General features: G+C 40.3%; 1 long non-coding RNA gene across 1 annotated transcript; it reads left to right on the top strand.

Moving 5' to 3' along the window:
• The first annotated feature begins 20,857 nt into the window (after positions 1–20,857).
• On the top strand, positions 20,858–37,738 carry LOC116667205. Its single transcript, XR_004324018.1, has 3 exons — positions 20,858–20,993; positions 23,078–23,081; positions 37,728–37,738. It is a non-coding gene; the product is annotated as an uncharacterized LOC116667205 (long non-coding RNA).
• Positions 37,739–60,948: the final 23,210 nt, after the last annotated feature.

Below are 60,948 nucleotides of genomic sequence, written 5' to 3'. Positions count from 1 at the left end.
GTAACAGACCCCTGACTATATAATGGCGTAAACACAATAGAAGTGTATTTCTTATTCAGGTTCCTGTACCGGGCAGAAGACAGGAAGATGAGATGGTTTTTCTCTACGCAGTCATTCTTGGGTTCATTCTGACAGAAGATCTGCCAACTTGTACATTTTGCCACCAAGTTGCCTGCTGGGCATCTCCATCTCAGCTGGTGGGAAAGAGGAAAGAGTGTGGAGGAGCGTGTGGGGATGTCTGTATGGGCCACGTTACTTCTGCTCACATCATATCACCTAGCATTGTGTTGTCGGGCCATAATAACTGCAGAGGAGTCTGGGAAACGTAGTCTAGCAGCACCCCTAGGTAGGTGAGGAGGATGTGGTCTTTGGCGAGCATTTAACAGTCCGCCAGGTGGAAGGAACGGTACGTCCATCGGCATTGGCACGGGAAAGAACGTAGCTCACTGGAGGACTACAGAAGGGCCAGAATGGGTGGATCAGAGATGTGGGAGGTGGAAGGTAAGACCAGGAAAGTCGACAGGGACAAAATCATGCAGGACCTTATGGACCAGAATTGAAGATGTAAGATTTTATTATTTTTAGAATCACTGAATGGTCTTAAGCTAGGAAGGGACATGATTGAATTTAACTTTTAAAGGTCATTCTTGCTGCTGTGTCAAGAGTAGAAGCAAGAGTAGGGAAGAGTTAGGAAGCTATCGCTGGGATGGCAGTAGAGATGAGAAGAGGCGGGTGAGGTCGTGCTTTATTTCAGAGGTAGAATTGACAGACAGCTCTTGGTGAGAAACTGGATGTGGGTGATGAGGGGGAGGCAGGTGTCACAGATGACATCATGTTTCTAACTTGAGCAAATGGGTCCATGGCATGTGGTGTTTTGAAGAAGCAGCAGATTGGAAAAGGTGAGAAGAAAAAATGTCAATATTGGAGATGTTAAGCTTGAGATGCATATGCTTGTGAGATGCACAGATGGAGTTGCTGAGTTTATGGTTGCATGGTCTGTGTGCGAAGTTCTCTAAAAGAGGCTCGGATTGGAAATAGAGATTTGGGTGTAACTGACATACAAATAAAGTGCTCTGTTATTTAATTATCCAAACCCGGGGCAGTTTTGAGAATGAAAGGGGCACAACTAATTTTGCCAGGACAGCAAGTGTAACCCAAGAGCTGCCTGGGGCAAGTTTGGGAGTCGGCTCTCCTGCATGTCAGTGGTGTTTAAAGTCATGGGAGAATATAAGATCCCCTAGGAGGAGCCCACAGAGTTAGAAGGAGAACAAGACCCAGACTGAGCTCTGAGGAACTTCTGAATTCTCCTCCTTGTGGTTTATATGACAGTACAGCTCGTCTATGCTTCAGGAAGAAGCAGCCCTGACTCTCAGTGGTTTAACTTAACAGTAATTTCATGGAATGTGTGTAGGCCTGTGTAACTCTCTAGGAGGGCTGTCCTGCATGCGGTGACGCAGAGTGAAGGATGTGTCAGGCCTGTGGCTCTGCGTTCTTAGCATAGCTTCCTCAGCCTCTCGTCTGGGTCACAGGAGCAGACACCTGGGGTCACTGCCATCCACAGCTCACTGGCCAGACCAAGGCATGTAGCCTTGCTGAACCACGGCATTTGTAGTCTCCCCTTCAGGTCACCAACATACCTTTGCTCTCCTTTTTCCAAATACAGATTTTAATTAACCCCTCCAGAGGAGAGGGTGCTTAGAGTCAGATCAAATCAAGGCTTGAGATTTTTGTGGAATCCCACGATAGCCTCTGTATCAGGCCTGTATATGGTCACTCTTGCTTCAGAGACTTATGAACTAAAAAGACAGGTTGTATGAACCCCCCACACCCACTGCATGATGACAGAGCAGAGTCAAGATAGTGTCAGCAAACATCCCTTTTGGAATCGTGCGCTCTGCAGCATGAGAGGGGTGCAGCGTTCACTGTGTTACTGAAGGCAAGTTCATGTGCCCGCCGCACCATGAGACCAGACAAACTGACATATCAGAGTTTGGAGCAGAGAAAGGTTTAGTGCAGGGCCGAGCAAGGAGGACGGGGTGTCTCATTCCCAAGAAAACCCCGAACTCCCCGAAGGGTTTCAGCCAAGCATATTTAAAGGCAGGAGGGGACGGGGGCAGTTCTGCAGGGTATGTGATCAGCTTGTGCACAATCTTCTGACTGGTTGATGTCGAGGGAACAGAGCGATCAACAGTATCAATCCTGAGACGCCAGAAGACCTGGGGGCCACGTGCTCTCCATCACCAAGTTGTTCATTTCTTCCTTTTGGTGGTGGTTTTCAGCATCTGAAACATTCAGGAAATATACATGAGATACTGTTATGTGGATGATTCCTGGAGGAGCTACAGCAGAGGCCATGGGGAAGGGGTCTGACCCTGGGAGGCCTCACGGGGCCTTGCTCGGCCACAGCTGGTCTGCAGAAATTCTTACGTCTTCCTGAGCGGCTATTTCACAGGCCTCGTCTCCTGGGGATGGAGACGGTTCCTGGCTTCAGAACCGGTTCTACACTCTGGAAAGCGCTTCCTTCTCTCATCATTCCCCCGGCCACGGCCTTCCCTTCTTGAACTTCTCTCTCATTCACTCAGGACTAGGTTGACCGATGCCCCACTCAGCAAAGCTGCATCATCTGGAACGTGGGACCTCCCGGGTCACTGCAGCACAGGGAAAGAGAGACCCAGGAACCAAGGACGGACTGGACACAGGCCGCAGGGGACACGTCTGCCCTGCTCACAATTCACTGGGCAGGACTAGTCACGTGGCCTCGCCTAACCGAACGGGATGCTGGGAACAATGGGCGGGGGGGCAAGTAGAATGTCTGTCTCTGCCACGCGGCCATGCAGACCGATTCGCCACCCATTCGGCTGTTGGAAGGAAGGTGTTAATTTCATGTAGCCTTGCCCTGCAACCATTTGCAAGTATGATAAAAGGTTTCAAAGGTCTGAGCTCTCCTGGTCATGGTCTCAACATGCTCTGATTTTATCTGATGAGGAGTCAAGAACTGACTGATATTGAGAAGGAACCTCCTTTCATTTGGTCAGTGTTTCTATGTTGAAGGGCCCCTACTGGAATCAGACTCTTGGCTCCTAGTCCACTACTCACTCAACTCCTTCCTGCAGAGAAGCCAGCCACTTAATTGTTTGTTAGGTGATGACAGGTGTTCCACCAATTGGGTAGAACAAATCTCTAAAAGGACTGTAAGCCTTTCCTTTCCCTTCCTTCCCTGCCCCAGGCAGAGGCAGCTCCAGACTCTCCCCTGAGAGCTGAGGGAGGCTTTGAGTGTGTGCACTGGGGTGCAGGGCATGCTTGTAGGCACAGCAGGCTCTTTTGTCCACAGATCTAATGTCACTTTCTTCAATTCGTTTATCAATAATAAAACTGACAGTGTAACCTGTCTGCTGTTTTCCTATGTCTTATTTTCCAGCTGGTTCTGAATTCGTGGATATTGCGTATTGAATCTCTAAAACCTTTAAAAGACATAAATACTTTAATATGTTAGGTGTGGCTTTTTTTTTTCAAAAGTGAAATAGAAGGGATAAATTAGAAGTTTGAGATTTGCAGATACTAACTACTATATGTAAAATAGATAAACAGCAAGTTTCTTCTGAATAGCACAGGGAACTATATTCAATATCTTGTAGTAACCTATCATGAAAAGAATATGAAAAGGAATATATGTATGTATATACATGACTGAAACATTATGCGGCACACCAGAAATTGACACAATGTTGGAAACTGACTATACTTCAATAAAAAAGAATGCAAATTAAAAAAAAAGTGAAATGGGGCCAGCACCTCATGCATTCTTTTTTAAAAATTTTATTGACATACAGTTGGTTTCCAATGCTGTGTCAATTTCTGGTGTACAGCACAGTGATGCATTCTGAACACTGTACTTCTCTCATCTCCAAGATGATACTGACCTTTTTTTAGAGGTTATGTCACATTGTTGCCTCACATAAACTTACCATAAATGAAAACTCTGAATTAAGGTTTTCGATTTGGTTTGAAACTACAGGTTGGGGCAGACAAGAACACGGAGGATGTGAGAACTGAGGGGTAAGTTAAGCAGATCGGATTATGGACAACAAGAAAAACTGTGTTAGGTAACAAAAATCAGAAAGGGAGGGGACTGGACAGTTGATTTTAATGAAACCATGAACATATTTGAACTTCACTCTCCTCACTGACAAGGAAAATCAGACCTTACTATGAAAGGAATAGCTAATCTCAATCCACATTTGGATTTTCAATTCTTCACATAAACAAAGACAAACTTTACTTGCAGAAGGAGAACTATGGACTCTGATATTCATATTTTATTTATGCAACCTCTGAAATCTTTCCGCAATTTGGTGTCATGGGAGACTAAAAACCCATCATCTGTCCCAACATATGACTCAACTTCGCTTTTCAGAATCCTCCTGATGGTTGTCTTCTGTGGTTGGGACTGAATGGCATTTGGAGTGTCTGCCTCAGGAAAGTGCGGACAGAAGACACACTTTATGTCTGTGCTACTTCCTGTTTTGGCTGTTCTTTGGCAAACATCATTCTACGTACTTACACATGTTCTGATTCTTCATCCTTTATTTCTTTCTAATAGACAACCTGTAGATCAACTCAGTCATAACTTGAGTTTCTAGAATAGTGTAGGACATACCTTTAGTTTCATGTGATAATTTAAATCACTGCAAATTCCCTGAGAATCAGAGTTTTTAAAAACAGAGCAAAACTTAGGTGCATCAAGGGTCCTCAGTGCAACCTAAGCAGGTATTGAAATAGCCTGTAATGGTTCAGAAAAGAAGAATCACCTTGATCAAGCTTATTGGAAATGTTTATGATGCCAGGGGCGGCGAGGCTGGTTCTGTAGATTGCTTTACTTTCTTCTGCCTTCTAGTTTTTAATCTATCTTGGCTTTGTTCCTCTTTTCCCTTCCTCCTCTTTTCTTCATTCTTTCCTTTTGACGTCTCCTTCAGCAGTTACCAAGTGCTCATGGTGTGGTCTCATCTCCATGGTCTGTGGCCCTGGCCCCCACCACTGCAGTCGCCATCATTACACGACTGTCATCCTCCCCGCTACTGAGCATGTGTCTGTGCCACACGCTGCGCTGGGCCCTTGAAAGGCCATATTTTGAACCCCTCCTGCAGGACTGTAAGACAGGAAGTGTTGCAGCATCTCTGTTTAACAGATGAAGAAACATGCACAGAAAAATTCCTCACCTCACACAGCTGGTAAATGGCAGACCAACACAAAATCCTGATGGCTTTGAAGTAGGAGGAAAGGGGTCAGGGCACAACCATTGAAGGAATGACACAGCCACTGAGGACAGGACACACTGGTTAGAACCAAGATGGCAGAAGATTCAACTTCCAGTAGACCTTGAGCCTCATGGCACACCCACAGGTGCCGTCACAGTTCCTAGGCTGACCATAAAATGGCAAAAAGTGGGCGGGAGGTGTTTCCTGGACGTCCTCACCCCTTCCCCAAAGTAGTTGGAATAATCCTCTGCTCATTAGCATATAAATTTACTGACCCCATAAAACCTAACAACTCCACACCTCATGGTCTCTCTCTTGCCTTCTGAGACGGCCCACACTCTGTCTATAGAGTGTGTATCTGCTTTTACTTTAAACTCAACACCCCACACCCCTCAGCTTCTCTCTGTCTCTCACCTGTCTGGGATGGCCACATTCTGCCTACGGAGTGTGTATCTCCTAAGCTGTTTTCCCTTCTGAGTGAGACAGACCCCACTCTCTGTGGACAGTGTAACTTTCTAAATAAACCTGCTTTCACTTTACCACGCCTTGCTCTTGAATTCTTTCCTGTGCGAGGCAAGAACCTGTTCTCCTGCAACAGCCTGACCCTGGGTCCATCCTGTTTCCACTCTACCCCATTTCTTTAGCATGACCTGGAAAGAGTTGTAACCTCCTTGATTAAACACATCTTTATTTTATATTCTTTTGACTACTCGCACATGCCAATTGCTATACTTTGAATTTCTGGGGAGTATTTATTACTTATTCTGATAAAAACCCTTTAAAGATAACTTAAAAAATTTGCAGATAAAGGCAATGAGCCTATTTTATAACTTTGTGCTACATGGAATTTCTGTGAATCAGTTCCATTCATTTCCCTGTGAACATGGTGTTGTTTGGCACAGATGTTACATTTGGACTGACATAAATGCTGGAGAGACACACGTTTCGGGGTTTACCAGGGCGTGTCAGTAACTGACAGCAAAGCAGGGCAGGTAAGTGTCGATGGAAATAAACACACAGCCTAAAAGTTGAGAGTTATGCTTTATTTGGCGGACATTTCTGAGGACTGGAACCCCTTCCGAGCCCAGGATGACAGCCTCTCAGATGGCTCTGAGGGGCTGCTCCAAAGAGGCAGGGGAGGATCCAAGATATACAGGGGCTTTACAACAAAGACCAGGTAGTTGGAACACTAAAGGTTTACTTGTGAGCTAAAGAAAACCGGACATCTCAAGTTACAGAATTTAGTGCTTTTCTATGTATGAGAGGGAGCAAATATTTGGGCTCATTGAAATCATTCCTTTGACAAGCACCTAGCTATCTAGGGTCTGTCCTTTCACATTCTGAGTCCCCTCTGGCTGCAGAGGCTGGGCTGCAGGCTTGTCTTCACTGGGGGGTGGCAGCAGCACTGATGACTTGATGGCTTCAGCATTCTTTGTTTACCGATATGGTTTGTAGTGTTTTTGGTTCACATGAGGAAAGCAGAGCCTGGCACCATGGCTGCCTCCCGTGGCCCCTTCCTCCATGGGAGCAGGGGTTTCTGGGGCGGCCGACCCACTGTGGATTATGGTTGCAGAAGTTGTGTTTGTCCTGAGGTTGCAGTCAGGGCCAACTACAGCAGGGGTGGAGGGACGGTAGTAGATGAGGTAGTCGGGCCCTAAGGTCAGGTAGAAATTGATGGAGACAGCACTTCACTAAAGGGACGAAGGGACTCAGACTCTTGTGTCAAGGCAGCTGTCCATGCAGAGTGAGGCTTCTGCTCCTGGACAAAGGTTCCTGGTCAGACTACAATCTTATGAGGAAGGCCAGCAAGGAGAGGCCTGTGATGCACATAGTAAATGAATTAGTGTGTGTCAGGCATTTGCAAAACTGCCTGGCATGGAGCAAGTGCTTAAAAATGTCATTATTATTATTATTATTATTATTTTATTATCATCAATATCATCACTCAACAATATGTTATTCTTACTCAAAGGTGTATTACTTTACTTTTATTACTACTGCCATTATTGCAAGGTAAGTTATGATATTTGCTACTGAGAAACCGGGGCCATGGAAGAAATCTTGGCAAAAGACCCACAGGTGGGAACCAGTGCTTGGAAATGAAGTGAAAACAGAGGTGTGATGGTGTAACCCAGGGATCTAGGTAAGACCCTTGGAGCTGTTTAAATACCCTTCTGTTAGATCAGGATGAGCGTAGGCACCTAAAGTTGACCTGAGTCCGATGATAGTTCAGTGAACAGTGAAGAGAAAGAGCTGTGGGCCTCGTTCAGTAACAATTTTAGTGTCAACTGTAGTAGTACTTGAAAAACGTAAAATTATGTAAAATAATTATTCATATTTTTCTACTCTATGTTGTGTTTCATCAGTAGCCACTTAATATTAAGGCCAGAATTCTTAAGCAGTTAGATAAGTCGGGGCACCAGGCAGACAGGTGGGGGAGAGGGAGGAGGGTCCAGAAGATGGCGTTATGCCCGCCTCCAGCATAAAGGGGCTTTGCTTCCTCTAAATGAGCGCCAGCCAGAAACCAGTTAGAACCCAACAGCCACGACTGCTTGGTACCATAAAGGACTTAACTGGACACAACCCAATGTTCATTGTATTATAGTTAACATTTCAGTTTAGGCGCCCCCACCCCCAACCATGGGTTTTTCTGTGTGCATCACGGGTAAGGACATGCACAAAGGGGACAAACATGACTGAGCACTCCAGGGGCAAGAGCTGTCAATTAATCAAGAGTCCCCCTCTAAGCGAGAGTGTAAGAGACAAAAACTGCTGCTTTTCCTCCCTTGGATCAGCCCACCTCCCATTCATAGAGGTGTATTTTCCTTTTTTAAATAAATCTTTCAAAATCTTTTGCTACACAATGCACCATCTCCTGACGGTAAACTTTTCTTTCAGGTATGACAAGAACTGAGGTCTTTACCTTTTGGGGTAAGAGAATGATAATATGAAAAAGAGAAATGAAACCATAATGAATCTATACTTCAGGATTTGTGAGGTTAGCGTCCAACCTACATTGTGAAAACTCGGTGTTTATGAAATGTCTAAACAGCCAAGTGGAGGGGACAGTGGTGGAAGATGGTGGGCTCAGGGTAACTGGGTGTGGATGTCTCTCCACGAGTACCTGTTGGAAGGATGATGCTGTGAGAGAGGAGAGGTGCATGGTGTCGGGTGAGCAGCCTGCTGGTGAACAAAGGTGTCCCAACACTGACCTACAGATAAATCAGAGCCTGATCAACAGCAAGCAATTTGACACATTTAGAAAACTTACAGGAAAGACAATGCTGATGAAACAGACATAAACAACCCTGCTCGTTTTACTTTATAAACACTTAAGCATTTACCAACTGCAACTGCTGTAAAACTGGAAGAAATACAGTCCTTTTCCTCGTATTTCTATTCTATGATTTTTCAGAGTTAAACTGTAACTAGTTCTGTGTGTTAAAATTGATCTGGCAGAAATCCTATTTGTGGACTTGAAAAAAACTGACTAATGAATATTTAATGAATTTCTAAGAAATCACTGATTGATTTTACCATAAAACAAAGCATAACACATGTACAAAATATGTAAACCAGAAAATGATACGACTTTTTTGAATCAGTGGTTAAGTTAGTCAAGTTTCAGGAGTTTTAGTGTCATAATAATGCATTCTTCTTATTGTCCTGATTAGATGACTTACAGTTTTTCAGTGAGCGTTCTGGCTAACACTTCTGCTTCTTTTTACCCACATTTACACTAATATTTACTCTAGAAATTCCTGAAACATCAGCCCTGACACCAACAGGCCCACTTCCATCTCTGCCCTTGCAGTGAAACCATCTAAGAGCAGCTGGCCACAGTCATTTGCCCACACCTACGTTTGCTCCAGAAACTTCCCAGCAGGTTTTCCTCTGTGTTTATTTTAAACCTTACACTTGAAGAGCCAGATGTTGAGACGAACACGTTGAGCCTGACCAGGGCTCCTTGCATCTGCTGCCCGGCTCCTCTGGACACGTGAAGCGGGGCTGTGGGGTCCGGGGTCTGGTCAGGGGAGACGAAAGCTGCTGTGGTGCAGCCTTCTTCACTTTAAACCTAAAATATCTTTCCCTGTGCACTAAACACATGGAGGTATTTCAAAGCCAAGTCTGTGTGTAATTAAAGAAAGTGCCAGCTGTGAGCGGACACTGCACGGTCCAGCCGCACGTGCTCTTTGTCAGTCTGTGGGCAGCGCCAGCAAACACGCAGCGTTGACAGGCAGATGTGAGAAAAGGATGAAGTGCTGGATTTTGGGTTGAGTCCTTTGCCCAGTGGATGGTCCTGCGGGCTCCTGCCTACACAAATGTGGTCATGTTATCTCTTCTTTTATTCACCTGCACAGATGTGAGAATGTAGCCCCCCGGAATCAGAACACAAGATAACCCGAACTCTAGCACCGTAACTGGGGCAGCTCTGAGCCGCCCATCTGTAACTGGCCTACTTCGGGGATTGGATAGTGTGCCCAGTAGTGACAGATGCTTTGGGATTGTACCTGAACGAAAAATAGAAAAGCAGAAAGCCATTCTTTTCCCCACACTTAGGGATCATTTTTTGGAGTTTTTGCAACACAACAGCGTGTGCCCGTTGCTCCTGCGTTTCTACTTTTCTGTTTCTGCCTGTGTCTTTCTGCGTCTCCTGCTTCCTCTGTCTTTGCGCGCTTGCACCCTTTTCCTCTACACCCTGGACCTCTCTGGGTCACGACTGCGTTTAGCGGGGAAAGCGGCTGAGGTCCAGCAGCAGGTGCTCTGCCTCCGCGTCCCCTGCACTGGCCCTCCCTTGGGAAGGGCCTTCCTTGGCCTCAGCCTTTCTCTGGCAGCTCACCTGCTAGAGGACCCCCCTGACCTTGTACTCAACTTCTAACTCCCCCAACCCCAGCCCTGACCCCAGGAGCCCAGATCCTAATTCTGGAGTCTCCTGGCTTATCTGAAATCAGGTCCCTGAATGAAGCAGAAATTTAGTAAAGAATGAAGTTGCTTCTTGCATTATTGACAAATAGGGGAAACTGTAACCAAAATAACCTAGCCTCAGGAAGAATGAGTTTGGAAAATCAGGCAGCATGGTGGGCTGGACAGAGCCCTGGGCTCTGCTCAGGAGGCCTCGCCGAATGACAGGTGGGGTGGCCTTGGCACCTTCTGGAAGCTGTCTCCTTATATTTAACTAAAAGTTGTTATTAAAATATTTATTAAAGTTCTTTTCTGATAATCCTATAAGCCTAAAAATAGGAAATTCACTATGGAATGTAAGGGAAGACCAAAAGGGAAGACACACTAAAATCTTGAGATTGTGGTGTTGAGTATGTTCTGGATAAAACGTGCCATGGTTCAGAAATAGCTTTGGAAGGGCTGGTAAAATGTGGCCAGAAGAACGTTATGGCTTCGAAGTGTCAGTAATGTCGACTCCCTGAGCAAGACAAGCAGTCAAGTCCTTACACACACGCTCTCCACCCCTTGGCCCTCGCAGAGGGGATCTCAGGAATGTAAAGGAGCCAGAGTCTGATGTAGCAACCCTAGGGGAAGGGGGGTCAATGAAAACTGACACTGTAACTGAGGGCAAGGGCCAGGCGGTGAGGGCAGGGAGATGACAGCTGGGTGCTGCAGCTGGGGTCACAGCCCAAAGGGGTGATGCTGCTGTGGGACGAACTGCTGCTTCTGACACAGGAAGACTCTCTTTTTCCACCTCCATCTCCATCTGTATGTTGACTTTGCCCATGAGCTGTTACCACGTCAGTTCAGTATCAGTTGCATCCACTGGGGTTTCAGGGTACCAGAACCCTGAGAGGATCCTGTCTTGAACCAGAGATGTGACAGAAGAGGACAAGTAGGCAGATGGTGCCACTTTGACCTTTGTCTACTCTCTGTGTTACTGAAAGCAAGTTTTTTTCCCCGCTGCACCGTGAGGCCAAACTGCAACATCGAAATTTGGAGCAGAGAAAGGTTTACTGCAGGGCAGAGCAAGGAGGAGGGGGTGGTTCATGCCTAACTCCCTGAAGGGTTTCAGCAAAGCTTATTTAAAGGCAGGTGACAGGATAGGGGAGTCGCAGGGTACATGATAAGCTCCTGCATAATTCTCTGATTGGTTCATGTCGAGGGAACAGAGCAGTTAACACTGTCAACCCCAAGACTCCAGAAGGTCTGGGGACCATGTACTCTCTGTCACAAAGTAGTTCATTTCTTCCCTTTGGTGATGGTTTTTAGCATGTGAAACACTCAGGAAATACACACAAGACACTATTATCTGGGTCCTTCCGAGAGGCGCTACAGCAGAGGACATAGGGAAGGGTCTGACCCTGCAGAGTCTCACAGGGCCCTGCTCTGTTACACCTGTATTAAATAGTCTTGTTTCTTTTTCATTTTTAAGAACCTTGTGTTAAGAAGGCCCACTTCTTAGAGAGGGCTGAAATAAGCTATCTTTAATTTTCTCACCATGGCTTAGAGGACATTTTGAAATAGTTTTCCTGGTGCTTATCAGAATGAGATTATGAGATTATTTAAATAATAGCTACTGTGCTACACTGATATGTGTGAGACCTTGGTGATGTATATTTCCATGTACGTATGTGTGCCAAGTAAGAGCAAAGCAATTACGATGCTATGGGTGGACATCGTGTGTAACTGCTTGGAAAAAAAAATATTTCTGAATTTTAAAAGGGCTATTAATCTCTCCCTGCAGTAGATTGTTTTGCTAAAAGACAAAAGCAAGTATGTGACAGCAGCCAAGTGAGAAAACAGACCGTCTGGCTCTGGCTGCTTTGCGGCTATGTGCAGCCATGAGTCCTCTTCAGGTAGAAACACACTTAGTCGAGTTCAGATCATGCAAACTTTTAGTTTTAAAATATTGCCATTGATGTGAACTTGGGCTAATTTTTGAATGTCAAACTTTGTTATGGTTTTGCAAGGTTTTTTTTACCCCCTTTCCTTTAAAGTCCATTGATTAGAAGACAAGAACGAGGCCAGGGGATGCGGGTCAGCCAGTGACTAATCTTGCACGATGTGAATAGCAGTCCCACTGCTATTCCGTGGCATTTGGTGCCTCGTGTTTGCTGGAAGCCCAATGTCAGCGGAGGTTCCTTTCACTCATTTTTTTTTTTCTTTTTCTTCAATATCTGTGCATATTTTTGATGGTCAGTGGAAAGCGCTTGGCACAGGGCCTGGGTCCTCGCAAGTGCTCAGCAAATCCTGCCTGTTAAGTCTGCCTCTGGTTTATTCTGAATCCTTTTAACAGTGGATTTCAGGACGTGTGGGAGAGAGTGTCACAGTCGGCCAGGAAATCAAGGCCCGCTGTTACCTGAGGTCTAGAAAAAATTAAGACAGGATAGAGTGGGCTCGGTTTGCATGAGGGGAAAACGATGAACATCCCCATCCTCTTGCCCCGTCCTGTTGGGTTTTTTTGGCATCCTGACCCAGCAGGCACGTGTGCCCTCTGAGCTCGAGGACAAACAGGGCCTGTGGGGCAGGGTGGGTGGAAGGAGCCAGCTGCATTTGAAACAAGGGGCAGCAGAGTGGTGGATTTGGTACCGGGACGAGGACTGGGATGTTTCCTAAATGTTTTTTTTTTTTTTTAAATTGAAGTACAGTCAATTACAATGTGTCAATTTCTAGTGTACAGCACCGTGTTTCAATCATACACACACACACACACATATGTTTGTTTTCATATTCTTCTTCACTATAGGTTACTACAAGATATTGAATATAGTTCCCTGTGCTTTACAGAAGAAATTTGTTTTTTATCTGTTGTATGTATAGTAGTTAATATTTGCATATCTTGAACTCCCAGTTTACCCCTTCCCAGCCTTTTTCCTCTGATAACCACAAGTTTGTTTACTATGACTGCGAGTTTCTGTTCCTGGTTTGTAGGTAAGTTCATTAGTGTCTTCTTTTTTCTTTTCTTTTCTTTATTTTTAGATTCCACATATGAGTGATATCATATGGTATTTTTCTTTCTCTTTCTGGCTTATTTCACTTACAATGACAATCTCCAGGTCAATACACGTTGCTACAAATGGCATTATTTTATTCTTTTTTATGATTGAGTAGCGTCTTTATCTGGTCATCTGTCGATGGACATTTAGATTGTTTCCATATCTTGGCTATTATATATAGTGCTACTGTGAACATTGAGGTGCATGTATCTTTTGAATATGAGTTCCTTCTGGATATATGCCCAGGAGTGGGATTGCTGGATCATATGGTAAGTGTATTTTTAGTGTTTTTAGGAATCTCCATACTGTTTTTTATAACGTCTGCACCAAACTGCATTCCCACCATTCGTGGACTTTTTAATGACGGCCATTCTGACTGGTGTGAGGTGATACCTCATTGTAGTTTTGATTTGCGTTTCTCTGATAATTAGTGATATTGAGCATTTTTTATGTGTCTATTGGCCATTTGTATGTCTTCATTGGAGAACTGCTTGTTTAGGTCTTCTGTCCATTTTTGGATTGGGTTTTTAAAGCTGTTGGAGAGAGACTTTGGTGAGAAAAGTGGCTGCTCTTCATCAGATTTCTGCTGCAGATGCATTAGGTAGATTCTCCCCCAGGGCCACTGCAGCCCAGTGGGGACATTCACTGTGGTCACCTCCTCGGGTGCCCTAACGTGACCTGCAGGTGTCTTCACCACCCTGGTGAGGGCCCAGAGCAGGAATGCTGCTTGGGAGCACAGTGAGTCTAGGAATGGACATGGGCTTTGGACAGCTCTGGGTTCCAGTCCAGGCTCAGCCACTTAGAAACTGTGTAATATTTGACAAGTTGTTTAATCTCTCAGGGACTTAGTTTCATAATCCAAAGCACAAATAAAAACACCTCCTTTGCCTGGTTTTCATGAGGGTAAGTTGAGATAAAGTGTACAAAACCTCTGCTTAGAGAGACTGATTGACATCATTTTCCTGCACAATTTCATGATTTAGGGAAAGCAATCTTCCACCTTTTCAAAAGACCTGTGATAAGTTAAAATAAACTTAAATATGGTTACCAAACTATGTAATCGGCTTAATTTACATAAAACAATAAAACTATTTCTTACCTGAAGAGTGTAAAATCCAAGATCCTGGTCTAATTAAGAAAAAAAAAAACCCAAATACAGGTTGGGGATGTTTTTGTTTAATTTATGAAATAAAGAAATGGCAAAGGAACCCTGAGGCTGTCTTGGTGATGACATTTGTTAGCTCAAGGCAAAATAAGGCTTCCATTAGCAATTCAGTTGTAGGTTGATATATTTTTGTGAAGGAGGATATTGGGTAAGTTTTAGAATTTTTGTCTAAGATCAGCAACTCATTTTTACAGAGATCTCATGGAGTCAGGTGATGTCAGAGAGAACTCCGAACTGGGGTGAGAGGGTTATTCTAGAGCAAAGCAGTGGTGGGAGGCATGGTCCCCGAGACCCAGGTGGTAGCACTTGTAATAATTCTCATGTTGGTAATAGTGATGATGATGATGATAATAATAATAATAATAATAACAATAATAATAATAATAGTAGTAGTTGTTGGCATTATTGGAGAAGTTACTGTGTGGCAGGGAACTAGTCATGCACATTTCCTGCCTTTTCTCCTTTACTCTCTGCAACCAACCCAGGTACTATTTCTGACCCCCATTTCACAGAGGAGGAAACCAAAGCACAGTTAGAAACGCAGTTAAAGGACGTGAGAGATGTGGACTGTGGAGCTGCGTTTGCAGGTCCTGGTGAGAAGTGACATCTAGTGTCTGGCTTCTGCTAATAATCTTCATTAGGATGTGCTCATGTCAATAAATCCTTCATTAGGATTTACTCAGACCAAGTGTGTTAATAAAACCTGATTTCACTAAAAAAAAACTAAAAATAAATAAATTGTTAATGCACTTACAAATTATTTTCCCACCTCATATTCCAGGAATATTCCTTTTGCTCAGGGTGTCTCAACCTCAATACTGTAGACACTTTGCAGTGGATAATTCCCTGTAGTGCAGGCTGGCCTGGCAGCCGTGCGGTGCTTACCTACCCCACACACTGGATATGAGCAACACCCCCGATCGTGACCACCAAAATGTCCCAGACATTGCTAAATAGCTCCATGTGTGTGCAGGGGGTGGTGGAGGTGGGGGATAGTAGCCCCTGGCCAAGGACCACTGCTTTAGAGTCTTTAGAAACTCTTCTAAGATAATCCTGCAAATGTCATATATATAGGCTGGTTCTAGGAGCATCTCGCCTTGCCCAGGAACAGGTCATCCAGAACGGGCAGCACCACAAAACTCACGAACACTAGTGAGTACAAGGTCCTTCCCTTTAAAAACACAACTTGTCCCTCGTTTGCAGAAGCCCTGCAGCTGGAAGCGTCTTTCACGTGTCACCTTTTGTCTGAAGCACAGTAACACCTGCATGTCCGTCGATGCTGACACAGGATCCATCACCTACTATATACATGGTCTATTAGTTTTCCAGGGCTGCTGTGATAAAGTACCACAAATTTGGATGGCTTAAACAATACAAACTTATTGTGTCACAGTTCTGGGGATTAGAAGTCCAAAATCAAGGGAGAAGCAGGGCCTTGGTCTCTTCAAAACCTCTCCACCTTCTGGTGGTGGCTGGAAGTCCTTTGCACGTCTTGGTTTGTGGGTGCATCACTCTGGTCTCTGCTTCTGTAGTCACACAGCATAATCCCTGGTCTGGGTCCAACTTTTCCTCTTCTTACAAGAACACCTGTCATTGCAACCTACAGAACGGGAGAAAATATTTGCAAATGACACGACCAGTAAGGGACTAATTTCCAAAATATATAAACAGCTTAATATAAAAAGAAACCCCAAGCACTCCAATCATAAAATAGGCAGAAGGCCTAAATAGACAGTTCTCCAAAGAAGACATCCAGATGGCCGAGAGGCACATGAAAAGATGCTCAGTAGCACTAATTACCAGAGAAATGCAAATCAAAACTACCATGAGGTATCACTTCGCACCAGTCAGAAATGGCCATAGTTGAAAAGTCTATAAATAATAAATGCTGGAGAGGGTATGGAGAGAAGGGAGTCCTCCTACACTGCTGGTGGGAATATAAATTAGTGCAGCCACTATGGAGGACAGTATGGACATTCTTTAAAAAACTAAACAGAATTACCATATGATCCAGCAATCCCACTCCTGGGCATACATCCAGAGAAAACTCCAATTCAAAAAGACACATGCACCCCAATGTTCACAGCAGCACTGTTTACAATAGCCAAGACATGGAAACAACCCAAATGTCCATCAATGGATGACTGGATAAAGAAACTGTGATATATGTATACAATGGAATACTACTCAGCCATGAAAAGAATGAAATAATGCCATTTGCAGCAGCATGGATGGACCTAGAGATTATCATATTAAGTGAAGTAAGTAAGAGAAAGACTAATATCATATGATGTCACTTATATGTATAATCTAAAAAAAGATACAAATTTTATTTAGAAACCAGAAATAGACTCATGGACACAGAAAACAAACTATGGTTACCAAAGTGGAAAGGGGTAGGGAGGGATAAATCATAAGTTTGGGATTAACAGATACACACTACTGTATATAAAATAGATAAACAACAAGGACCTCCTGTATAGCACAGAGAACTATATTCAATTTCTTGTAATGAGCTATAATAGAAAATAATCTGAATATATAAAACTAACACTGTAAATCAACTACACTTCAATAAAAAATAAACTTAAAAAAGAAAGACCACCATCCCTGGATTAGGGCCCACCCTACCCAGTATGACTTCATCATAACTTGATAAGAGCCACAAAGATCCTATTTCTGAATAAGGTCACATTCACAGGTACCAGGGCTTAAACTTGAATGGGTCTTGTCTGGGGACACAGTTCCACCCACAGCACATGGTGCAGTCCCACGCGATATAGAACTTAGCAAGAATCCTTGTGCTGACTAGTTTTGTTTATCCTTCCAGACCCACTCTCCATCTTTCAAGCTCTGCTCTGGGCTGCGCCCACCAGCTCTTGGTCTTTAGGCTTGTATGAGGTGATGCCTCTGGTAGGTTGGCAGGAGATGGGTCAGCAGGAGGAATGTGTTTATTCCCTGGGCCGCCTCCCTGCCCCTGACACTGTGGGCTGGCTGTGTTCCTCTGTCAGGTGGCCCTTGCTACACGTCCGCCGTGTCCAGGGCCCCTCCCCTCATCCTGGTCCCAGGGTGGAGTGAGGGCTCTGCTGTCACTGGCCCGAGTGTGGCCCGGCCTTGTCAGTTTCCCTGGGCCAGTGGGAGTTGGCTCTCTGGTCTCTGCCAGACCCTGACACTGCAACACTCAGCACTGTGATAGTTTGTTTAGAAATAATGTTACAGACCCAAAATGAGTTCCAAATTCCTGTTTCTTCTCCCTCTTCCATGAGCAGATGAAGATTCTGACAGGCTGGCTCTGGGCCAGGGCGGATGAAGACATGCAGTCTCCTCCTGTTTGGTCTTCCTGACGGAGTGTGGTGGAATGGACCTGGCGGGCAACAGTCTTCCCTTTCAGGAACATTGTAGGTTGCTTTTTAGCCTAACAAATCTCGTTTGCCTTCAGCTGCAGCAGAGCATAGGTGAGGAAAATTGGTCTCTTTGGCATCAAATCATTCAGAGCTTATAAATCGCTCATCAAAATGGGAAGAAATTGCATTTCTGGCTTGGTCTACAGCAGCCACAGCCAAATTAGGTGTCATTAAGCAGCTCTTCATGAAGGGTCATGCATGTTTGAGCTTAAGGGTCAGGCATGTCAGTGGCTCCTTCCCTCCTTTCCGCCTCCCTCCCCTCTCCCTCTGTGAATGGACAGACCTCCTGGGTACCACGTCTGGGCTAGTCTAAGCCCACTCACTGGAGCCTTGCAGGAGAAGTACCAGTGAGCATGAAAGGATGCCGATCCTGCTCCTGGAAAAGGCAGCACATGATAAATAGTCACCTTCTTTGTTCCTTCTCTCTTCATTTCTCCTAATTTCAAAGGAAGTGAGGAGGGGTGGGGGAAGGGAACTTTGGAAGGAGGAGAGAAGACATTATAGGTCTTGCGGTAGAGCGATGGGCTTGTGCAGTTTTTGCAGCTTCGTTGACTTGTGCAGTGTTTGGTTTGATAGCAGTGCCTTTGAGTGCACTCTCCCTCGCCCCTTATGTCCATTTGGCTCTCTGGAGGTGTGCAGTGCTGGACTGGGCTGGGGGGAATAGAAGCAGGAGCTGCCTATTAAGACTCAAGGAGAATCCTTCCTTCTGAGCTACCCAGCCAGCTCACCGGTGCAGGAAGGGAGACAGCTCAGGGCACTGCCCGCTGGCTGGAGTGGCCATTTCTCCCAGAACTCCAGGGAGTGAGGAAGGGTGACCAAGCCCAGCATCAGGTTTCATAAACAAAGGCATCTCAGAGTTCCTGAAAGGACAAAAAGTTACATGGGATGTAGTATCACCCTCATCTGTCAAAGTATTGTATATTCTAAAAAATTTCTTTGAAGCCCTTGCCATCCAATTAAATATTTATGATTTAATAAGCACTAAGGAGACGGTTTAGGAGAAAAATATCTTAAATGCTACTTAATCAAGACATCAAGACCTTAAATGCTACTTAATCAAGAAATGGAGACCACTTAAAAGTACTGTGGGGAGGTGGAGGAGAAACCTCAGGCTGTTCCATTTGGACGTGACCTAAAGGATACTTCCTGTTGGCACATCAGTCACTTTCTGCAACACTTTACAGGAGTCCGGTCTCCTGGGGGCTAGAAGTTCCAACACCCGAGGGCTTGACTTCACCATTTCCTTTGGTAAAGTTTGCTTAACAGGCATTTTCATCTATATAGATATTTTATTTTACAACAATCCTGTGAGGTAGTCCAGGCAGGTATGATATCTCCATTCTTAGATGAGGAAGTTAGGGCTTTAAGAAGTGAAGTGGCTGGCCCTGGATCAGCTAATGAGGGCTGGAATAAGCTCTTCTACCAATGCTCGATCCACTGGGTGTACTGTTTCCCCTGACGATGGAGAGCATCTGCTCTTGAGGACATTGTGCAATGAGAATTATCAAAAAACTCTCTGGAATGTGGGGTTTGGAGGCAGGAGCTATTTACAGTATTTGAACCAGACACAGAAACTGCTCCAACTGAGCAGATATCTCAAAGAATTCTCGGAAGTGGGAGTTTTTTTTTTTAATCTAGAAAATTGTTGCATCTTTTATGAGTTAAGGCCTAAAAATCATAAGGCTGACATGATCTTTCTTATTTTACAGATGAGAAAATGAGTCTCAGAGATGTTTAGTAATGTGTAGTAAAGAATTTAGACTTAATATCTAAGTATATGTATGACTGAGACATGATTACACCAGAAATTGACACACCATTAGTAAACTGACTATACTTCAATTTAAAAAAAAAAAGAGAGTACTGGCCTTTGCCCTGGACTTCTGGGAGGTAATCTATGCCATACCTGATAGAATGTCTTCAGATAGCATGTGGGCTGACCACACCTGACATCCTCAGGTGGCAACTGGCTACACCAAAGAGACCAACCATGAGATATAGGGTGGAGGTGATGGGTACAAAGTATTAATCACTCTGGATGCTGGGTTCAACCATGAGGGAAATCAATCAGTGAAAGGCAGTCAAAGGCAGACTAGATAAGGCCAAGGAAAGAATAAATGATTTAGAAGACAGGATAACAGAAATCACCTAATCAGAACAGCAGACAGAAAAGCAAACGAAAACCAATGAAAGCAATGTAAGGGTCCTATGGGATAATATAAAATGTGCCAACCTATACATGATAGGGGTCCCAGAAGGAGAAGAAAAGAAAAGGGAATTGAAAAGATATTTGATGAAATCATGACTAAAAACTTCCCAAACCTAAAGAAGAAATCAGATATCCAAGTACAGGAAGCACAGAGGGTCCCAAACAAGAAGAACCCAAATAGACCTACCCCAAGACATGTTATAATTAATATTGCCAAGGTTAAAGATAAAGAAATTATTCTAAAGTCAGCAAGAGAAAAACAAAGAGTTAATTTCAAGGGGACCCCCATAGACTTTCAGCTGATTTCTCAGCACAAACACTGCTGGCCAGAAGGGAGTGGCAAGATATATTCCAAGTCCTGAATGAGAGAAAGTTGCAACCTAGGATACTCCATCTGGCAAGATTATCCTTGAGAATAGGAGAGAGAAAGAATTTCACAGACAAGCAAAAACTAAAGAATCCAGCAATATTAAACCTATGCTAAAAGAAATACTGAAAGGTCTACCCTAAATAGAAAAGAAGCCAGGACTCTATAAAAAGGAGAAAACCATAATTGGAAAGGCAATAACCACAATGAGTTGCAAGAGAATAAACATGAAGATGTAAAGAGGAGTTCAAAATCATTAAAGGTGGGAGAGGGGAGCAAGAAAATATAATAGATTTTCTTTTCTTTTTCTTTTTGTTCTTTTTAGGATGTATTTGAGCTTATATGACTATCAGTTTAAAGCAAACGGATATAGTGGTGGGTAATATACTTGAAAAACAGAGTAACCACAAATCAAAGCATACAACAGAGTCGCAAAACCCAAAAAGAAACCAAGATAGTACAAAAGAAAATTATCAAACCACAAGAAGAAAAAGAAAAGAATAAAGAGGAAATACCAACTCCACCTTCCTGAAGGGAGAAGGGATTTTTGTCCTTGTTTAGTCTGGATCATAAGTGTCATGGTGTCGATGCATGATGGGTACTTCTGATCTGCAAGGCTAATTTTATTGAAATGAGGGCATAATGAGCAATTGGTTATATTTGTTATGCTGGAGATAGCTCCTTTTTCCCACATTTGTCGGCCTCCAGGCTTCTTGTTACCCCAAAATGTGTGATCACTTATCTGCCCAGAGTTCCTGCTTTTCTTTCTCTGCCCAGGGACCTCTGTAATTACATGATGTGTGGTTTCCTGCATTTGGCCTGTGCCCCTCCTTTTTTGCCCAATTCCTTTCATTTGGCCGGTGTCCCCCTTTCTCTGCTCACATCTATCTATCTGCCTGCTCTAACACGATGACCACTTGTCTTGGGGTAGCAACAGTGGGAATCAAACTAGAGACCCCAAATCCAGAGTGAGGAAAGTGAGGGAAGAATTTTTGTGACAGAGAACTTCAGGAAATGGCTCTGGGTCCTACCTGCTGAGCTGCTACAGCAGGGTAAGTGAGAGTCAGCTCCCAGGCCAGGCCCAAGCACATGCCTACTGCAACCGAGCAGGACCCTGTGGGGCCTTCCCCCGACAGATGCCCACCCCCCACAACCCCATATCTTCTGCTGTAGCTCCTCTCTGAAGTACTTGGATAATCATATCTGATGGACACTTTCTGAGTTGTTTTACAGGTGGGAAAGCCACCACCAGATGGAAGAAATTAACTACCTGATGATCATGAGCATGCCAGACCTACTGGCACTTAAGGATTGGTGATGTTAACCACTGTGACACCACTCTGTTACCTCACCATCAACGAATCAGAGAATTGTGCACCAGCTGATCACATACCCTGTGAGTGCCCTCCACTACTTTCTGGCCTTTAAAAACACTTTGCTGAAACCATTCGAGGACTTTAGAGTTTTAGCGCACAAGCCACCCCTCCTCCTTGTTTTGGCATCTTCATAATAAATACTGCCTTCTCCTTCCCCACAACCCGGTGTCGGTAGATTGACTATACTGTGCATGGGTGAGCAGACCCAAGTTTGGTTCGATAACATTACCACAGCATTTGCACACAGGTATTTCCTGAACAGAATGAAAGCAAACCATTTAATAAAGTCAGAACTCAAGCCTTAGATTACTAGGTTGGCATCAGAAAGTATCATATGTCATAACGTAGGCTACAGCAGAGGCAGCACACTTGAAAGCACAATTAGAAATGCAGCAGAGTTAAAAGTGAGCTTGGAAGGCTAAAGGCAAGACCTGAGGGGTGGGAAAAGTACCAGAGCTCAGGCACAGAGATCACAACACACAGGTCTGCGAAGACCACAATCTGGCGACAAGTGCTTGGAAGCATTCATTAGTGCTTAAACTATTTGATGGTATTTCCTTCTGTACCTAAGAAGATCAGAGGTTGAGGGAATCCCTTTGGTGTGTGCTTTGTAGACAGCTTACATTCTTCCCTCCGGGGTACAGCTTATGTTAATAAGTCCCCTTCACAGATGTGTGCCTGCCTCCAATAACTAGCATTCTCCATGTCTTTGCTTCATTATTACCTTATGGATAAATACAGGAAAGGGGGAGATAAAGATGACCTTTAACAGCATCATTAATGGTAACATTGATGCAGAGTGCTTTGGTTACAGAAATTCTGGTCACAAGGTGTGTTGGGGACAGGGAACAGAAAACATCATGCAGAAGCAGCTGTGTGGATCTGTGAAGTCCCCGTCACCATTGACCTTAATAAGTCAAGCATTTGACTCACTCAGAGTTGGAAGGCATCTTAGCCCATTCCTCTTGCCAGGACTTGGGGTACAGCAGCAAAGTAGTGATTTTAGACAGTGGAGGAAAGAGACTGGAGTCCTGCAGATCAGCCGTCGAGTTTAGGAGCTCTCAAACACTTGGAACATGGAAGTGTTCTAGAGAGTGCAAAGCTCTACACAAGTTGGCAGTTATCCCAGTCAAGTGGAGAGAGGCTAAGGGGTCAGGAAGTTCAGAACTTAAGTTCCTGTTCTGCTCAACACCCTGCCTTGTTATACAAGGCACTGGAGACCCTCCGGGTGATCAGGTTCCATCTCTAGTCATTCTTCTTCTGCTTTGCTCCACCGAAGCCACTCTATCCTATCACCTCCTAGAACATGGCAGGCTCCTTCCCATCTGGGGACACTTGGGACTGTAGATTCCTCTGGCTAGAAATGTTCCCCAAAAGGGAAAGGGAAAAGACACCAGTTCTTTTCTTACCCAAAAGATAAAACTACAGATGGGAGATGGTGCGCTGTGTAGCAAAAGATTATAAAGAATTTATTTAGAAAAGAAAAGTGCACCTCCAAGAATGGGAAGCAGGCTGATTCAAGGGAGGAAAAAGCAGTGGTGTTTGTTTGCCTTTTCTCTTACACCCTCCCTTAGAGGTGGTCTTTTGATTGATTGACGGTTCTTGCCCCAAGCATGCTTAGTCATATTTGCCCCTTTTATGCATGTCCTTACCCATGATGCACACAGAAAAACCCATGGGGGAGCCTAAACCACAATGCAAATTATATTGCAATGAACACTGGGTCATGTCCTGTTAAGTGTTTCTTGCTACCGCGCAGCTGCGGCTGCTGGGTTCTAACTGGTTTCTTGCTGGCACTCATTTAGAGGAAGTAAAGCCCTTTATGCTGAAAGCGGGCATAACGCCATCTTTTGGACCACCCTCTCTCTTCCACCTGTCTGCCCAGTGCCCCCACTTATCTAACCACCTAACAGAAACAGACCCTCTTTCCCCACCAGCCAATTTTGTCTCACATTCTGGAGGATGGAAGTCAAAGATCAGGACCCAAGCAGGTTCAGTGTCTGTGAGGGTGTCATTGTCACTCACTGTCACTCACCTTTGACTTGTGCATGAGCCATACAGTTTGAGGTCACTAGATGGCAATGTAACACCAATGAAAAAGCTAGGAAAATATTTCCAAATCCAAAGCAAGTTTGATATATGCTATCACAGTTTAAAGAAAACTCTATTGAGAGGCGTTAATTGTGTACTAAGAGTAAAAAAAAAGTATATCTATTTTTTTAATAATAAAAATGAAAAATCAGATTGCTCTCAAGAGTGAAAACTTATCTAACTTCTCTTCTTTCAGCCTTCAGACAATCCAGGCTTGTAACTCGGTTTTTCTATTTAGAATACACTGAACTAATCTTATAATATTCTTCTTTCTTAGTTCCTGAAGAATTTTTGGTACCTCCTAGATAAGCAAGCCTTGGAAGAAAGGAGTCCATATGGAACTTTGTTGTTGTTGTTTAGGGACATAGACAACAAACAAAATAAGCTAATTTGATAGTATATTGGAAGGTAAGCGCTATGGAGAAATACCAAGCAGTGAAAGGACAGAGGTGCAGTCAAAAGAGGGTCTTATTGGGAGGCTGACGTATGCTTGAAAACTCAAAAGAAATGGGAAAAAGAGCTGTAGGCAGAGAGTAGCAACTGCAAAGCCCTGGAGCAGGAACACATCTGGTGAGTTCGAGGAATTGCATGGAGGCCAACGTGGCTGGAGCAAATGAAGGGAAATTTAGGGGACTTGTCAGGGAGATAGTGAGTGACAGGTCATGCAGGGCCTTGTTGGCCACTGAAATGTCAACTTGGACTGGAGTCCGGGAGTCATGGCTTCTTTACAGAGATGAGATCTCACTTTATTTTCAAGAGGATTGCTCTGACTGTTGTGATAAAAATGTTTTAGGGAGTCAAAGAGGGAAGCCAGGAGACCAGAAATCCAGGAGAAGATACTAGTAGCTTGGACCTGGGTGGTAGTATAGTAGTAATAAGAGATATTGAGAAATGCTAAAATTCAGACTGGATTTTGAAAGTAGAGCAACAGAATTTCCTGATGGATTGGATGGGACTTTTTTTAAGAGCTAAAGAGAGGCAGCATGGACGACTGACAAACATTTGGCCCGACCAGCTGAAGTGCAGAGGAGCCATTAATTGAGATGAGGAACCTGAGGGAGCAGATTCTGGGGTCAAAGACCAGGAGATCAGTTTAGAACGTGTCATGATTGACATGTCTGTTAGTCATTCAGCGATCAATGCCTTGTTTCTCTAGGTCTGTGTTGAAGGTATAAATTTGGGGATTGACATTATTACCATGTCATGGTATTGAAAGCTACAAGCTGGGTGAGTGAGTGACTTAGGGATGTGTGAGGGGGAATGGAAATCTCTGAAGAAGACGTTCCAGAAGGGATCTGAAGGCTGCAGAAGTTAGTTGAACGGAGAGTGGTAGGAAATCTCTCCTCTCAGTGGCATCACTAATCAGCTAATCTACCAACAGAGTGAAAAATGAGGGAACAGTCTAATGATGGAGACTTCATTAGATACCAGACAAGAGTCTTGGGGTGAGAAGGTAGCTTTTCTCTAACAAATCTATGAAATTTCAGTGCAGTACTTAAGTAGGTGGAATCCTAAAATATTTCCTAAAGAATCTCATATAAAAATGAGGTGTGATCTTTATCACTGAAAACGACCGTGGGACATGTATGTGTGGTAGCAACAGAGGTCTGAGGGCAGTTGTCACCGAGAGGTGACAGCGCACATTGTCCCAGGCTGCTTGGGGCTGAGTTCCGGGGATGCCACTTTCAGGCTGTGTAATTTCAAGCAGGTTGTTTAAGCTTTTTGTGCTTTAGCTTGGTGTTCAGTTAAACAGACATAAAGCTGGTTTTGCCATGAGGATCAGATGAGAGTATGACGTTACTCAAAGTGCTTGGACGATAGTAAGGCTTCAGCAGCAGGAGGTAATTACACTTTTCATTGCTGTGAATCACCGTAGAATTCATTTTTAAGATGAAGAATACGGAAGCAGTCAGATATATTTCTGGTTGAGAAAAACAGACCATATTGGATAATAAAACACCTATTTACCACTTACTATGGTTTTACCTGGACTTTTAATTAGAGAGATTGTAAAAGAATGACAGATATTAATTGAGCACTTACAAGTAAAGCACTGCACATCTATTATCTTCTTTTTTTTTTATCTTTACCATCTTGTATGGGAGGTGGAATTTATCCTATTTTGTAGATCAGGAAATTGAGGCTTAGAGTCTTAACGAAGGGCACAAACCTAGTGAGAGGCAGATCCATGATTTGAAAGAAGTTGTCATCTTTCAAGTTCTTCAAATCACTGTTCCAGCTTTCTGCTACTACACATCCTGTTTGCTTCAGCAGATCACATCTGAAGCACACCGCTCATAACTGACAGCTCTACCATAGCAAGTCCCCTTTGAGGAGCAGGAAGAAGAAAACCTCATGAGATCATACTTGTAATTTCAAATGATAGTACAGACAAATGCACTACCCTCCCTCCTTTTTTTTTTTCTGCAGAAAACAAGGTAATTATGTTTTCAAATTTGCTTCTGTAAAAATTTCAAAACCTTTAAAACCTTTCAAAATCAATGAGTAATTCTTCCATATCCACCTAGATTTCTAAATTAAAAAATTTCTTTAATTTTTTTTGGGGGGGTAATTAGGTTTATTTGTTTGTTTATTTTTTACTTTAGGTACTGGGGATTCAATCCAGGACCTCATGCATGCTAGGCACGCACTCTGCCACTGAGCTCTACCCTCCCTGCTCCAACTAGGTTTCTAAACACAGTGAGGCCTTGAAGACATCGTTAGCCTGATGGTGCTGGAGATGCTGAGCCAGGCCCTTCCTTCTCCATCTCAAATACACAGACGATCCAGGTATTTAAAAAGCACATAGCACTGAAAAACGGCAGTGGGACCCTTCACTGACTTTGTGTTCCAGAAAGATTGGCTTGTCACCCAATCCATATAGATCTATTACACTTTTATGTTATTATTTTCTTTAGCCTTTAGCTCCCTTCTGAAACTAGCCAAAAGCCACAACTCTAAGTCCTCCTAGGCATGGTTTAAAGTGGGCTCTGCTAATGTCACTAAATATGAGAGTGAAGTGTTGTCTGTACACTATTTAACTGTTTTTCTTTGCTTCAGAAGCACTGTCAATGCTTAAAGCTTACAGAACTTACTGAGGCACTAATATTTGGTAGAGCATCTTGTTCTCTATACAGGTTCTCATGTAAAATATCAAATTGCTTATTGCCTGTGAGATGAGAAATTATAGGTAGATACATATTGGTTAACTCTGTGTGTTCTCCAGGCTGGTTTCCAAGAAACAGCTCTAGGGCCAAGGGGAGTATTACTCTGCTCACATTTTCCTCTAGAATTACGTAGTGTGGGGTCCAAAAAGGCCACACTTTTGAGTATATCCAAGTCACTATGCGCACGTTCCCTTTTTGACCAAAATTGCTCCAACACATATCAAACTTAGAAGCTTTCTATAGTTCCAGGTGGTCAGAATCTGAGCACATCTGATTGCCATTTCCCACTGGAATTCATGCCAACTAGGCCTGATCTTCTGCCCAAATGACATCTACTTTCCCCCTAGGAAGTTCTGATTCCTGCACCGTGTCTATTGCCAATTAATAAAATGAAATAAAAATATTTGGCTTGTTTATGGAGTTCCTGTCTTCATTTAATTTGTAGTATTCAAAGGGAGGAGCAGAAAATGTTCTTTTTAAATCACAACACAGTTGATTCATAATACTGTGTTAGTTTTAGGTGTATAGCAAAGTGATTCATTATATATATATATATATTCACATTATTTTTCATTGTAAGTTATTATAGGATATTAAATGTAGTTCCTTGTGTTATACAGTAAACCCTTGCTGCTTGTCTATTTTACGTATAGTAGTTTGTATTTGTTGATCTTGTGCTCCTAATTTATCCCTCCTCTCCCCTCCTTCCCCCTTTGGTAACCATAAGTTTGTTTTCTATGTCTGTGAGTCTGTTTCTGTTTTGTATATAGATTCATTTGTATCATTTTTAAGATGATACACTGACCCCACATATAAGTGATATCATATAATATTTGTCTTTCTCTGTCTGACTTATTTCATTTAGTATGACTTTCTCTAGGTCCATCCATGTTGCTGCAAATGGCAATATTTCATTCTTTTTTTATGGCTGAGTAATATTTTATACTGTGCCTTCTTAAACCAATCACCTGTTGATGGGCACTTTGGTTGTTTCTATGTCTTGGCTATTGTAAATAGAGCTACTAATATCATTGAGGTGTGTGTATCTTTACAGATTATATTTTTCATCTTTTCTGGATATATGCTCAGGAGTGGGCATGCTGGATCATAAGGTAAATCTATTTTTTAGGCTTTTAAGGAAACTATACTGTTTTCCATGGTGGCTGAACCAATATACATTTCCACCAACAGTGTAGGAGAGTTCTATTTTCTCCACAGACTCTTATAATAAATAAGCAATTCATAGACTTTTTGATGACAGGTGTGAGGTGATTCGTTATTGTGGTTTTGAGTTGCATTTCTCTGATAAGTAGCTATGTTGAGCATCTTTTCACATGTCTGTTGGCCATCTGTATGTCTTCATTGGAGAAATGTCTGTTTAGGTGTTCTGACCATTTTTTGATTATTATTATTATTTTTGATATTGAACTGTATGAGCTGTTTGTATATTTTGGATATTAACCTCTTGTTGGTTGCATCATTTGCAGATATTTTCTCCTATTCTGTAGGTTGTCTTATTGTTTTGTTAATGATTTTCTTTGCTGTGAAAAGGCTTTTAAGTTTGATTAGGTCCCACTTATTTTTGTATGTATGTATGTATGTATGTATGTATGTATGTATGTATGTATGTATTTAATGCCTTGGGAGACTGATATAAGAAAATATTGCTATGATTTATGTCTGAGAATGTTTTGTCTATCTCCTCTTCTAGGAGTTTATGATGACATATCTTATATTAAAGCCTTTAAATCATTTTGAGTTTATTTTTGTATATGGAGTGAGGGAGTGTTCTAGTTTTCTTGATTTACTTGTAGCTGTCCAGTTTTCCCAGCCTCACATGCTGAAGATACTGTCTTCTCTCCATTGTATATTCTTGCTTCCTTTGTTGTAAAGATGGTTCAACATACACAAATCAACCAATGTGATACATCACATTAACAAAAGAAAAGGCAAAGACTATATAATCATATTAATAGAAACAGAAGAAACATTTGATAAAATTCAACATCCATTCATGATAAAAGCTCTCACCAAAGCGGATATAGAGAGAATGTATCTCAATATAATAAAAGTCATTTACGACAAACCTACAGCCAACGTAATACTCGTGGTGAAAAGCTGAAAAACTTTCCACTAAATTCAAGACAAGGATGCCCACTCTCACCACTTCTATTCAACACAGAATTGGAAGTCTTAGCCACAGCAATCAGATAAGAAAAAGAAATAAGAGGTATCCAAAATGGAAGGGAAGAAGTAAAATTGTCATTACTTACAGATGAGATGATACTGTATATGGAAAACCCCTAAAGACTCCACACAAAAGCTATTAGAACTAATAAATGAATTCAGCAAGGTAGCAGGATACAAGAGAAATACACTGAAATCTGTTGCATTTATTTACATTAACAATGAAATGTCAGAAGAGAAAGTAAAGATGCAATCCTATTTAAAATTGGGTTAAAAATACAATACATAGGAATAAACTTGTTCAAAAATATGGAAGATATATCTATATTAAGAACTACAAAACATTGATTAAGGAAATGGAAGGTGATTCAAAGAAATGGGAAGATATCCCATGCTCTTGGATTGGAAGAATTAAAATTGTTAAAATGGCCATACTGCCCAAAATAATCTACAGATTTGATGTGATCCTTATCAAAATACATTTTGATATTTTTCACATAACTAGAACAAATAATCCTAAAATTTATATAGAACCACAAAACACCTAGAAGTGGCAAAGCAATCCTGAGGAAACTTTTTAGTTTGATGTAGTCCTATTTGTTTATTTTTGCTTTTGTTGCACTTGTCTGAGGAGACAGATCAAAAAAAAAAAATGGCTAAGACCGATGTCAAAAGTGTACTATCTAGGTTTTCATTTAGGAGTTTTAATAGTTTCATATATTACAGTTAAGTATTCAATCAATTTTGAATTTGTTTTTGTACATGGTGTGAGAAAGTAGTCCAGTTGGATTCTATCGCGTGCAGCTGCCCAGTCTTCTGAACACCATTACTGAAGAGGATGTCCTTTCCCCATTGTGTATACTTGCTTCCTTTGTTGCAGATTAACTGACCATATAAATGTGGGTTTCTTTTTAGGCTTTCTATTCTATTCTATTGACTTATGTTCCCATTTTTGTTGAATTTTTTTCTAAAATGTTTTCTTTATCTATTGAGATTATCATGTGATTTTTATTTTTTAACTTGTTAATGTGGCGTGTCACATTGATTGATTTGTAAATGTTGAACCATCCTTGCATCCCTGGGATAAATTCCACTTGATCATGGTGTATGATCCTTTAAATATGTTGTTGAATTCAGTTTACTAATATTTTGTTGAGGAATTTTGCATCTTTGTTCAGCAGTAATATTGGCCTGTAGTTTTCTTTTCTTTTTTTTTTTTTTTTGTGGTGTTTTAGTCTGGTTTTGGTATCAGGGTGATGTTGGCCTCATAGAATGAGTTCAGATGCATTGCATCCTCTTCAATTTTTTGTAACAATTTGAGAAGATAGGTGTCAACTCTGAATGTTGGGAGAATTCACCTCTGAAGCTGTCTTGTCCTGGACTTTGGTTTGTTAGGGGTTTTTAAAATTCATGATTCGATTGTTTTTCTGGTGATTGTTCTGTCCAAATTTTGTATCTTCCTGATTCAGGCACAGGAGAGTATACATTTCTAGATATTTATCTGTTCTAGGTTGTGTATTTTATTGACATATAAATTGTTCCTCTTATTAATAGTAACCTCTTTGTATTTCTGTGGTGTTGGTTGTAACTTCTCTTCTTTCATTTATGATTTTATTTATTTGTGACCACTCTCTTTTTTTTCTTGGTAAATCTAGCTGAAGTTCTACCAATTTTGTTTATCTTTTCAAAGAACCCATTTTTAGTTAATCTTTTCTGTTTACTTCTTTTTAGTCTATATTGCAATTATTTCTGTTCTCATATTTGTTATTTCTTTTCTCATACTAACTTTGGGTTTTGTTTTTTCTTCTTGTTCTAGTTCCTTTAGGTATAAGATTAGATTGTTTATTTGGGATTTTTATTATTTCCTGAGATAGGCTTTTATTGCTATAAATTTCCCTTCCCTGTTTTTGCTGCATTCCATAAATTTTCAATTGTTGTGTTTCCATTTTAATTTTCCTCCAGGTATTTTTTGATTTCTTCAGCGACCCTTTAGTTGTTTCATAGCATATTGTTTGGCCTCCATGTGCTTGTGCTTTTGCAATGTTTTTTTCTTGCAGTTGATTTCTAGTCTCATACCTTATAGTTGGAAAAATTAGTGATATGATTTCAATCTTCTTAAATTTAGTGAGACGTTTTTGTGGCCTAGCATGTGACCTATCTTGGAGAATATTCCATGTGCACTTGAAAAGAACATGTATTCTACTGCTTTTGGCTGGAGTGTTCTGTGAATAGCTATTAAAGTTATCTGGCATAATGTGTTGTTTAAGGCCAGTGCTTCCTTATTAACTTTCTGTGAAAGATCTATATATTTATGTAAGTGAGGTGTCAAGGTTTCCTGCTGTTATTGTGTTACTGTTAATTCCTCCCTTTATGGTTGCTAATATTTGTTTTGTGTATTTAGGTGCTCCTATGCTGGATACGTATATATTTACAATTGCTATTATCTTCTTGTTGGATTGAATCTTTTATCATTATGTAATATCCTTTGTCTTCTGTTAAGCCTTTCTTTTAAAGTCTTTTTGTCTAAGTATTGTTACTCTAGCTTTTTTTAAACTTTCTTTTGCATTTGAATACCCTTTTTCACTCCCTCATTCTCAGTCTGTGGGTCTTTAGATCTGAAGAGAGTTTCTTGTGGGCAGCCTACAGAAAGGTCTTTTTTTTTTTTTTAATCCATCCAACCATTCTATGTCTTTCGAATGAAGAATTAGCCCAATTGCATTTAAATTAATTATTGATAGCACATAGTTATTGTCATTTTATTAATTATTTTTTTTTTAGGTTTTTTTTCTCTTTTCTTCTCTTTTCTTTCCTTGTGATTTGATGACCATCTTTAGTGTGATGTTAGGCTTCTTTTTACTTTGTTCTGTGTGTATTTATGATAGATTTTAATTTGTGGTTACCTTGAGGTTCATATATAACTATATAACTATATATACATATATATATATGTATATATATATATATACACACACACACATTTATATATATATAAATGTGATCATTTTAAGTTGATAATTTAAGTTCAAACAACCTTGTATTTTTACTCCTTCCCATGTTTAGTGTTTTTTATGCCATGTTTTATATCTTTTTGTTTTGCATAGACTTTAACTTCTTATGGTGGATATAGATGATTTTACTATTTTTGCCCTTTAACCTTCCTATTAGCTTTATAAGTGGTTGGTCTGTTACCTTTACTCTATGATTAGCTTTACCAATGAGATTTTTTTCCTTTTGTAAATTTTATGTTTCTAGTTGTGCTCTTTTCTGTTTGGAGAAGTTCCTTTAATATTTGTTGTAAAGTTGGTTTTGTGGTGCTGAACTCTTTTAGCTTTTGCTTGTCTGTAAATTCTTTATTTCTCCTTCAATTCTGAATGGTAGCCTTGTTGGATAGAGTACTTTTGTTGTAGAAATTTTTTTTCTCTTTCATCACATTGAATATTTTGTGCCACTCCCCCAGCTTGCAAAGTTTCTTCTGAAGTGAGCTGACATTCTTATGGGAGTTCCTTTGCAGGTAATTAGTTGTTTCTTCTTGCTGCTTTTAAGATTCTCCATTATTAATTTTTTCCATTTTAAATATAATGTGTCTTGATGTGTACCTCTTTGGGATTATCTGTTTGGAACTCTCTGTGCTTCCTGGAACTGAATGTACATTTCCTTTCCCAGATTTTAGGGAAGTTTTCAGCTATTATTTCTTCAACTAAATTCTCTGCCCCCTTTTCTCTATCTTTCCTCCTTCTAGGACTCCTATAATGTGAATGCTAGTATGCTCAGTGTTGTTCCATAAGTCTCTTAAGCTATTCTCATTTTAAAATCTTTTTTTGCTTATTCTGTTCAGCTTGTGTGATTTTCACTACTCTATCTTCCAGTTTGCTGATACATTCCTCTGTAACATCTAATCTACTTTTGATTTCTCCCAGTGTTATTTCTTTTATTTCAGTTATTGTATTCTTCAACTCTGTTTGATACTTCATTATATTTTCTAACTCTTTTCTGAAATTTTCTCTATGTTCATTCTTTCTTCTCCCGAGTGCACTGAGCATCTTTGAGAGCATTACCTTTATTTAGTAGATTACTCATCTCCACTTTGTTTAGTTCTTCCTGTAAGGTTTTGTTTCATGCCATCATTTAAACATATTTCTTTGTCTCTCCATTTTGCCTAATCTTCTGTGTCTATTTTGGTAAGTTAGGTAAATTTCCTGATCTTGGAGAGTTTATCTTACATAGAAGGTGTCCTACAGAGCCCAGCAGCACTCTCCCCTTTTGCCACCAGAGCTATATGCTGGAGGGGCTCCCCTCTGTGGGCTGTGTGGGCCCTGCTGTTGTGGTGGTGCTACTGTGATAATGGTGGTAGTGGGGGCTGGCCTTTGGCTTGGTTGGCCTGGTTGGCTGCTGGTCCCCTGATGGGTGGGGCTGAAACCTGAGGCAGCTAGTTGTTGGGGGTAGGGGAGCCTGGGGCTGGTGCCAGCTTATTGGTATGAAGGGCTGGTTCCCTGGGCTGGTGCTGACCTGCTTGTGCAAGAGGAAGCCTCTGGCACTAAGAAGTCAGAAGAAGGACACTAAATTGGTGCTTGCCAGCACCAGTGACCTCATGGTAGAACAAGCTCTCTAAAATGGCTGCCACCAGTGTCTATGTCAACAGAGAGGAGTCCCAGTTTCCGCCTGCTCTTCCTGAAGGCTCTCCAAGATCAGCAAGTGAATCTGACCCAGGTTCCTTCCTAATTACTGCCTCTGCACTGGGACTTGGTGTATGTGAGATTTTGAGTGTGTCTTTTAAGAGCAGAGTCTCTGATTCCTACAGCCCTTGATCTCTCCCATATGCAAGCCCCACAGACCTTCAAAGCCAGATGTTCTGGGGACTTGTCTCTCTGGTGCACAATGCTGGGCTGTGATCCTGATGTGGGGCTTGGATCCGTCACTCCCTAGGAAGAACTTCTGCGGTTGTGATTATCTTCCTGTTCGTGGGTCATGGACCGGGGATGGGAGTCTTGACTAGACTGAGTCTCTGCCTTTCCTACCCATCTAGCTGTGGTTCCTTCCTTATATCTTTTGCTGTGGAAAATCTATTCTACTAATCTCAGGTCATTCTCATTGATACTTGCTCTGTAAATAGTTGGAACTTTGGTGTTCCTGCAGAAGGATGTGAGATCAGGGTCTTCGTACCTTGCCATTTTGGCAACTTCTCCAAAATAGCTATTATTTTTGAAATTACTTTTTCTTTTCTTTTTTCCCTATTCTGAATCAAAGTTGTTGTGAGCACTGATTTTTTATAGGTAATAACTCTCCATGTATTCATGTAGTGTATACCATGTTTATTGAACTCTATTAACTATTATGAGAGAAATAAAATTGACGAGATTCAATTCTACCGTCTAGGAATGTACAGTTTTCTATGGAAGAAGATACGCTCAGTTTATAATACAATACTACCAGTTTGTGTCTCAAGGAATTAATAAATACTTTTAGGGGACAGGTTAAGATAAGTGGTGGAGAAGGATTTTCCTCTGTATCTTGAATGTGCTTTCCTCCTTACATAGTTATAAATAATCCCATTAAATTATTTCAGAAAACTAAAACTAAAACTCCATAACATATGACAAAATTTCGTTTATTTTTATGGCATTTTATAGTCTTTTAAATAAAATACTTAGCAAGGATAAGGATAGAAAATTAACTTTACCTGGGAGCTTCTGGATAGTCTTTGAAAAGACATCACCACCTGAGCTGGTTTTGATGGGTGGAGATGGGAGGAAAATCTCTGCAGACAGAGAGCGACGCACTTATGGGGGAAATTAAGGGCACATTGGGAGGTAGCAGGGGTTGAAGTTTGGCTGAAGAGTAGAGTAAGTGAAAGCAGAGACTGAGAGTCTGACAGGTGGGTAGAGTCTTATCATGGACATCCTTCAAAATCAAGTGAAGGAAGGAATTTAGATTTTATTTTCTGCTTCAGCAGTTCCCGAAGTCAGATCTGCAACGTGCTGGCCTCATAAGATGAACTGAGTGTAAGATTTACATATCTGAAGATTCATTGCAGGCCTTACAGTATTTAATATTGTAATGAGAATTCCTATAGTAAAGACCTTTGCTTTACTTAATTTAAACTGGCATTTCCTAAAGGCTTTTAACTCCATAATCTTTTAAAAATAATAATGTGAAAGGAAGTACTTGGACCTACAGAGAGCTACCGCTGATGTAGCACAACTATGTGTTACTATTTTGTGTGTGTTATGTGTATTTGCCCATTTAACCCTTATGACAATTTGAGGTAAGTACCATTATTATTATCCTCGATCCCATGTGTGAAAGCTGAGGCACAGGGAGGTTAAGAAACATGTCCAGGATCACAAGATAATAAGTAGTAACTCTGGGACTTGAGCCCGTTGGTCTGACTGCAGGGTCCATGTTTTTCATCAGTGTAATTAACACCTTCAATGCCATGAGGTGAGGTGGGGAGCTCCTGAAGGTTTCTGAGCAGGAGAGTGACATGCTTGTCACTGATGTAAAGAAGATAATGCTGGTTGCTTTGCAGAGAGGATGAATAGGTTGAATCCATTAGGGAGTTTTTTTTTCCCCCCTTATTTTACTGTAAAAAAATTTCAAACACACAGAAAAGTTGAAAGAACAGTACAATGAAAACTTGTATGCCCAGGCTCTAGATTCAATTGTTGACATTTTGCCACATTTGGTTAATGCATTTCTCCCTCCTGAACCATTTGAAGGAAGGTTGTAGCCATCATGCCTCATCACTGCCAAATACTTCAACATGTGAATCCTAAAAATAAGGACATTCTAGGAGGCTGTGTTAAAGTCCAAGTGAGAGGTAGTAAGCACCCAAACCAGGGCAGTAGCAAAACAAAAAAGAGCTGAAGCAAGAGAGTGTGAATCACCCATTTGAAAATTGGCCAGAAAATAAGAAAATGCTCAAAGGATGATGGAAACATGTCAAAAACAAAACAAAACAAACAAAAACAACAACAACAAAAAAAAAAACAAACCTCATGAACTGACTAGAAAGGGATCCAATGAACCAAATTCAGGACAATTTGAGCTTCAATGATAAAGAAGCACGGCCAATATAAAAATTCCTTGATTTCATGATAATACTAGAAAGAAAGAGAGAAAACGATGGATAAAGAGAGAAAATAAAAGCTCTTTTTAAAATCAGAATGCCAGCTAATAAATGCAGAAGAAATGACAGAATTAAAAATTTTCTGTTTTATAAACTTCCCAGTGTAATAATTTAAGCGTGGAACATTTCTGAATGCCAAAACTATTGGATGCCAGGTTATTGAAAGACAGAGTATCAACATGGTTTCAAAGCATTCCACCACATATGACCTGTTAATCCCAATGGGACAAAATACGCCTTTACAGTGGAGTCATCTGGCAGCAAACACTGAACAAAATGGTCGAGTCTGGTACTGCTGCTAGCAATGGCCTAGTCTGACATTAGGTTCTTTCTGATGTGATACAGTGGGGAAGTATAAAGCATCACCTTCGGGGGGTTCTTGCCAGAAATATTTCATCTAAACCTGCTGTAGAAACCATCAAACAAATTCAGAAGATAGAACATTTTGTAGAACAATTGGCCTGGATTCATCAAAAGATTCAGTGTCATATAGATCAGTGGGAGATGATAGAAGATTAAAGAGATGTGACATCCAAGTGTAATGTGAATTTGGTTAGATCTTGAATTTAAAAAAAAGCCATTAAGGACATTTTAGGACAAGTGGCACAGTTTGAGTATGGCTTAGAGGTTGAATGTTGTTATTAACTCATTTTTAAGGCCAGGTAATAGTGTTGGGACAATGTCCTTGTTTGTGGGGATGTGTGCTGAAGTATTTAGGGGTGAGGTGTCTTGTTCACAACCTACTTTTGGACGGCTTGGCAGAAGGAAGTATTTGTAGGTCCCTAAATAGAGATAAAGTAGGTGCAACGAGATGATTAACAGTTGGTGTATAGAGAGAAGGGATATAACAATGTGCATTGTACTGTTCTTTCATTTTTGTGTGGATTTGAATTTTTTCAAAAGAAAAAAGATACTATCTATGGGAATCATTGGGAGAAAATATTTTTTCCATCCTCTTTTCATGCCTCTTAACTTCCTACCCTTAGTCATTGTTCTAGGAAGTGAAAGTTCTGCTTTGACTTGTTAGTTTTGACCCTTGTATGGAGTTTAGGTCTGAGGATTTAGACTGACTCCATTTCTCAGTAGTGACAAGGATGTTGCAGGGACAGCAGGTTTGGACTTCTAGGATACAGTTTTTTTCCAGACTCATCTTTGATTAATATGGGAAGTGATAGGAAGGGACTTTGAGAAGACCTTGATTCTTGTTATCTTCTGCAGCTGCAATAGTGGGTTCCAGAAGGCCAGTGATGAAATCTGATAAAATACATAGCATATTCCTTATGGTTCAGGGGAGGGCTGGAAAGATTCCTGGAGTAAGTAGAGGGGAAAGACCTTGAGACTTTTTACATGTACATCTGTTAGAGCCATCATATCAGAGCATTTTATAGCATTTTGTTTGCTTCTTTTCATTAATAGATTTTGGCAATCCTGACAAGGTAGTCATGCCTTTTGAACTACTTGCAAGAGATGTTCTTGAGTGCCTTCTTCACAGGAAAAGATGGTAGAAAGAAAAGGGGGGTTATTTTCTCACAAATTTATTTTCCAAGGGTAAGATAAAACTCAAGTCACAACGCTATAGTTGTCATAGGTCTTTTGAAAAAGCAGCTGGTAAGTAACAAAATTTCATTAAAACAATTGTTGGATGAAGGAGAAGATGTGTCATGATGAGATTCTTTGCTAAGTGGTGTTTTTGTACTAAGACGACAGATGTAAATAATGGGTGACCTCAACTGAATACCTTCTATGTACTTCCTTTTAATACAATACTTTGGCATTACTTTACTATTTTTTCTTCAGAACTCAAGAATACTTTAATGACTCTATCTTAACATTCTTCATGTTTCTATAAAGGGAGAATGTCTGACTTTTATGTTTTTATTGAGTTTAAGAAGTATTTGGGAGATTGCAATTCTGGTAAGGCATTGGCTTTTAGTTTCCTTCTCTCTAAGAGCAATTGAGTTTAAGAAGTATTTGGGAGATTGCAATTCTGGTAAGGCATTGGCTTTTAGTTTCCTTCTCTCTAAGAGCAATGACACAGCAGATTGAAGATTAATGATGGTTTGGAGAGTACTGGTATGTACAGATTTTATTTGATGTCATTGAGTGAATATGCACTGACTGTCCACCATATACCAGGTACTGTGTCAGTGCAGGTAAAAACACAATAAATGGCATTGCACAGGGTCTATTTGGTGACTGTCAGTGACACAAGATCACATTTGGAGGTGCTTGGCTGATTCCTGCTCTGATGGTTTTCTTGGACTGACATTACTATCCTCTTTTTTATAGTATATTAAATCCATAAACAAGAGTACTCTAGCCAGTCCCTTCTTGGACTATTCTAATTTTGTCTCTCACAATTTATTGGGGGAAATGAATTCCATATGTTTAGTAAAGTTGTTCCAGAATGACCTCCTTTCTGACTCATTTTTAGTATTTTGGGATTTGGTGGTTTGTGTTTATGGTCAACAAATGTGTGCTCTTCATGACTTTAATGTCCTTTTTAACACATACACTTTTGCAACCACTTTGTCTTGCAGATGTGAAAATTTTTGCCTTCTTAGCCCATTCTAATTTTTTCTTTACACATGTGTGAGATGACTTGACAGTCTTGAGTACCATTAGCTTTCCATCCCAATCCTGTTTTCTATCAAAAAAGAATGTGTAAATGTCCTTTAGGGAGTAGATGAGAGCAATTTTTCTTTCCTTTGAATAAAAATACATAAATATTTAGAATTACTCTTGCGAAGTTCTAGATCAATCACCCAGGGCTAATGCATCACTTAGGGAGTTTGGCTAGTGGCGTTCTTGTGAATGGTCACCTGTGTTTACAGAGCTCTCACCATCCCAGGATTCTGCTCTCCTTGGGGGATCCAACATCATTGGTCAATTTAACTTCTTTACCTCAGCCATGCTCAGAAAGTCTTGATGGGACAATATTCAAACTGCATTCTCATTAAAATTTTCTCTTTCCCTTATCAATAAGCAAAGATCATTTAAAAATTCTTTATTAGTTCTTTCTCAATAGTATGTACTTTATAGGAATGTAGTTTATCATTTATTTCAGAAAAGGAGCTAGGCTTTATTTTGAGCCGTTCAACCAGCATTGGACTTGGCAGTTGGCGAGACTTCCACTCATCTTTGCCAGCCATGTTTCATATCTGTTTTCCTTCTCACTTCCTTCCTCCAAACCTTTAAGTCAACTCGCTGACAGTAGAGTTGCATGTATGGATTTTAAAAAGTATTTTCCATTTAACATATTTCAATTTTTGATTTTGTTTTCTACTCTCCAGTGTCACTTAAAATAGTACTATTCCATTCAATACATATGCCACCATTTAATCTCCTGTATTTGGACATTTTCTCATTGTTCATTACTTTAATAGCATGGAAATAGTTATTCCTGTAGCTAAAATTTTGAAAATATCCATGACAATTTCTTAGGTCAAAATTTTGGATATGGAGTTACTGTGTCAAAAGTAAGCACATCTTAAGGCTTCTTATACATATTTCCAAACATAATTGTGTGAGAATGCACATTTCCTTTCACCCTTGACAAAACTGGGTGTTATAAAAAAAGCCTCTGCTTGAGTAAGATATATTAAAATGAAATCTCATGGGTGTTTATGTTTGTCTTTCTTTTATTATTAGAAGTTTGAAAATTTTCATAGATTTTGGTTCTTATTATTTTACCTTGGGAAAACATCCAATACAATGATGAATTAGGGCCTGAACTATCATAATTGTGAAGAGGCAGTCAGTAATACCAGGAGCCTGAGTAAATGCTCTTACAGAAAGATAAGAATAAAAAACCCCCAGAAAAATTGGCCTCAAAGAAAAGAGAGATAATTAAAGAATGGAACTAAAACTGCGAAAAATAAAACAAAACAAAAAACATACTTTAAGAAGGATGAAAGAATTTACATTCATGATTGTGCACAGAACAATGAATAGATAGTTTGGAAGCAAAACTTAAATCATCTACTTTATATATGTGATACAACTCAGCTGCTGGAAACCATGCAAAATGTTTTGAATTGCCCTTAAAATATTGAAAGTGTTTTCTGAATGATTTATATTCTTTCCACTGTAAATTAAAAATGAAGAAAATTTAAAAAGTTTTCCCAGCACCAGATATATATCACATCTTCCTTGTCCATTCATCTGTTGATGGACATTTAGCTTGCTTCCATATCTTGGTTACTGTAAATAAATAAATTCGTGCTTCTATAAACACAGGGGTGCATATATCTGTTTGAATTAGTGTTTTTGTTTGCTTTGGATATATACCCAGCAGTGAAATTGCTGGTTCATATGGTAGTTCTACTTTTAGTTTTTTGAGGACCCTCCATACTGTTTTCCATAGTGGCTACAATGACTTACATTCCCACCAGTGTACTAGGATTGCCTTTTCCCCACATCCTCACCAACATTGGTTATTTGTGGTCTGTTTGATGATAGCCATTCTGACCAGCATGAGATAATATCTCATTGCTGTTTTGACTTGCATTTCCCTGGCGATTAGCAATGTTGAGCATCTTTTTTCTTTGCAAAAATGTCTATTCAGGCCTTCTGCCCATTTTTCAATCAGTTGTTTTTTTCTTTTTCTTTTTCTTTTTTTGGGACTGTGTTGTAAGAGTTGTTTATATACTTTGCATATTAACCCTTATCATTTATATCATTCACAAATATTTTCTTCTCTTCAGCATGCTGTCTTTTTGTTTTGTTGATGTTTTCCTTTGCTATGTGAAAGCTTTTAAGTTTAATTAGGTCCTATTTGTTTATTTTTTATTTTGTTTCCTTTGCCCGAGGAGATAGATCCAAAAAGTATTGCTACAACTTATGTCAAAATGTGTCCTGCCTATGTTTTCTCCTAAGAGTTTCATGGTTTCAGGCCTTAGATTTAGGCCTTTAATCCATTTTGAGTTTATTTATGTGTATGGTGTTACAGATGGATGAGAATTGCTAAATCCTGTTTGACTTCTTTATTGCTCCACTGTTTTTTTCTTTTAGTAGCATGTTGTTTACTCTCCACCCCATAAAAAGACCCGCAGGGCCGCTTCTCTCCTATAGCACCGTCCGGTTCCCTGGCCCAGAGGCTCTATCTCACTTTTTGCCTCTAAAGCGGCTAACTTACACCTAGAATTCTATTGGTTCCCTGAGCTCACTTCTGATTGGTTATTTCCTTCACTCCTGATTGGGTATTACTCTCACTTCTGATTGGTTATTACTCTCACTTCTGATTGGTCCACTTTCCTAACTTCTGATTGGTCCATTTGTAGTACTTCATTTGCATGGAGCTCACTCCTGATTGGTCTATTTCTACATAGCTTGTTCCTGGTTGGTCAACTTCTGTTGTACTTTATTTGCATATGATGTTGCAAAGTGTAAAACTGGCAGCTTATAAAAGGCCTGTGTAAACCTAGAGATGGGGTCCAGAGCTTGAAGTGTTAACATCTCTGGGCCTGCTGGCGTAATAAACCTGAGTTCTCCAACTTTCGGAGTGCTGTTTGGTCTCTCACCTGGATCCGGGTCGCTGTCACAACTGAGCTGTAACACTGAGCTGTAGCACATTTTCCCCCAACAGTTAGAAAAGATGCTTTGTGTGATTTCCATCCTTTTATACTTGTTGAGATGTGTTTTGTGGCCTAGCATGTGATCTATCTTGGAGAATGTTCCATGTACACTTGAAAAGAATGTGTATTCTGCTATTTTTGGAAATAATGTTCTGTAGATATCTATTAAATCTAACTAGTTTAATGTGTCCTTTAAGGCCAGTGTTTACTTATTGATTTTCTGTCTGGATAATCTGTCCCTTAATGTAAGTAGGGTGTTAAAGTCCCATACTATTATTGTAGTATTGTCAATTTCTTTCTTTAAGTATGTTAATATTTGCTTTATATATTTAGGTTCTCCTATATTAAGTGCATGTATGTTAACAAATGTTACACCCTCTTTTTGTATGATCCCTTTATCATTATATAATGCCTTTCTTTGTCTTTTAAAAAAGATTTTGCTTTAAATTCTACTTTATATGAGTATTTCTGTCCCAGTTTCTTTTTCATTTCCATTTTTGTAAAATACATTTTTCCATTCTGTCACTTTCAGTTTGTGTTTTCATTAACTCTGAAGTGAATCTCTTCTTGGCAGCATATAGATGTGTTTTGTTTTTTATCTAATTAGCCACCCAATGTCTTTTGATTGAAAGTTTTAGTGTATTGTCATTTAAAGTGATTATTGATAAGTATGTACTTATTGCCATTTTGTTCCTTGTTTTCTGGTTGTTTTTGTAGTTGTTTTTTCCTTCTTCGTTTGGTCTCTTTCCTTGCGATTTAATGATTTTCTTTAGACATGCTTGTTTTCCTTTTTCTCTCATTTTTGTGTATCTATTGTAGATTTTTGATTTGTGGTTACCATGGAGTTCATATATGTTGACCTAAAGTTGTATCTACTTGTTTTTAAACTTTTAGTCATTTAATTTTAAACACATGCTAAACAGTCTACATTTTTACATCAACATAAAGATGTAAAATATGACATCAAAAACAGATATTTTACATCTTTATATCTATCCCTTAACTGTTTATTGTAGTTGTTAATTTTATAATTTTATCTTTTTATTTTTGTACTAGTTTATTTAAGTAGTTGAACCATAACCTTTGTATATATTTGCCTTTTCTAGTGAGTTTTTCCTTTCTTATAAATTCTTTCTTCTTGTTGTAGACTTTTCTTTTCCAGTTAAAGAATACCCTTTATCACTTCTTATAAGGTCAGTTTAGTATTGACAAACTTTTTCAGTTTTTGTCTGAGAAGTTCTTTATGCAGCTTGGGTTGTGTGTTGGGAGGGTCCCAGCAAGCCAGTCAAAGCCTCTGGTAGTTAGTTTTCAATCTGTTTCCTCTGCATTTCCTGGATGTAAGCAAGCATGTATGTACACTCTTCCCAAAATGGAATCTTGGTTTCTTACACCCCTCAGTTAAGACCCACTGGTTTTCAAACCAGCTTGGGGACGCTTCTTCCTGGTGTCAGACCCCCATGGTGGGGATGCCCAATATGTGGCTCAAACCCCTTACTCCTCAGGGAGGGTCACCACCCATATAATCCCCCTCCTCTTCTGATTCCCCTCCCAGCAGCACAGGTCCTGACCTGATCGCCTCTACTCCCTCTTTACCTGATTGAGTGAATGTTTACAACCTTGGTTCTAAAAGACTCTTTCTACAAGTCTCCAGGTTGTTTTTAGTTAGCATTGCTCCGCATGTATTTTTAATGTCTTCATGGGGGGAGGTGAGCTCAGGGTCCTCTTATTCTGCCATCCAGTTGTGTTTTTTTAAAAGAATATCTTAGTATACTGGTTAAGTGGGAAACTGTAGTCAGACTGGCTAGGTTAGCTTCTTATCCTGCCGCATATTAGCTGTGTAGCTTAGGCAAGCAAGATACCTATCTCCTGTGCTTCTGATTCTTCATCTACAGAGTGAAGATATGGATGGCACCTAGCTATAGGACTGCTGTATATTGAATTAATATATGTATAGGTTTAAAGTAGTACCTGGCATGTAGTGCCCTCTCTATAAATACTAATTTTGATTACTAGCAGGCTACTTTTAAATTTAAGTTTAATAGAGATTTCAGTATCTTCATGATGCATAGGCACACATTTAAAGCGGGAGTACTAATCACACACACACACACACACACACACACACACACACACAGCCCTGGAATGTATCTTTTAGGAACATATTATAGTTTTCTTGGCATAAACAAATCTCTGTTTGGGTAATATGGTTGTCCAAACTTTTCACTTTCACGATCTGATTTTAATAGTGTTTGCAACACAGGCAAGGTTCTTTATGCTTCTTTTCAAATCCTCTTAGTTTTATCTTGAGATCTAATGTTAAAATACATGAAATAGTTCTGGTTATCATTTTGGTTTAAAAATGATCTTTTTGTTGAAATACAAAATGAAGGTGTAAAGATATTAGTTATTGTCAAAGCTTTCTTGTTCTTTCTGGCTGGAAAGCTTGTTTCAAACTTTGGGCTCTGAAAAAGACCCATTAGAGTTATATGTCTTTGCAATCAACAGCATTCATTTGTTACTTGCTGTCTGTAAGAAATTTTGTTACGCACATGCAGAATACAAAGAAGTTTAAGAAAAGTTCTTAACCCTTACTGAGTTGATGGTCAAAGAGAAGAAAGACAAACATATCAAATGATAAACAATTTTAGACATGCCACTGAAAAGAATATGCTGAACTTCCAGTTGTGAAGTTAGACAGTTGAGATAGCCATTTCATTGTGTAGTGCCAATTTATGTCAAAGGGAAATGCACTCAGTGTAAAAGTTCATCTCTTAAGATGGAGAATTTTTTTAAGTTTGGAGTTTTGCTTAACTTTAGAATTGCTGGATTTTGGTTCTAGGTTAACAGTTTTCTAAGAGTCTGGCAATCTTATGTGTGTGAATGGGAGTGAGAGGAGGTCTGGTTGTGACATTTTGATACTTTTGAGAAACTTTGTCATCTAAATTACAAAAGGCTGCCTGTCATACAATGGTTCATCTAATAGGCTCTGTAAAAATTTCCTCAAATTATTATCATAAACTTCATATATGCATTCTAAACTTGTAGATTGTTTTAGTGTGATAAATATTCAGAATGTTCCCAGTTTCTTCTTTCTTTACTATCTCATTATACATAGCACAGGGGAGAACTTGCGGCACATTAGTCATGTCTCTGTAAAAGATATATTGCTTTGACTCAAAACTCTGAGAGCAGAGAAAAGCAACTGGCAATCTCACAAGTTAGAGACAAGCTTAGTAAGAAAATATTATTTGTCAGCAACATTCAGATGTTGTTTGGCCTTTTATTCTTGAGTTGATTATATTTAGTACTCTTAAAACTTAAACAGTTATGTTGAACATGCCATGTCAACTTAATGAGCTGGGTGCAAGTTCAGGCACAGATCTCATGGGGCCACGTGTCAGGTAAAACATGGCAGCCTCCTCTTTCCTGGCTCACAGCCAGCACAACACAATCGTGCTGTCAGGCGAAACAGCCTTACAACTGGCTTTCCTCAATTCCTACAGCTTGTTTAGAGACATAGGTCAAAAACAAGTCTCAGTGGTCCTTGGTAAGTTGTCTATGAACTTGCCTGCAGGACATCTGCAGCAAGAAGCAAACTCAGCAATTAACCAGGGAGCTTTATTAGCTGGCTGACTAACTACTGTTTTTCCTAGAACCGTCTGGCATGCATGTTGTAACAAGGCCCTGATTAAAATTATATCTGATTAAGGTGGAAAACGCTCACAATGTTCTGTTTAAAAAGTGAAATGACTCAAAGATGACTTTTTAGTGTGGATAAAATCAATGACATTGCCCTGGTAATGTGCTGAACCAGTGATGGACTCCCAGCCATGGTTTTATCAAGCAGTTGAGAATTGCAGCCTGGAACCTGTGACAGTAGCATGATCTATGATTAGCTTCAAGATGACGTGTTTTACAAGTTTATGTGCCAAGACAGAGAGACATTATTCATGGGTATGTGTAATAGTGAAATTTGAAGAGCACAGGAAAAATTATCAACGGTTATTTTCCAAGTTCATGCAATGTAAACCCATTTCACATAAAACTAGCATTGGCAAGTGCGTACTGCTCACAGGTAATAAAGTGGCTATGGTTGCTGAAGGGGAAAACTCGATCTTTCCTAATTAGGAGTCATTAAAGGCAGTAAGTGATCCTAAATTTACTGTCAAGACACAGTTATTGACTTTACCTTGCATTCTATTTTATCAGTTAATGTAATTCTTCAGATATTCTTTGCTTGCATCAAAATGCATTTGAAAAATTGATATTGACATTTATTATTTGAAAAATGAAGGAAGAAAACATTGAAAGAACTGGCCTGTATCACTTAATTTGCTTCTCCAGAGTATGTTGTACAGGTCTTAAAGTCAATACAGTGCCGTTTAGTTTGTTTTGTGCCCCTCTACTCTACCTCACTCCTATCTTTTGTATTTAGCATAATGTGTGGTATACAGTAAACATTTTACCTGTTAATTTATTTGACAAGCAATTACTAAGCACCTACTGTGCACAAACATGATGCTAAGTACTCACGATTCACTAGTCAACAGACAGGGGGCCTGACTTAAATGACTTTGGAGGGTCATGCGGACAAAATTAAGAGGAATCACAATGGCGTTCAAGAGTGGCGCTATGAGAAATATGGTGGGATTGGAAGAAATTAGGAAAGGCTCTTTGATGGAAGTGATGTCCAACTTGAGGTCATAGGGTTAAGAGGACGATGAAAGTGAAGAAGATTTTGGGGAAAGGGGCCAGCCATGGAATGCCTAGAGGCCTGAGAGACAATCTTTTGAGCCTGACATTTTGCATGTTGAGGACTGTGTGACAGGAAACGTGAGAGCTTATTTGTTGGATTTCTTTTCACTGACAGCAGAGAAGTTAACATTGATATGATATAAAGGAAAGCATTGTCCAACATGCTCCTCTGATTTGACCACTCTTACCTTTAAAATACTAGAATTTGAATGCCTATTTGAAGTACTCAAAAATCCTTATTCATGTTTGGTAGGATGGACTTTTCGATGATGGTAAAATTAATTTTATCTTGATTACGTATTTTTCTACTTAAGCTCTAAATAAGCCATGTGACTGAATCTCAGTATTCTCAGAGGGGTACAGTATGGCTAAGTATAGGGCATATCGATAGAGGAGATTAATCATGAGGAACTGGGCTGGAGAGTTAGACATAGACTGAATAATGGAAGCCATTCCCCTTGTGGAGTTGACTTTATCCAGGAAGATTGTTCCATTGATTTTGTTGTTGTTGTTGTTTTGAAAGGATCACCCTAGTCGCAGCTGGAAAATGGAGAGGAGGAGGAAAGATTGGTGGCAGGCAAAAGGTAAGATATTGTCATATATGAGACATGAGGAAAGCCCAAATAAAGGGCATGGGAGGGTAAATGAGGAGAAGAACATGGGCTACATAAGGGAGATGGACTTGAATATGGCCGGTGAACAAAGGAGAGGGGTCAGAGAAACCCCCGTGATTTTGGCTTGGGAGACAAGGTGAACGACAAAAGCATTAAGGTTGGGCATATGGAAGGTCACGGTCAGGGCACAGATGCGAGTTCCATTTTGGAAAATGTTTGCAGTGCTAGAACAGATCTATCCCAGAAGTGGGTCTGTGATTGTGTCATTAGAAGAGAGGCGGAATTTGAAGGAGTGGATTAAGCATGCAGGAGAAAAAATAGAATTTGGGTGCAGGCTAACACTGAGGACTTTGCCAACCAATGGGTAACGTTCCTCCTCCCCTGCAGCTTGAAACACATGTGGAGCTAGGCACGGGAGCTAGGCAGTTAACGATGGAAACATTACCCTGATTACTGGTAAAGTTGCTCAGAGAACATAGCTCTGTTTCTGAGGTCAAAACACATTGCTGGGGTTTCACCTAGTAGTCAGATGTCTTTTCCTTGCCCCTGGCTTTGGAAAGGAGAGCAAACCAGAACACAGGCAGACTAGAGAGAACAAACATGCCTTCCTGAAGCTCACCAATCAGATAAGCCACCCTTTCTCCCTTGAGGAGGACAGGAAAGACGCTGGGTGAGTTGTTCCAGGTAAAGTTCCTTTACACGAAAACTTGAGGTCAGAATAAATAATCTCCCAATAACCTTCATTTGAGAGGACGGCAGAAGAACAGAATATAAAACAGTAATATGATGATGAGGAGGAGGCGGGGACAGACTAAAATGGCTAATAAATGCTGAACACTTACCATGTGCCTGGAAGCCTTCCAAGTTCTTTATAATCCTTTACTTCTTTTCTTCAAAATGGATTTTTGACACTTTCTTGAGCATCTCAAGTAGTTTTTAATTCAAAGGAGGTAATTTTTAATTCTTCCAGTCTTATTAAAGTGTAACTAATGTAGAGCACTGTAATAAGTTTAAGGGGCATAGCACAATGATTATGATTAATTACTACAATAAATTTAGTGATCCATCATCTCATACAGATACAAAATAACAAAAGAGAAAAATATAAAAACTTTTTCCTTATGATGAGAACTCTGAGATTTACTCTTAGCAATTTTCACATATAATATACAGTAGTGTTAATTATATTAATCATGTTGTAAATTACATCCCTAATACTTACCTGTCTTATAATTAGATGTTTGTACCTGTGGCCACCTTCATCCAGTATACTCTCCTCTCACCCCCTGCCTCTGGTAACCAAAAACTTGATCTCTTTGTCCCTAAGTCTGTTTGTATTTTGGAGTATAATTGACTTACAATACTATGTTAATTCCTGGTGATTTGGTATTTCTATATATTACAAAATGATCACCGCTGTAGGCTGTTACCATCTGTTATCATCAAAGATTTTAGTTATTGCTGATTATATTTCTCACATTGTACATTTCATGCCCATGACATTTATTTTGTAACTGGAAGTTTATACTTCCTAATTTCCTTCATCTATTTCGCCCATCCGCCCCATCCCACTCTCTTCTGGAAATCACCTGTCTGTTCTCTGTATTATGACTGTGTTTTTTATGTTTATTCATTTGTTTTATTTAAAAATTTCCATGTAAAAGTGAAATCATACAGTATTTGTCTTTTTTCTTTTTTTATTTATGTATTTATTTTACAATATCATGTTTTTTAAATGGAAGAATAGTTGATGTACAATGTTACATGTTACAGATATACAATATAGTAATTCACAATTTTTAAAGGTTATACTCCATTTATAGTTATAAAATATTGGCTGTATTCCCCATGTTGTACAGCACATCCTTGTAGCTTATTTTATACCTGACAATTTGTACCTTTTAATCCTCCACTCCATCTTGCCCTTCCCCCTCCCCTCTCCCCCTGGTAACCACTACTTTGTGAGTCTGTTTCTTTTCTGTAATATTCACTAGTTTGTTGTATTTTTTTAGATTCCACATGTAAGTGGTATCTTACAGTATTTGTTCCTCTCTCTCTGACCCACTTCACTTAGCATAATGCTTTCTAAGTCCATCCATGCTGTACACCGTAAAATAATACAACATTTTAAATCAATTGTACTTCAGTTAAAAAGCAAGCAAACAAAAAACCAATCCATTTAAAAAATGGGCAGAACTGAACAGACATTTTTCCAAAAGAAGAAATGCAGATGGCCAACAGGAACATGAAAAGCTGTTCAACATCATTAATAACACCAGGGAAATGCAAATCAAGATCACAATGGCAATCATCAAGAAGAACAAAAATAACAAGTGTTGGCAAGGATGTGGAGAAAGGGGAACCCTTGTACACTGTTGGTGGGAATGTAAATTAGTGCCGTCACTATGGAAAACGATATGGAGGTTTCTCAAAAAACTAAAATAGAACCACCACATGGCCCAGCAACTTCACTCCTGGGCACACATCAGAGAAAAGATACATACACCCTATTAACAGCAACATTATTTATAACTGACAAGATATGGAAGCATCCTAAATGCACATCAGTAGATGAATGGATAAAGAAGATGTAGCATATCTGTGTAATGGAATGCAACTGACCCATTAAAAAGAAGGATATTTTGCCATTTGCAGCCCTTCATTCACTTTTTTTTTTCACTTAAAAAACCAGCATTTAATAACTGGCATAAACATTTCCACTGCATCAAAAACAACAAAATATCTAGAAATAAACTTAACCTAGGAGGTTACCTATACTCGGAAATCTGTAAAATATTGATAAAGGAAATTAAAGATGATACGAAGAAATCGAAAAATATCCTGTGCTCTTGGATTGGAAGAATCAACATTATCAAAATGGCTGTACTACTCAAAGCAATCCACAGACCCACTGCAACCCCTGTTAAAATATGACATTTTTCACAGAACTAGAACAATTCCAAAACTTATATGGAACCATAAAAGACCCTAAATTGCCAAAGCAGTCTTTTATAGGTCTTTTTTTTCCCTCATTCTTTTTGTTCTCTTTTCTTAAGATTTGATGACTAGAGAAGTTCCTTTAATATTTGTTGTAAAGCTGATTTAGTGCTGAATTCTTTTAGCTTTTGTTTGTCTATGAAGCTTTTGATTTCTCCATCAAATCTGAACGAGAGCCTTGCTGGATAGAGTATTCTTGGCTGTAAGTTTTTTGCCATCATTACTTTAAACTCTTTCTCAGATAAATTACCTGTCTCCTCATCACTTATTTCTTCTTCTGATATTTTATCTTGTGCCTTGGCCTAGGAGACATTCCTCTGCCACCTCTTATTGTCTGTCTTTCTATTTATATTTTTAGGTTGGTTAGTTATTTTTCTCCACCTTGGAGAAGTGGCCCTCTGTGGGAGATGTCCTATGTGTCTCAGCGGTACACTCCTCTCTTGTCACCCAAAGGCCAGGGTCCAGCTGGTCCCAGTGTAGAGCCTGGCTTGTGTATCTGCCCCCTGGTGGATGAGGATGGACTAGACACTTACGTAGATTTCCTGGCAGGAGGAGTCCGTGCCTGCCCACTGCTGGGTTGAAGGCTGGCCCTGGCCCTCTGGTGGGTAAGGCTGTTTGTGACTCAGGAAGTCTGCTGATGGGTGGGGCTGTGTTCTCACCCAGTATGTTGTTTGGCTTGGGGCTTCCCAGCCCTTAAGCCTACAGGCTGTTGGGTGGGGCTGGGTCTTGACGCTAATGATCCAATCAAGATGCCAGCCTCCAAGAAAGCTCATGCAGATGAACACTCTGGGAATGTCTGCCACCAGCTTTTATGTCCCCTGGGTGAGAAGCAGCCGTCCCCCACATCCCCAGGAGACCCTCCAAAACCAGAAGGCAGTTTTCCATGAAATCATTGCCTCTGCCCTTAGACCTGGCACACATGAGATTCTGTTTGCTTTCCAAGAGAATGAAGTCTCTGTTTCTCCCAGTCCTGTGGGGCTTCTGGAGTTAAGTCCCACTGGGCTTCAAAACCAGATGTCCTAGGGTCTCCTCCTCCCACTGCCAGAACCCTGGGCTGGGGAGCCTGACATGGAGCTTAGAGCTCTCACTCCCGTGGGAGGGCCTCTGTGACTTAATTATTCTCCAACTTGTGGGTCACCCACCTGGGGGGTATGGAGCCTGATTATAATTCGAGCATGTCCCGCCTACCATCCTGCTGTGGTTCCCTCTTTATGTTTCCAGCTGAAAAAATATCTTTTCTCTAGGCTCCAGTCTTTTTTTCCAATGGTTGTTTAGCAATCGCTTGTGGTTTTGTTGCAGCTGCGAAGAGAGGCGAGCTTGTGGACCTACTACTCCGCCATCTTTCATACACTATTTGTCTTTGTCTAGCTTATTTCACTTAGCATAATATCCTCTACATCCATCTATGTTATCAAAAAGGCCAAGATTTCATTGTTTTTTATGGCTAATGCCATATATATATATATGCACACACCACCATGTTTTCCTTGTAGTTGATTTTTAATCTCATACCATGTGGTCAAAAAGATACTTCATATGATTTCAATCTTCTTAAATTTATTGAGAATTTTTTTTTTTGTCCTACATGTAATCTACCTGGAGAAAGTTCTATGTGCCCTTGAAACGAATGTGTATTCTGCTACTTTTGGATGGGTGTTCTATATATATATCTATTAAGTCCATTTGTTCCAATGTATCATTTAAGCCCATTTCATTGATTTTCTGTTTGAATGATCTTTCCACTGATGTAAATAGAGTGTTAAGGTTCCCTATTATTATTTTGTTGCTGTCAATTTCTCACTTTATGTTTGTTAATGTTTGTTTTATGTATTTAGGTGCTCCTATGTTGGGTGCATATATATTTACAGTTGTTACCCTTCTTGTTGGACTGATTCCTTTATTATCATGTAATGTCCTTCTTTGTCTCTCTTTAGTTTTTTCTTTTTTAAAGTCTACCTTGTCTGATATAGATATTGGTACTCCAGTTTTTTATTTTTTTATTTCTTTTTATTTCCATTTGAATGGAATACTTTTTACATCCTCTCACTCTCAACCTGTGAGTGTCTTTACATATTAAGTGAGTCTCTTGAGACAGCATATGGTCCTTTTTTAAAAAAAAAATTAATTAAACTGCTCTATGTCTTTTTATTGGAGTTTTTATTCTATTTACATTTAAAGTAATTACTTATAGGTGTGTACTTATTGTCATTTGGATGATTGTTTTCTGGTTGTTTTATAGTTCTTTTTTGTTTTTTTCCTCTTTTGCTCTCTTTTGTGATTTGATGACTATCTTTAGCGTTATGTTTGGATTCTTTTCTCTTTTTATGTTTGAATCTATTAATGGCTCCCTCCCCTACTTCTTTGGGAGAACCTCTGCAATTTTGACTGTCCTCTCATTTGTGATGCCTACCTGAGGGCGTAGGTTTTGACTATCCTGTGTCTCCACCCTCTTTCCCTTCTTGTTGAGGTTCCTTCTTTATATATTTAGTGGAAATTTTTTTTTTTTTTTGCTAGTCTTCAGGTCATTCTCATTGATAGTTGCTCTGTAAATAATAGTAATTTAGGTGTGCCTGTGTGAGGAGTTAAGTTCAGGGTCTTCTTAGACTGTTATCTTGGCCTCTATGGGACTACAATTATTGGCTTCTTTAATGCTTACTACATGCATGAGGTGTAGGTAAGGACATGGAGACACATGTAAGCTGTTGATCCAGGATCTGAATCCAGGCAGTGTGGTTCACAAATTGGTCTCTTGAGGAGTATTATTCTTAGGTAGTGGAGGAGGAGAATAACAAATAGCAGAACATGGTGACATGAGGCTGCGACAGGAGGGGGTTCATGTTCAATATAAAGTGCAGCAAGAATTTAACTACCTACAGATCTTCAGCTCCATGCTGTGATTTGTATACTGTGACACTGTGAGCTTCAAAGTATAAAGAAAAAAAAAGCAAAACCAGACAAGACAGTTGTTCATTTCAAGATCTCAACATGAAGAACAAGTTAACCAGAGCATTAAGGTAAACACCTTAAGATCTTGAATCAATCCATTTCCTAATATTAAAGTCTAAGTACAGGGGTTTCTTCTGTGTAGACACAAACTTTTAACATTCAATTTGACATGGGTGGTATTAAATAGATGTTTAAGTAAAACAGAAAACCCAATCTAGTTGTGCCAAATGATCAGACTAATTGTATAATCCTGATATTTTCATTACATTTTGTACAGTCAATGTGAGAAGGTGAACTGGGACTTAGATTTCAAAAGATTGGGGTTTGAGTCCTGCATTTGTCTTAAAAAATCAAATCACATTTCTAACCCTAGTTCTTTTATAATGGGGCAAATAATACATACTTTTCACATGATTCCTGCAGTGATATGAGAAGGATGCTGTGAATCGTGAACCTTTGAACCACATTTAGAAGATCTCTGAGTCTTGTCTTTACTGTCATTGTCAGCTGGCGATGCTAGTAAAAACACCATCTCGTGAACTAGATTCCTTGGATCTTTCTGCTGTGAAAAATTGGGAAATCGATCAGATGTCCCTATTACTTTTTTTGAAATATCTGTTTTTAAGTACCTTGCTGCCTAAATTACAGGCTTCAGAGCAAGATCTAGACATCTTCATACTGACCTGTGTGCTAGGGCAGACATGTTGAAATCTTTTGACTTATTGAAAGCACAGTTCCACATTATTCTCAGTAAGGTAATAGCTGAGATGCAGTGTGTGCTGCTTTTTAGGGTGCTGTCCTGGGCCATCTGTCTGCAGTTTCTTCTGCTAGTCTCCTCTGGAAATTTCAAGATGGTATGGTTGTCCTTAATTTTTTATTGGCAGATAAGTTAAGAACACAATATAGGCTCTGGTCTCCCAGAACAAGCAAAAGCAGCTTTGTAGGCATTTCTAATTTACGGCATCCTGTGTCTCTGAAGATCTTTGGTACAAATATCTGTAAATTTTGAAATTTCTCTAATTTCTCTTGCCTGCCAGGTTTTAATTCAGACAGTAGGTGCTTCTGACTACATAGAAAACTAGCAGCAGTGTGACATTGAGGTTTTTAAGAATATGCTAGAAAAAGTGATGGCTGTGGTCATGAAATCGGAGTGAAAAACTGCCTACTCGCTTGTTTTATGAGGCCTCTACCAGTCTGTGCTCCCACGCACACACAAGAGTGCTCAGCTTTTATTCTACACCATTTGGTATGTCATTAAACATATATCATCATTAAACATTTATTTATTTGTCCGTATAATCCGAATGTAACAGCTGCCAGACACAAGCAGTCGTGCTCAACCACATATATGTTTACAAAAACAGGTCATTTCTGAATATGAAGACCCCTTAAGACAGAACAATGTCAAGTTTGAAGTGACCCAAGGTAAGGAAGATGCTAATCATCATCGTGATGATTGTGGTCCTGCTTCTGGCTCCCAAGTCCTGGAGGATGTTTATATGTACATATAGATCCCTCACCCCCAACTCCCAGACAGTTCTGGATAGAAAGGCCAGAGGTCACAGAGCTTTGTCCCCCTCCCAAGGTCAGCAGTAAGATAAGCCATGTTTCCTGCTGCGGGGAGGAGAGGGGAGAGGCTGGAGAGAAGCTGAAGTGTCGCCCTCTTTGAAGTTCCCTCATGTGTTAACAGGAGGCCTGAACAAGTGTCCCCTTAAGCAATCAGCACCTGAGGGCAGGGCAGAGGGACCGCAGGCAGCACAGTGATATGATGGCCATGCACTCTGTAGGTGGCTTGTCCAAATCAAGGGGCAATCAAGGTTTTCTTTTTCTTTCTTCCCCCAGTGCCTGCATACTCTTCTTTCTGACCTACCCTAGGCTTAGTGGAGTTGGGCAGGGCAGTCTCCCTTCAAATTTTCTGGCATCAGAGTCACAAACATATCTTGATGTCTCCATTGTCTTTTGGAAACTTTAATCCCGTGTTGGAGGAAGGGAGCAGGCTCAGCCCTGTCTAGCTCTTCTCCAGAATCTTTTCCTGATGTGAGAAGGGCTTCTCCTCCCGGGGGTGGGGGTGGCATGTTATCCAGAACACTTCCACATGCTCTGGTTAACTTTTATGTATGTTCCAGTCCTTTACCTTGGCTCCTTGGGTCACACAAATTCCTTCTTTTTGGAACAAAGCTTTGCTCTCCCAAGTCAAAGCCTTGTCTCCAAATGGGGCTTTTAGAGCTTGTTTTGTTAGCATAAAGATGAACATTTCTTCTTTGGTTCTGGGTTCTGCCTTTGTCAAATGAAGGACACCTCCATCCTGCTGAGGGCAGGTTGTCTATTAGCAGGAAATACCACGTATGAAAACATCAGATGCTCCTTCTCAGTGTACGTCTGAAGCACCACGTCGAAAACAACATTCTCTCCCTCCCACTTCTTACACAGGGAACATTGGCTCTGTTACCTCCTAGATCACATCATTGCCTCATTACATCCTCCCAGTTCTAACTACAGCTCTAACCCCTCTTGAGTTGTGCGTGCTGATATGATAGGTGTATATCTTGAACTGAGCAGCCCCGGGGAGAAAAGAGGTCCTTGAGCTACACGTAAACTAAAGGACGCTCCGTAGCCTCATGTCCTGCAGTAATTTCTGTTCTGGCTCCCCTGTCTCAGCCACGCCACGTGTCTAAGGCTCTTGACATATCTTCAGAAGAATAAAGAAACATGCCTTCATCATTTAGGCCCATCTCCTTCAGCGCCTAGAGGCGAACACAATGGCCCCAAGATCAGGACACTTGGCACAACTCACATGCTCACTTGTAAAACTATTGAAGATGAAATGCTCTGATTCAGGGACAGCTTCAGATGACTTTCGGACACTTCTGAGATCACATCCTGGCTCTGTGACCAGCACTTATAAGTATAATTAATTTTTCTGGCAAGGAGTTAGTGGAAGTGGTGATTTTACAGCTGAAATCTGCCTTAGGGAAAGCGTTTTAGGAGTGAAACATGTAAGATGTCATGCAGAACAGGCTTTCCTTTTGCCCTTCTGGACACACACCTGTCAGCTGTAAGCCTGGGCTCTGTGCCAGTTTAAAAATGCGGATTATAGATCTGCTGGGTCCAGACAAGGACATTCCAAACCCTAAGGCCTCTCCCCCCTTCTCGTGCTCACTCTTCTCTGAAGAGGTGGGGAGGCAAAAGTTATTCTTGTTTCCTTGTGGGCGAAGCTTTGTCTTTATAGACTGCATTTCTGTTCCCGATGTATCTGTTTGTCTTTCGGCTACCCGTTCCCTTGTAATCACCTCCAGGAGCCCCGAATGGGTGTCCTCGCTGTGTACTCTCGTATCATCACGTGTGTTTATCAGTGCTTGTCTCACGCTTGTCCTCCCCCTCGGCTCACAAACACTGTGCGGAGTCACCTGAACGTCGTCGGTCCTTAGCCCGGTGCCTGCCTGGTACCCTGTGCCGCTGCGGCTGGGGAGACAGCGGGCTTTCCCTCCACTTAACACTCTTGGAAAAGGCCCCTTATCACGACTCACAGGAGTTGGATATTACACTTTATTTCTCTATCTAGCTAGATATGACCTTGCACTGCCATTTAACTTTTGTTTCTTAACCCATGACAGCGTTTAAGGTATCTTTTTGCTTTAAAAGCCTGGTAGTCTAAACATCTAACATGTCCTTCCATATATTCCAATATTAGCCGTGGAACTTGCCCTCCAGTGAGAACATTAACAGGACAAAAACACATTTGTCTTTATATCCCTTTAGGAGGAAATTAATGAACACTCTCTGTAGTACTTACGCCCTTAGGACACAAAAGAAGTGACAGTTTTACTCCGTGGACTCAGCAGTTTATAATTATCATCAATGTTGATGACTACAGCAAGAATACTCTCAAAAGTTCTTTTTAAAAAAATTTTTTTGGAGGGGAGAGTTAATTAGGTTTATTTATTTATTTATTAACGGAGGCACTGGGGGTTGAACCCAGGACCTCGTGCATGCTAAGCACACGCTATACAGTCTCTCCTCAAAAGTTCTTTAGTAGAGGATTTTTTCCTAGCATTCTCTCATTTGGCATCTCAGGGAATTATCCACTCAGTGATAGAGTGTGGATTTTTCTTTGCTGAATCTCTTCCTGGATAGTTATTCTTGCCTCTTGTCTTCATCTTCATCTCCGTCTCCTTTCTCTTTTCTCTTCTACTTCTCTTTTCTTGTTTTCATTAAGTCTGAAGGCCCTTTTCCCCCTTGGCTCATTGCAGAGTCACACTTTACTTTTTGCCACACCTGTATACCACATTCTGGGCTGCTTGCCGCCTTGCTAATGTTTCTGCATTTTCCTTTGTAAGCATATGATCCCTTGTCCTGTGCAGAGGTTTCATTGCCTGCAGAACCCTCATCCTTGTAATTCTAGGAGCCTTGTACTTCCCTGGGTATTTCTGACTTGAAGTTCGGCCAATTGTGTCTTACAAAGTCAGCAGGTTTCCTCCAAATATTATCACTAAGTGTTTCCTATGTGAAATCCTGTCCTTTCCAGCATACTTGGAAGAAGGAAATCAAAAAAAGCAACATGGGTATTTATATAGGACTTTTATCCTTACAGCCAACTGCTTGTGGATCCCTAGATAACTTTAGTGGGAGTAGACTCCTGATGGGGGCTGGGCAAATAAAGGTAAGATGGTGAAAGTTATTTGTTTGTTTGGTTTATTTTGTTTTTAGCTTCTGTTTCTCATGTGTTTAATATTTCAAGAACAAATTTGAACTTTGGCTCCATTTGTGATGTTTACATTTTTAGTCACATCTTTATATCAAAGGTGATATGCTGATAGCATAGTTTCCTTATAAAAATATTTGCAGCTTTTAATTGCAGTTACTTAGATGTATTTAAAAAATTTGTTTTAGTTGAAGTATATAGTTGATTTACAATGTTGTGTTAGTTTCAGGTGTACAGCCAAGTGATTCAGTGATATCTGTGTATCTATATCTATTCTTTTTCAGATTCTTTCCATTATAGGTTATTACAAGATACTGAATATAGTTTCCTGTACTATACAGTAGAAATATTTTTAAAATCTATTATATATATAGTAGTGTGTATATGTTAATCCCAAACTCCTAATTTATCCCCCACTTCCTCTTTGGTAACCATAGTTTGTTTCTATGTCCGTAAGTCTATTTCTGGTTTGTAAATAAGTTCATTTGTGTCATTTTTCTTTTAGGATTCCACATATAAGTGATATCATATGATATTCGTTTTTGTCTGACTTACTTCACGTAATATGATAATCTCTTGGTCCAGCCATGTTTCTGCAAATGACATTATTTCATTCTTGTTATCCATTCATCGATGGACATTTAGATTGCTTTCATGTCTTGGCTATTTTAAATAGTGTTTCTATGGACATTAAGGTGCATGTATCTTTTTGAGTTCAAGATTTCTCTGGATGTATGTCCAGGAGTGGAATTGCTGGATCATATGGTAAGGCTATTTTTAGTTTTTTAAGGAACCACTGTACTGTTCTCCATGATGGCTGCACCAATTTACATTCCTACCATCAGTGTAGGAAGGTTTCCTTGGTTAAAGTCTTTTTAAATGTCCCATAGGGAGTAATCAGGCTTGTGTGACCTCAGCAGAGTTGTTTTGAGTTAGCTCCCTCAGTGTTAGGGAATCTGAGTAAGTTTCTAGAGTTCAAGGCATTTCTATGCCCTCTGCAGAGCGGAGAAGTACAGAGCATGCAGACTACCCCTAGGTCTTTAAGCAAGTTTCTAGTAAGTTCTGTAGAGCGGCTTAGTCCTGGGAAGGATGCAAACTGACAATTGATAACCTACTTTTCAGTCTTAGGTGTCTGAAATGGGAGGGTGGGGCAGTTCTTGGAGATTGAACAGTAATTTTTAACGGGCATGACCGGTAAGGAAACGGCCAGGAAATTTTTGAATAGAAACTTTGAATTCAAGTTATGAATTCAAGAACAGAAATGTTGAATATGGAACATAAAAGTAATGTTGAGTCTTTTGAAACTTAACTCTTAGAAGACTTAAGAAAAAATATATTTCAGTTCATGTATTTCCATGAAAATATTATGTATTTTTTTGTTCCTTAAAACTTTTATATTAGTCAAGAGGATATGAGAAACAAGAGACAATGAGCACTACAAAAGGGCCTATTAAAATTATTAGGTTGGACTAAGTTTAAACTATATTGGATCTTTCCTTCCTCCCTCCCTCCCTTCCTCCTTCCTTCCTTCCTTCCTTCCTTCCTTCCTTCCTTCCTTCCTTCCTTTCTCCAATCAGCCACTGGTAGGGGCTTTGGAGGAGGGTTGGATTTATGTTTTGCATTCCTGAGTTCACTTTTCTGGGCCAACACTTCCACCTTCTTTCAACCTAATGTAGACTCGATATCTTCTGTTCTACGAAAACATCTGATAACCTCGTCAGCAGTAAAGTGATACTAACAATATTTTGCTTCTTTCAGAAAGACTTACATTTCAGTGAAGCCCAAGAAAGGTCCAATGCTACAAGCAAAGAAAGGACGACACTAGCAAACTCTCAGGTTTCTTGGGTTGACTGAGCAAAGAATGCAGGCAGTAATTTTTCTCTCAAAGCTCAACACATATACATCTACTGAGATAGGGAATGAAGTACCTACCAGATGACTGTTCTCTGTTCCAGACCACAGGAATCCCCATTATTTCAAAAGTTTTCTTTTCCCATAAAGTGGAAGGTATTTGTCTGGGCAATTGTACTAGGGAGTAGCTCAACGTTAGCCAACTATCCCGGAACAGGTGCCAAGTGTGAAGCAGGGAAGGGAGAGATTTGCTTAGAAGACAGAACTGGCTCTGGTCTTCACCACGGGGGTCTGCAGTGCATCTCAGACGAGGTGTCGGCAAGACTATTACTGCCACCTCCCTGCAGAGAAGCAGGACTCAATCTGGAAGTGAGTGAAGGAAAGCGAGGGGGTTAGAACATTTTGGGGACACATCTTTAGATATCTTTAGCTATTTTCCAAATAAAGTCTGGAGAAATATATGATGGTGTGAGTCACAGTTCATTTTCATAAGGTGCAAATCTACGTCTGTTGTTTGACCTTGGTTGACTGTGAAAAATGAATCTCAGTTTCAATTATGACAATTATGAGTAGTGAGACAGTAGAAAGAATAAAACAGATTGTTACACTGAATAAATAGTGTTGTACTGAAGGTGTGCACAGGTGTTCTGTCTACAGTGAATGGAATTTCCAGGTCATAATTAAAAAGAATCACATATTACAGTAAAAGGACAAAGAAATCATAGCGTGTATTAAAGCATTCATAGGCAAAATAACAATTAAGCAACTAGTATATTGCAAACGAAAGTACTTTTTCATGGGAGTTCTATATGCTTTGGGACAGTGTGGTTTAGAAAAGTGATTTTGAGTGTGACCTTTGGGAACAGAAAGTCATGGGTTTAGATTCTGGCTGAATGACCTCAGGCAGTCACTTAAAGTCTCTATGAGGCATTCTCATCTGCAGAAATAGGGGTAACAATTATTATGGTAAAGAATGGCTTAGACTCTCAGATTTTAATTTATGCCATTGACCAGGGAATCATGAGAGACCCACAAAACATTTCATTCTGTTCTACTTGCATTCAGATTAGAGGTCTTTTTCCTTATTACATACACACCACATGCACACATACATGCAAAGACTAAAGGAGTTGAAGAAATCCCAGAGACATTAATCCATAGATAACTAAAGGTGATGAGAGCAATGGAGGCAAATACTGCAGAAAAAAGGAGTAGTACGT

Source organism: Camelus ferus, chromosome 2 (genome assembly GCF_009834535.1).
Source record: "Camelus ferus isolate YT-003-E chromosome 2, BCGSAC_Cfer_1.0, whole genome shotgun sequence".
Classification (NCBI taxonomy): Eukaryota; Metazoa; Chordata; class Mammalia; order Artiodactyla; family Camelidae; genus Camelus; species Camelus ferus.
Note: the sequence above shows the minus strand (reverse complement) of the source record. Positions and strands in the feature narration are given on the sequence as shown.